This window comes from Diaphorina citri, unplaced genomic scaffold, assembly GCF_000475195.1.
Source record: "Diaphorina citri unplaced genomic scaffold, Diaci psyllid genome assembly version 1.1 scaffold458, whole genome shotgun sequence".
NCBI classification, from domain to species: domain Eukaryota; kingdom Metazoa; phylum Arthropoda; class Insecta; order Hemiptera; family Psyllidae; genus Diaphorina; species Diaphorina citri.
Window position 1 is genome coordinate 140,016 of NW_007377893.1, and position 55,565 is coordinate 195,580.

At 38.4% G+C, this 55,565-nt stretch overlaps 1 protein-coding gene and 3 long non-coding RNA genes across 4 annotated transcripts; 2 read left to right on the forward strand and 2 right to left on the reverse strand.

Annotated features, from left to right (window-relative positions):
• Window positions 1-13,222: 13,222 nt before the first annotated feature.
• Window positions 13,223-15,815, reverse strand: LOC103509020. Its single transcript, XR_541352.3, has 2 exons — window positions 15,760-15,815; window positions 13,223-15,613 (listed from the first exon to the last, which is right to left on the reverse strand). It is a non-coding gene; the product is annotated as an uncharacterized LOC103509020 (long non-coding RNA).
• Window positions 15,816-21,375: 5,560 nt separating this feature from the next.
• LOC113467353 lies at window positions 21,376-21,989 on the forward strand. Its single transcript, XR_003391459.1, has 2 exons — window positions 21,376-21,446; window positions 21,817-21,989. It is a non-coding gene; the product is annotated as an uncharacterized LOC113467353 (long non-coding RNA).
• A 287-nt stretch (window positions 21,990-22,276) lies between these two features.
• LOC103509025 (hepatocyte growth factor-regulated tyrosine kinase substrate) lies at window positions 22,277-27,355 on the forward strand. Its single transcript, XM_026823471.1, has 7 exons — window positions 22,277-22,357; window positions 22,819-23,019; window positions 23,495-23,617; window positions 24,155-24,302; window positions 24,961-25,033; window positions 25,256-25,471; window positions 26,492-27,355. The coding sequence occupies exons 1-7, from the start codon at window positions 22,277-22,279 to the stop codon at window positions 27,225-27,227; spliced, it is 1,578 nt and encodes a 525-aa protein (XP_026679272.1). The 3' UTR covers window positions 27,228-27,355.
• Window positions 27,356-49,186: 21,831 nt separating this feature from the next.
• Window positions 49,187-50,017, reverse strand: LOC113467350. The gene is made up of 3 exons (XR_003391455.1): window positions 49,521-50,017; window positions 49,369-49,428; window positions 49,187-49,286 (listed from the first exon to the last, which is right to left on the reverse strand). It is a non-coding gene; the product is annotated as an uncharacterized LOC113467350 (long non-coding RNA).
• Window positions 50,018-55,565: the final 5,548 nt, after the last annotated feature.

Genomic DNA, 55,565 nt, shown 5'->3' on the forward strand with positions numbered 1-55,565 from the left:
TTTTTTTTTTCCTCCCAAAAAAAAAAAAAAAAAAAAAAAAAAAAAAAAAAAATGCGATTTCCTCTTTTTTGCTGCTGTCGAAAACAGGATAAGCGTCCTGAAAACAGCACAACGCAACGGTTATCCTCTTCTTAAAAAAAAAACAACACACACTTTTATGTATCTATGTAGGTACCTATATCGTCATGAACCAGTTATACCTACAAAACCTGCCCCTCAAGAGTATGTCCGTTACTTTGGTGTTTTGGTGACTCATATACTATTATGGCTTATGAGTCATGCCCGACCAAATTATTCCTTTTGATTCTAAAGATAGTTCTTTGTCAAGTTATGCAGCTAAAGGGCCTAAGGGCTACAAGGCCCTTTTAGAACAATGTCGAGACAACAAAGACTTGAATGGAAGGGACGTTGTTAGATCGATCGTATACAACCTTATAGAAAGGTCATTCTTGGGCCCAGGGTTGTCCAACCTCAGGGCACCCGAGGGCCGCAAGAGACCAAGGTAGAGAGTTGGCGGGCCGCAAAAACTCAACTAAGAATAGAAGATTAATTTATTCGTCTTATTTAGCCGCCATCTTGTCCATCTGTAATATAGCTTCTTAAATCGGCAAAATAACCACTTTCACGGGCTTGTGACTCAATAGTCCTGGAATGTGAAATTCCGTCAATCAGAATTCAATCATGTCTTGAAATGAATTTCGAATTTCCCTACCACCTGCTTACCCCCTTACATCACAGGTAGGGAGGTAGACTGAGGTATTCGACAAGAGGAGAAGCATCATTCAGGCATCATTCAGGAAAATCACAATTATTATTGAAAAAATGCCTGCAAGGGAAACTGTTTCAAATGATTTTTAATGCACAATTTTATGAAGCAAAAGATAACTCAATAGTCCTGGAATGTGAAATTCCGTCAATCAGAATTCAATCATGTCTTGAAATGAATTTCGAATTTCCCTACCACCTGCTTTGTCAGGTTTAAATGATAGTGTGCGTACTCATGAGGTATCAGGTAGACCTGACAGGCGGACCTGATCAGTGCACCTGAGAGTGGACGGCTGGCCTAAGCCTAAGGCTAGCCATTCACATTCACAGGCTTGTCTTTTCTTCTCATGTCGAGGCCGAGGGAATGTCTGAGTTCTATGAATAGTACCGTCAACTTCGGGCAGGTCTAGTATTGTGTTTGGGTAGGTTCTCATGTTTGGGTAGGTTCTATACGAGCCTGCACACTCTGACTCTATAACTTACCTTGTCCACACGATCGATCGACACCATATAGGTACTGAAAGTTGTCCTGAGATCAGTATTCAACAGCAAATTCGGTACCACCACCCACCGCACCGTGTTAACCTCGCCTAGTGGTTGCCTTCCACTCAAGAGTCTATTATTATTTCCTGGAAGCAAAACAAACTTTGCATTTCGCATAATTTTGACGTCACTACAACTGCAACGCCAAAACGTGAAATCTAATCACCTGTAAAAAATTTGAGACCGTTTGTTCAACGTAATCAACGTACCTACTGTGACACGGGCTTGTGACTCAATAGTCCTGGAATGTGAAATTCCGTCAATCAGAATTCAATCATGTCTTGAAATGAATTTCGAATTTCCCTACCACCTGCTTACCCCCTTACATCACAGGTAGGGAGGTAGACTGAGGTATTCGACAAGAGGAGAAGCATCATTCAGGCATCATTCAGGAAAATCACAATTATTATTGAAAAAATGCCTGCAAGGGAAACTGTTTCAAATGATTTTTAATGCACAATTTTATGAAGCAAAAGATATTTTCATCGTTATTTTATTTTCGCTACCTAGTAAAAAAAAAAAAATGCGATTTCCTCTTTTTTGCTGCTGTCGAAAACAGGATAAGCGTCCTGAAAACAGCACAACGCAACGGTTATCCTCTTCTTAAAAAAAAAACAACACACACTTTTATGTATCTATGTAGGTACCTATATCGTCATGAACCAGTTATACCTACAAAACCTGCCCCTCAAGAGTATGTCCGTTACTTTGGTGTTTTGGTGACTCATATACTATTATGGCTTATGAGTCATGCCCGACCAAATTATTCCTTTTGATTCTAAAGATAGTTCTTTGTCAAGTTATGCAGCTAAAGGGCCTAAGGGCTACAAGGCCCTTTTCGAACAATGTCGAGACAACAAAGACTTGAATGGAAGGGACGTTGTTAGATCGATCGTATACAACCTTATAGAAAGGTCATTCTTGGGCCACAATCCCGCATTCCAGAGGGATAGAAAATGATGACCACTCAATACCTGCTGTGACTAGGTGCTGGGTACGTTACAGTTACCCTTTACAATGAACAATGTGATACTTGATGAAGAGAATGAATGATTCATGATATTGTGGACTGACTCATTTTCTGTCGAACAGTCCATTGGTCTAACTCAGGGGTAAGCAAACTAGTTCCCTTGGGTGGGTCTGGGACTTGTCTCATCTCGAGTCAAATTTAAGCACTGTCCAGATTTAACCTGGTTCCAAAAGACACTGTCAGTTATCGGGGCAGGGCCTCCGAGAGGGAGGAAATTGGATTTTATACTAAACAGTTAGGTTCGTTCTCGGAACGGCTGGCTTTCTTCTATCCTGTCTTCCTTCTCTCTTCACTTTCGGAACGATAAGACCTTTTAGCAATTTTTTTCTCTTATTTCCTTCCAGTGGCGTAGCGTCCATGTAGGGCGTGTATGGCGGCCATACACTCGAAATTTCACTCAAATACCCTTAAATATTGACTTTAAATAAATAATGTATTTTTATTAGATAAATAAAAATTATTATCCCTTAAAATGGTTAAAAATCCCTTAAAATCCCTAAATCCCTTTTCAACCTGCTACTCACATTACCCCAATCAACCTGAGTGAGAGCCAGCAGACTGTGTGCCCAGACGAGACGGTTAGCCGTCCAATCACTCCAATCACTAAACAAGCACAATGTTGATTAACTTGCGTCATCCGTTACGAACAGTTGCTTCAACCTCTATCGCTGATTCGCCGCTGACTGCCCTAGTCTTTTTTTTTTTTCAAGAGGTTTGATATATCAATGAGGAAACTATTACTGCTAAGAGTGCTAAGGTCTTATCGTCCCGAAAGTGAAGAGAAAAGAAGTCGTTAAGAACAACTTGAGACAAACTTGTTTTTCCCTTCCTTCCTCTCGAAAAAAATATACGCAAGACACTTTCCCCAATGAATAAACAAAACCTGAAACACGTCCACACTCCAACATCACTTTCCACCAAAATCCTTATTAGGTACCTAACTACTTCATTTACTTCTGAAGCTGGGTCCACACATAGTCGAAGACGTCAATCGACGAGGTGAATTTATTTTGTCGAGGCAGAGGTTTCAGTCAACGTCGATCGACCATCGATTGACGGTCGGTCGACGGCGTGGACTATGTGTGGACACACCTTCACGAATGAAACACGACGACGATCGACTTGGGTCGTTTGTAGTGTGGACTGTGGACGCACTTTTAGACTTACTAGGAACAGGAACATAACGTGCTCTAGACGCCGCAGATTCGATCAGTTTTCTCCTAAATGGCACTCATCTGACAGAGCGAACTATAACCTATAACAACGGAGGGATGTCTTACCGTACCGAAGTCGAAGAAAGGACAGGATAGGAGAAAGCCAGCCGTTCTGAGAGCGAACCTTATCAGAAAGATGGGATAATGTTCGTTCTCGGAACGGCTGTCTTTCTCCTATCCTGTCTTCCTTCTCTCTTCGATTAGATACTCTTTTGAATGTGTGAAGTATGTTTTGAATGTTTGAATCGTTCCGTTGATTTTTAGTCCGTCCTTCCTTTATTATTACTCTAGGTACTAGCTGGAAGTAATACCCACAAATTATGCACTTTTTTTATTTACATAAAATATATTTTTTTATAATGTTTCTGTGATAAATTGATAATAATGAAATTATCTGCCTACCCACCTACCAGATTTCCCCCCCAAAAGTATCTGTATGTGCTGTCGCAGTTCAAAAGTAATTTCGAATAGAAGCAAATGTTTGTGATGAGAACAACATTAGCATAAAGCCAATTTTGACACACACACACACACACACACACACACACACACACACACACACACACACACACACACACACATACATTTTCCTTTGATCCAAAATAGATACCTACCAACGTATGAAAATATTGATCCTGCTTTTGGAGTAAGTAAACATCGTGGTATCCACCACCAGCCTAAGCTCCACATGCTGTTTCTTAGTGGTCTTGCTGTAACTACGAACTATATTCCAAATGGTTTTAATCTTCTTGTGTTTAGGAGCGCTGTGTATTTGATCTACCGTGTACCTAACTTTTGCAGCTCTCCTTATCACACTGGCTGCATTGGCTCAGCTCTAACCGTCAGCTGGCTCAGCTCTGCGTAACACCGTGTATCTGTATCATGAAGAAGCAAGGATGATGGAAATTAGTGCCCTACACGCCCTACACTTGAATTTAGACCACGCTACGCCACTGTAACTTCGTTTTACCTCCCTCTTTTCTTCGACTATTGAGAGCTATGAGGTAAACTCGCTGTCTTTGTTACGAACTTTGGTAACCATTGGTCCGAATAAAGAGTCTGTATATGATAAGATGTGTTTGTGTCATCATCGGATCATGATCGTACATTCGTACAGTTGTGTGATGCCCATTGCCCATCTGATGGTAATACTGGTAATGATGATGACTTGAAGTAACCTCCTTGGCCGAGTGGGTAAACTTCCTTTTACCTCCCTCTTTTCTTCGACTATTGAGAGCTATGAGGTAAACTCGCTGTGTCTTTGTTACGAACTTTGGTAACCATTGGTCCGAATAAAGAGTCTGTATATGATAAGATGTGTTTTGTGTCATCATCGGATCATGATCGTACAGTTGTGTGATGCCCATTGCCCATCTGATGGTAATACTGGTAATGATGATGACTTGAAGTAACCTCCTTGGCCGAGTGGGTATCACTCGCTGGAGGTCCCCGGTTTGGTTCCCGGCGGGGTTGAATTTTTTTCGGCTCTGTGCTTGGATATCGAGGTGCACTCTCAACCTCGTGAGGACAATTGAGTCGCTAATACTTTAATCGAGTAGGGACCAGAGCGGCATTACCAGTGTAAAAAGATTATTGAAATATGGAAATTGATTGCAAAGGAGGCACTTAGTGATGTTGTGATATCCACTAAAAGTTGTGAAAAAGCTCTGCTTTACCACAAAGAATTTGAGATAGGTATTTTTTTTTTTTTAAAAGAGGTTTGACAGAGGGAACTGTAACTGCTATGGTCTTATCGTCCCGAAATCGAAGAGAGAAGGAAACAGGATAGGAGAAAGCCAGCCGTTCCGAGAACGAACATTATCCCATCAGGATAAAATCCGCCCCAGGCGGGAATCGAGCCCAGTGGCCTAGCGCTTACAAGGCAGACGCACTACCAACTAAGCTAGCTAGGCTGGCTGAACCTTAACTTAATTTATGCCGTAGGACGAAAGCCAGCCGTTCCGAGAACGAACATTATCCCATCAGGATAAAATCCGCCCCGGGCGGGAATCGAACCCGGGTCTAGCGCCGTTCCGAGAACGAACATTATCCAGGATAAAATCCGCCCCGGGCGGGAATCGAACCCGCGGCCTAGCGCTTACCGCCTCGAGAACGAACATTATCCCATCAGGATAAAATCCGCCCCGGGCGGGAATCGAACCCGCGGCCTAGCGCTTACAATAGAAGTCTTATCGTCCCGAAATCGAAGAGAGAAGGAAGACAGGATAGGAGGAAAGCCAGCCGTTCCGAGAACGAACATTATCCCCGCCCCGGGCGGGAATCGAACCCGCGGCCTAGCGCTTACAAGGCAGACGCACTACCAACTAAGCTAACTAGGCTGGCAAAGAGAGAAGGAAGACAGGATAGGAGAAAGCCAGCCGTTCCGAGAACAAACATTATCCCATCAGGATAAAATCCGCCCCGGGAATCGAGCCCGCGGCCTAGCGCTTACAAGGCAGACGCACTACCAACTAAGCTAACTAGGCTGGCCTTAGAGATATTTAATTGATTGGTAATATTGATGAGTGTTCTCCAACAGATCAACAACGAAGAATGTGGATGATACTTTAGTAAATGTAACAACTTAAAGATATTTAATTGATTGGTAATATTGATGAGTGTTCTCCAACAGATCAACAACGAAGAATGTGGATGATACTTTAGTAAATGTAACAATTAACAATACCGTCTTAAGTCTATGATTTATCTCACATAACAGATAGATCCAGCAATATGAGGAGTTGGAGAGGGACTATCATAACTAGAATTAAATTCCAGCGAAAAAGACAATGCTTTAACCGCAATTAGGTAGTTGTGCCCCTAAAATAAGAGTTTTGCTGACCTCAAATCTCAATGCTTACAAAATTTCAAATGGTAAGATGGGCCCAAGGGGGTATGATAATTAGGTGTTTAGGTACGAAGTCAAATTTTCCACGTGTTTCAGTTCCAGACAGTTTCACGTCAAAACAAACTTGAATTCCCGACTTAGCAAATCCTACATAAACTCTCAACACAAAGCAACTCGGTCGGAAAAGGTATGCATGTGTGATCCTCTCTGCCAGTCTACCTGAACACATCAAGTGGGTTGCAGTTGAAACAAAAAGTGCATTTTGATAAGGAGATAAAAACTAAAGTTATCTGTCAGTGGCGGAGTTATTTCAGATTTTTTTTTTCTTCGAGAGGTTTAGTAGGTAGAGGAAACTGGTAGGTAGACGACAAACGCCGATCCCATCTGAACATTAAGAAATGCGTCTTCGAGAGGTTTAGTAGGTAGAGGAAACTGGTAGGTAGACGACAAACGCCGATCCCATCTGAACATTAAGAAATGCGTTGACGAAAAACGGCGACCCCGTCTGTACACGGAAAAAGGCGAAGAAGAAGAAGAAGAAGAAGAAGAAGAAGAAGAAGAAGAAGAAGAAGAAAGAGGGAACTGTCAACTGTAACTGCTAAGGTCTTATCGTCCCGAAATCAAAGAGAGAAGGAAGACAGGATAGGAGAAAGCCAGCCTTTCCGAAAACGAACATTATCCGTTTAGGATAAAATACGCCCCGGGTGGGAATCGAACCCGCGGCCTAGCGCTTACAAGGCAGACGCTGCGAGTGCTGCGTTTCTCGGCCCCTCAGGCTGGGTGAGGTTAATGTGAGTCTGAGTATACGTAGCTTGTCACCCAATGGGTATGGGTAATAACCTAATATGTATAATAATAATAATAATAGTGCTTATTTATACTGCTCGCATAGGACTGAAAAGTCTCTTTACTGCAGCAATAGGCTACTACTATTACTGTGGTCAAATTCTCAAATTATATTGAGGATAAAATTCCATACCTCGGCTGGGATTGAACCCACGACTGAACTCCAATACAAAAGACTTGGACATTTTGAATAAACCATTTTGTAAATTTGTAATGGATGAAACTGTTGGAGTAAGTAATTTCAACTTTTTTCATCCATATATCCATCCCAAAGGTGAACTTTGAAAGGAAATTCAATTTAGAGTACTAAAATGAGATGAAATACTTCGTTCGTGATCGTTTCAATGGACCAAATCAGGATCGTTCGTAAAGGGACTTGAAATTTCTCAGGTAATAATAAATATCTTAAAACTACTAACATTTACGGTATTTGGTAGATATTAAGTATAATATTAGTACGAAGACGTATTATAATTGTTTGTTGGGTAAATTGGGGACAGAAGAAACAACAAAACATTAAAAACAAATAAATAATCAAAATCTAAAAACAGGATTTTTTTTTATTGTTCCTCTGTGTTGATAGAAGAACTTTCATTTCAGAGTCATTATCTCATTACAGATTAAGATTTCACTCATGTCACCGTGGGTCTATGAGAAAATGAAATAATTCCAAACCCAACTTAATGACAACCTTGACCACTACCTACACCACCGAGGCAGGATACCTGAAGGAATATATCTGAGGAATATTTGCGAAGTCCTGCACTGACTTAGCTCACATCAAATAGAGCATGTCATAACATGTCCTGGAATCTCACGAGCTTTTTACCTCAAGATCAAGTTAAGTTTCTTCAGGTGATGCTATAGCATGCTATAACTTAAAAGTGATAAGGCATGCTATAACGAGGGCATATACGTACACCTGAGTCTTTCAGTGTGACTAATGACCGAATGACTACTTCATGTAGGAGTAGAGGACTCTGATTGTGTACTCAGGACTACTCACCTTTAAGGATTTGGATCGAAAAAATTTTGTACCTTGAGGTAGGTGCTCCTAGCTCCTGTTCTACGATAGAGGTATTGCTTCCCACCTTCCATCGGAAGTTTTCAATTGAAATTCGACTGTTTAAATATTAAATAAAGGAATCAATAGGTAAATAAGTTGATCTCCCCCCCCCCCTCCCCTGTTGTCACACCTTATATCGAGGGAATGTCTGAGTTCTATGAATAGTACCGTCAACTTCGGGCAGGTCTAGTATTGTCAAGTTTGGGTAGGTTCTATACGAGCCTGCACACTCTGACTCTATAACTTACCTTGTCGACACGAATGATCGACACCATATAGGAACTGCAAGTTGTCCTGAGATCAGTATTCAACAGCAAAATGGGTACCACCACCGCACCGTATTCACATGTCAAAAATTATGTACAGCTTGGGCTAAACTGGATTAAAAGAATAGAAAATTAATTTATTTGTCTTATTTGGCCGCCATCTTGTCCATCTGTAATATAGCTTCTTAAATCGGCAAAATAACCACTTTTTTTCAAGTCAGCATACCTGAAAACATACAATTCAATATATTATTTCAATATATTGGACAATTTTTAAGGATTTCCCTATAGTAGCAGCATATCCCAAAAACGGGATCGACCATTACGGGATTACGGTACATCCTAGAAGAAAAGTGTAAATGTATAAAATGTAGAAAATTATAATACAAACAGCTTTCTAATTCATAGTTCATAAAAAGAAATTACCGGAAACGAGATATTGTAAGAAAACCTCTTTTTTAGCCGCCATTTTGGAAAAATCATTACGGTACGGGATTACGGTACATCCTAGAGAAAAAATGTAAATGTAAAAAATGTAGGAAATAGAAATACAAACAACTTTCTAATTCATTATTATTAGAAAAAAATTACCTAAAACGAGATATTCTCAAAAAACCCTTTTTTTAGCCGCCATTTTGAAACGGGATCGACCGTTATGGGATTACAGTACATCCTAGAGAAAAAGTGTAAATGTATGAAATGTAGGAAAGAAAAAAACAAACAACTTTTTAATCTATTGTTATTAGAAAAAAATTAGCTGAAAAGAGATATTATGAGAAAACCTCTTTTTTGGCCGCCATGTTCGAAAAATCCTTACGGTACGGGATTACGGTACATCCTAGAAAAAAAGTGTAAATTTACAAAATGTAGGAAATATAAATATAAAAAACTTTCTAATTCATTGTTATTAGAAAAAAGTTACCGGAAACGAGATATTATCAAAACCCCGTTTTTGGCCGCCATTTTGAAAAAAGGCCGCCATTTTGTTTGTGTGCATGATTTTTGGTGTCACCCCTTCCTAAAAGTTTCATATTTTCCCAATGAAGGTCCATACCAAATTTGGTGCTTTCCTGAATAAATGCAGCTTTTGGCCAAAATTGTGACGTTAGGCCACCCACTATTAGGGCCTTTTGGCAGGTGAAAAACAGAAAAGAAAAAGATAATAATAAAGGATTCAAATTGAATTCGCTTATTATTATCTTTTTCTTTTCCACGTGAATGAGGTTATTCAGGTACCTAACTGGCGAAATGTCGTTTTTAGAAAGGTGGGAATTGTTTTGTTTTTCTTTTTAAACGGTGCGGTGGCTGCTTGATTGACATTTGATTCATGATTCGGGGGGATGGAAATTTTCCAATTTGTCGAAACATGATAAATATTTTTTGTTCCTAGGTGGAAAAAAAGGAGAGGGCAGATTTTCACTCAGCTTTCCCGCCCTTTCAAAATACCCCTGTTTATTGAACATGTGAAGTAAAAAAAAAAGAACAAATGAAGTAATGTCGGGCATAGTAGTCCAAAATTTATGAAAAAAAAAAAACTTTAGGATCCAATTGATTTCCTCCAAGGATGATTGCCGCAGTGACGGTATGGTGATGTCCAATCGCTTATGCAGTAGATGTGATGTTGGCCGGGAGCCTAGCAGCAAGGTCGCTACCCACAGAGTTCAGTCTCATTTCCAGTTTCCTAATATGGCGGCCATACATATATTGCATAAAACAGATATTGTTTACGGTTTTACACTCCATCACCATCAGGCGTGAGTTAGTGGTGTAGTTAGAGAGTAAAGGGAAGACCAAACAGTGGCGTAGAAAAGAAATGGGCAGAGGATATGTGTTTGGCCTTGCGATCAGATCAAAATGACAAATAGCACAAATTAAAATAATAATAATAAAATCGCAGTGTTGCTTGGCACAAGAAAAAATACAGTTTCCCGTGTACATGTTGTTAATATGGGTGTATTTTCCTTTCGGAAAAACGATTTCCCCTCTTCAAGATGGCGGATTTAGTACAGGAAACTACCACGCCAAGAGGGGAAATCTAATATAATAAGTTTGCGAAATAAAAATACGACTACATTATAATCTACATTAAAAAATTTCTGGTACAAGGGAACTTTTTTCCCAAATAACAGGTAGAAAATGAACTTTAAGCTCCTATTTAGTATTTACCTACCATACCAATATCTATTATTTTATTAAATAAAATAATACATCAAAATTCCATACAGAAGATATTATCTATCATACCTATAACTTCTATCCAGTGTATAATATCCTGTCGACCTTTACTGTCTGTCCCATGAGGAAAGCTACAGAGATAAAACAAACAATTTCATCTCATAACAAAGGTGCACCTCTACCCTATACAGACTCCATTACTATTACAGACTAGGGACTCAAAATAAATAACACTCAAAGTAATTGGATAAAAAAGGTTTTAAATTTCTATATTGTAAGACATCCAATATAATAATAATTATAATATTTATTTACAAGTACAATTTTTATATACAAAATATATCGATTTTTTTGCTATACAAATATATAATAATTAAAATATTGAATTTAAAAGAGTTTTGGAAATAGAATTTTCGACACTCAATAGTCGAGTGTACTCGTAACACATGCAATTGTAGACAACAAATTAAAACCTGAATGGTTAAATGCTCAGACAGACTGGGGGGTTGCAGGAGAACCCCCATCAAATAATGTTCCAAATATTAATTTGGAACATTCCATTTTCCTCTTACCACGAAAGAAAAACTTTAACAAGAAGAAAGTTTGGTAAGGAAAGACAGACTAGGGTGGAATTGATCCTATTCAACTAAATGCCTTCACAAAAAGTAAAAATGAGTGTCTCAATTATTAGAGGGTGTTTTTGAAATGAGAATTTAACCGCTCAGAAATGGGGAAACAGGTTAGGTATTTTCCTACAAATCCTAACGTTTGATCTGCGTTGAAACCTTGGCAAACTAGAATTCACATTTCACCTAGTAGTTAATATGACCGCTTCGGAATTTCCACCTCGTTGTACAATGTACATTGCGTGATGCATCAAATGGGAAAAATTAACATGTTATAAGCATAGCTCTGCAGCATATGAAACTCCTATGTATCAGCTGTAGAGTCATACCAAGTAGAAGTGGTTTCAGATAGATGATTACTCTCGAATAAATTGGAATAAGTGGTATTCCGGTTTTGATTATTTTTCTTGTTTTATTTGACGTGTACGTCACACGTATAATTTACCGTGTGAGTCAGATAACATAAGATTACTTCACACAAAACCCCGAGTATTCAAGCTTTGATTGAGAGAACACTTTATATTTGATGAGAAAATTATAAAAAGGCAACATTAGGAGCTTCAATTGTTTAACATAGCCATAGCCAGCCTAGTTAGCTTAGTTGGTAGTGCGTCTGCCTTGTAAGCACTAGGCCGCGGGTTCGATTCCCGCCCGGGGCGGATTTTATCTTTGATTGTTGCCCCTGGCCAATAGAAACTTAGACAGCTCACACATATTTGTTAAGTAGTAATTTATAATTTTATATTATAGAATGCTCAAGCTAATTGAGTGGTCCGGTGCCAGACTTGCCTAACCCACAAATTTGAAAATTTCGAGCTACCTCCATTAGGAGGAAGTACTAAAAAAGATAATTACTCACTCTCGAATAAATTGGAATAAGTGGTATTCCGGTTTTGATTATTTTTCTTGTTTTATTTGACGTGTACGTCACATGTATAATTTACCGTGTGAGTCAGATAACATAAGATTACTTCACACAAAACCCCGAGTATTCAAGCTTTGATGGAGAGAACACTTTATATTTGATGAGAAAATTATAAAAAGGCAACATTAGGAGCTTCAATTGTTTAACATAGCCAGCCTAGTTAGCTTAGTTGGTAGTGCGTCTGCCTTGTAAGCACTAGGCCGCGGGTTCGATTCCCGCCCGGGGCGGATTTTATCAGCCTAGTTAGCTTAGTTGGTAGCGCGTCTGCCTTGTAAAGCGCTAGGCCGCGGGTTTGATTCCCGCCCGGGGCGGATTTTATCCTGATGGGATAATGTTCGTTCTCGGAACGGCTGGCTTTCTCCTATCCTGTCTTCCTTCTCTCTCCGATTTCGGGACGATAAGACCATAGCGTTTACAGTTCCCTCTGTCAAACTCTTAAAAAAAAATCTTCGATTTCGGGACGATAAGACCATAGCAGTTAAAGTTCCCACTGTCAAACCTTAAAAAAAAAAAAGTTTAACATGCACTTCTTGTATTGTGTTGGAAAACTTGGTAATAAGTATAACAGAACAGTATTTGCCAAAATATCAACGATTCAAATTTCTTCACACCACCTCATTACTCAATAGACTTATGTACTTACCTAGAAAGTAAAAAAAAAAAAAAAAAAAAAAAAAAAAAAAAATTCCTCATTACTCAATAGACTTATGTACTTACCTAAAAAAAAAAAAAAAAAAAAAAAAAAGAACAACAGTACTTTCTATTATACCTCAAAGGTAAAAAGTGAAAAATTGTACGTACGAAAATTTTGATCGAAAATAAAAGTGCCCCATTGTGGTTCATATGCGTTTTTGAAATCTCTTAGAATAATAGTTATGACTAGACATTCCAAGAGCAAAGTGAGCTATGTTGGGGAAATGGGGATACATCAGAAAATTCAGAAATGTCCAACAGGGTATTTTTATTCTTCCATTAAATCAATTAATATTTTTGCATCAATGAATATCTTTTCCCTTGCTAAAGAAATAGCAAAGGTTGAGTGCGCAGGGCATCCACTTGTAAAATTTGTAGCCAAAAACAAATGTCAGACGTCAGACCAAAGCAATCACCCTAGTTAGGGCTGATTGAGAGGCTGACGAAAAACGGCGACCCCGTCTGTACACGGAAAAAGGCGAAGAAGAAGAAGAAGATTTCAACTGAACTCCAATACAAAAGACTGGGACATTTTGAATAAACCATTTTGTAAATTTGTAATGGATGAAACTGTTGGAGTAAGTAATTTCAACTTTTTTCATCCATATATCCATCCCAAAGGTGAACTTTGAAAGGAAATTCAATTTAGAGTACTAAAATGAGATGAAATACTTCGTTCGTGATCGTTTCAATGGACCAAATCAGGATCGTTCGTAAAGGGACTTGAAATTTCTCAGGTAATAATAAATATCTTAAAACTACTAACATTTACGGTATTTGGTAGATATTAAGTATAATATTAGTACGAAGACGTATTATAATTATTTGTTGGGTAAATTGGGGACAGAAGAAACAACAAAACATTAAAAACATATAAATAATCAAAATCTAAAAACAGGATTTTTTTTATTGTTCCTCTGTGTTGATAGAAGAACTTTCATTTCAGAGTCATTATCTCATTACAGATTAAGATTTCACTCATGTCACCGTGGGTCTATGAGAAAATGAAATAATTCCAAACCCAACTTAATGACATTTCAAGCTTCGGTTCAGTTCAGTGGTTTTTTACTTCCAGTTTGAAATAGAATAATAGCACTCATTACAAGTTAGAATGTTTTTTGCTTGGATAGGTAGGTGTAGGTACGTACCTATACGTATATTAAATGTATTATCATGCTTCATATTTCATAACCATTTTCTGCTCCAATTGTCTACTAAATTAATATATTTTGCACATTTTTTTCTAAAACTTTAAAAGTAGATTTGTTTAATTTTAAATCCCAGTACCTATAATTATGTATCTAATTAAAATTTGAAATTAAAACTTTTGATATCCGAAACAAATTTCAATTAAGAAAATGGCACCGTTTCCTAAATTATTAGGTATTGCGATGCGACTTCTTTTCTCCTAAACATTTCTGAACAGGAGTTTAAACTCATAAAATAAAAGGACACCTCAATTAAAATAATAAAATTATCTTATACACACAGTTTACACAAATAGGTAAAATATCATAATATTAAATTACACGTAAAATACTAAAACATACAAAAGTAAGAGAGAGAAAAAAAAGGTGATATAAATAGTATCTAGATTTAGATAGGTAAAATGGACCAGAAGTTGTGGACTCATTCAAAATGAACAATCAATAACTATTTTTATTAGGGACATTAACTATGGGTCATATTTCTGTTACAGTTGAGTCCAATTTTGCTATCTTTGAATTTTTGCAGTCCAGAGTGAATTTCATAGAATGTAGTTCTAGAAATCCACATCGATATGATCTAACATCCGCCAAACTCTCTGTCTCTTACGTAAACCATATTGGCCTCAGCCGAATTTGAGAAAGACTGAGGCTTATCTTTTCCCTTTCTATTACCCTAAAGTTGTATTGCTGGCCTCTCTTTTTTCCCATAACTAGGTCTCAGTGTTTCACTGGTATGCCTTACCTATTTCCTATCAATACAACACCCAAAGCACTTCCCAGTTATCTCATTCAACTCATGTAGTCAAAGTGATAAACTCCCCAAGTACAAAGTGATATTACCAGATAAGAAGATATGTATGGTGGGAGAGGTAATCTACTTGGTAACCTTCTCTCTTTCTACTTCATTCTCTTCCTTTTTCAACTCACAATATTGACTCTATATCCAATCCCTGTCTTTGAAACTTTGTTATTTTACTGATTGATTATCCTTCTAAGTTTTCCTCATACATACTTGGGGCTTGTTGTAACCCAATCCCATTACCTACTCCTTCATAAGTTATCACTCATATTTTGTGATGTGACCTATTAGGGATAAGAATGCTTAGGCATTACATTGTGTCCACGCAAATCAATTGTAGAGTGAAAAATAATAAAAACCTCGACAGGTTTGTAAGAAATAGTAAAAAATATTGACGGGTTTAATATGTGCCTACCAACTATAAATATTTCAAAATCAAATTAGGCGTACAAAAAATCATGTTCAGTTTGTGTGTTGGTCTTGTGGGATCCAAGTGTTCTATCTCCAACTCCAAGCGGATTCAGGACTGGTAGCACCTCTTCCTTCACAGGATATGTACACTATAGGGGTTGGTGGGGTAGGATGTGACGGGGAGAGGGGGACTTGCACCTTGGTCTTGTGGGATCCAAGTGTTCTATCTCCAACTCCAAGCGGATTCAGGACTCTCCAGGACTGGTAGCACCTCTTCCTTCACAGGATATGTACACTATAGGGGTTGGTGGGGTAGGATGTGACGGGGAGAGGGGGACTTGCACCATATTGCACTGGCGGGGGCTTGCACCAGGGACATCAGGATCCTCTCTAGTCTCTACACACCTGGGAACAAGAAAACAGAAGAGAAAGTCAGAAAAAGTTGTAACATCTACAATTCTTCGTACACTAACGAACTAAAATAATAATAAAAAAAAAAAAAGTTCAAGTACATTAATTTACATACAGTAAGTAAGTTCCTCAATACAGTTGACTGACACTTCAAGACTAAGTTCTTTAATATCCTTACAGTACAAATATGATAAATGAATTTAATAGGTGCAATTTATACATAAAAATTAAAGGGACATAGGGGCTCCTCAGTAGAAGTAGGTATGACGTCTATGTATATGTAAATTCTGTGACCGTCAGATTGATCCTGGAATTTCAATTTCTAAACCCAATGAATAAATTGAAGCATCATTTCTATCTAAGGAGATGTATCACTAATATTGACTTTGCCATAATAATCATGAAATACATTAATACACTGGCCCTGCTGGTCGACCAGATAGGATTGGACAGCCCAATACGTAAGAAATTTAATGATGAAGTACCCCTCTTGTAACATCAACAAAATTAGTTTGTTTCACGTATATTTTTGACGTCTTAACACTCTCAACTAGTCTTAATAAGGGTGGTGTAAAAAGTAAGTAATTTTAAATGTGTAATGTGTATTATGTTAACAATAATATGATTACTTGTCAAAAATAATTTCATTTCTTGATGAAAAACATCTCACCGTTTTTCTCGTGGGTGTACAGTAGTACATTGGATGGCAAATAACTTGACCGCAAATTCTTGGAATAAACTGATTTGATCTCGAGTGAAAAGTCCGAGTTTCGTAGAATTCTGATGTAGGTGGAATCCTGAATCCCATCATATCTTATAATTGGACAGTTTATTGGAAGTTGTCTCGTCGTCAATATTACGCATATTACATACTTGTGTATTTCACGCCATGATTCACAGCAATACCATGTTTTACTGTTGTCAGTATTCTTTTCTAATAGTAGACTAACACAGTAATACTACACTCAATATTTGCTCGTCAGTTTTCATTGCTAAACTGACCGGCCTGGACCTATCCGTCTTCTGTCTAACCTAGCCTTTATCATCTCTACAGCAACACGGGTCAATCTTAAAGCACGAAGTTAATCTCAAGTCCCTGGTCCAAAGATTGTCTATGCCTACCTTATATCTAACCATGACAATACTGAATCAAAACACAACTCCACGTTGCGACCGCACTAAATCCATGTAGGTATTTTCAGTCCGCGAATTCAGAATTGACCAATAGAAATTCAGCCTAGGACAAATAGAACTCTGTCGACCAATAGGAGCTTAGCACGAGAGCTCGCTGTGTACTTTGTGCACCTGTGTAGTATGTCATCAGTAAAAGCCATCATAAGTCATCAGTTCTGCTTTATCGTGAGAACAATACAGCTTCGAACACATTAGGCCCATTCACACAATATCCGTATCATAGAGTCCGCTGGAAATTTGATATCTAAGACCAAATTTACTTTCACTGCTCTATGTCTCATATAATTCATAAGGAGAACAGAAAGCAATATCTCGTCAAAAAATCCCTTTTTTTTCTCTGGAAAAAGAGTAAAAATTCAGGCCTTCCCATAAGGTAGGTGTATTATTCTTTCCTCATGAAGATTTAAACCGACCATTATGTTGGCAGCAAAAGGATGAACGAAAGAAAATGGTCTGGGACGTTTTTCCACCTCGTCCCTCTACTTTTAGGCCGCTTCTTGGCTACCTCTATGTTTGAGTTTTATAATGATTTTTCTCAGTCCGAAATTGAATTTCCGGAGGAATCGTACATAAAATCCATCATTTCCCCGATATTTTTTCCCCTCGTATTTCTTTTCACTTTATATTAGGTATAAGAACCTCGTTTATTTCCAATAATTCCTCCACCAGGATTGACTTTTTACGAATCTGTTTCCAATAATTCCTCCACCAGGATTGACTTTTTACGAATCTGTTTTCGTCTTCAATTTGTGTATCTTGTTATTTTGTTATTTTATTCAATTTGTCTTTTCTTCGCGCTCGTGTTTTCAGACGGAGAAAAATGTCTCATATTCTTCTAATAATGTTAGTTTACTTGGTTCCATCAATTTTTCAGTGTCGACGTGGATATAGAATCATTTTGGTCTGGTATTGTGTTAGCTCGAAGTAGAGCATTCCAGATGGAACAGAGATAACAAGGAATTAGTTATCAAATAAAGCAGGGTGATGGGCAGGATTTGAAAATGAAAAGTCTTCCAAAACTTTCTGGACTGCTACTGTGACGAACTGCTTAAGGTAGAAGAAACACACTACCATCACGTCACGTGAATTCATGGAGAGTCAGAAAGATGTATGTAGTTCAAAGTTTTCCGTAATATCGTAGGTAATCTCGTTCAGGACAGCCATCACGACGTGACGTGATGGTAGTGTGTTTCTACATTTAGCCACATTCCTTTTCATGATTTCACGCCACTCATTATCACGTGATTCTAAAAAAAAAATATAAGGTTTCAAGTTGGTAATCTCTCCCCCCATTCCACCAACTGTCTTAAATATCTTCAATTCCATCTTATTAATCAGTTTACAGGACATTCGAAAGAAAAAAAAATCGTGTGAAACTTACGAGAAGAGGCAACAGGTTTTTACAGAGAGAAAAGTCCTTAATTTTCATAGATCTCAAGGTCGAATCTTGACGGATCTCTCATGATGTCTTGAAGTGTCTTATCCGGTTTAAATCTTATTGCTAACCTAACCTAAATGTCCTGTCTCCTTTTCCTACCAATCCGAACTGAAGGATTGTATTGGCCTTCTTTGTGGGTCTAGGTATAGGTAACTCCCAAAAAATCTTAATAATATCAAACTTTACAATAATATTGAGTAGATGATTAAACACAGAAATTCGTTATTAAAAAAAGCAGAAAAATGTTCAAAGTTTTCCGTAATATCGTAGGTAATCTCGTTCAGGACAGCCATCACGACGTGACATGATGGTAGTGTGTTTCTACATTTAGCCACATTCCTTTTCATGATTTCACGCCACTCATTATCACGTGATTCTAAAAAAAATATAAGGTTTCAAGTTGGTAATCTCTCCCCCCATTCCACCAACTGTCTTAAATATCTTCAATTCCATCTTATTAATCAGTCTGGTGATATTATTTAGACCCTCCCCTCTCCCCCGCTCATCTCTATTAAGGATTTAAGGAACACTCCTTGCCATATCCTGTCTAGGGTTTCACCCCACAATTATCTTCCACTATCTATCCCTCATATTATCCGGGTCCAGATTCCATCTCACTTGAGTGTCTGTTGATCCTGAGAGCTGACGGAGCGCCAAAAGCTTCGGTTCTGCAGTGTTTACCAAGTACATAACTACTTTTTTGCTGTTTGGAAGACATTTGTTGTAGTTTGTGTGTCTAAAGAATTCATTACAGAAGTAGCACTTCTTTTCTGGTATGAGTTTGAATTCTTGTAAAGTTACCTGCAAAAATGACATTTCCTGTTGATCCCTTCTTACCAAGATTTCCAAACCGAAGGAGACTAATTTTGAACTCAAGCAGAACAAGCGTTTTGTTTTGAAGTGTGCAGCAAAGAATGAGAACAATAAGAGCGATAGAAATCATGTTTTGTAATCGTGATGACATTTCGGAATCAAATGAAAGTGATCAACTGATCCCGGTTGAACCTTCAAATGAATGTCCTCTTTCATGGATAGCATGGGTCTTCTCTCCACCTTTGTTCTTTGAAACAATTGACGATTTCACGATCTGATTTTTCTGCTTTTTTTAATAACGAATTTCTGTGTTTAATCATCTACTCAATATTATTGTAAAGTTTGATATTATTAAGATTTTTTGGGAGTTACCTAATATTCGTGATGACATTTCGGAATCAAATGAAAGTGATCAACTGATCCCGGTTGAACCTTCAAATGAATGTCCTCTTTCATGGATAGCATGAGTCTTCTCTCCACCTTTATTCTTTGAAACAATTGACGATTTCACGATCTGATTTTTCTGCTTTTTTTTAATAACGAATTTCTGTGTTTAATCATCTACTCAATATTATTGTAAAGTTTGATATTATTAAGATTTTTTGGGAGTTACCTAGTCAAAACACAACTCCACGTTGCGACCGCACTAAATCAATGCAGGTATTTTCAGTCCGCGAATTCAGAATTGACCAATAGAAATTCAGCCTAGGACAAATAGAACTCTGTCGACCAATAGGAGCTTAGCAGTTTTGCTGAGTCCAAATGTATCAGCCAATATATCAATGGACTCATGCAGCTTAAGTTTCCTCAATGTAATAAAAAAATCAAGAATTCAAGAAAAGTGGAAATTAATCTTTATTAGGTAGGTACCAAAAAAAACTTTATGTTATCACAGACATAAAGAAAGTAAAAAAATGATAAAACTGTAATGTAAACATAACAAACAAAGACAAACATTCTAAAAACCTCGCTTCGATTCGACCACTTTTCAAACTCAGAAGAGGTTTCTTAGAACTGAAATTACTCCATTATCCTGACCGTTTTTGAGATATTTATAGATTCAGAAAAAAAGTTCAAGAATCGCAGTTTCAAATGAATTATAGAACGTTCAAAGGTTCATCTTCTTATTAAATAGAAAAATCAAAGAAAATGGCCAAATTTTGGTTGACAAGCATATGAAGTTCTCAGCGATGACCCGTGTGACGTCACAGGCGCGCGCGAAAAATTCAAATTTTGGACGTAGAAACTTTTTTCAAAGTCATTTTTCTCCGAAACTAAAAGGTTTAGAGAAAAACTAAAGAACACGTGTCTAATGATTTTTCTTCATCTTTCCAACGAATCTAATATCTCAAACACTGAAACTACCTCATTTCCTTTGTGAAAGTTTTCTTTATACTTTTCTTTGAGGTGGTTTATCTTTAGATTTCCTCAAATTTCAACTTCCTTCTAATCCACCAATGAAATTATTTTGCTTACCATTTTGGTGTCATTGTATTCATTCGTTATTCAACAGATTTAACTCGGCGGTTTGCAGTACGGCCAGATGGTCTGTATCAAAAAATACAAAAAATATGGAACAAGTATTCACAGTAACACACAAAAAATACAAATTCAACAAAAAGTAAAAGAAAAAATTAGAAAGTTCTTCTTGTACATACGTTCATTGCGTTTTCCGTTTTATCAGTAGGACAAACCGAAGAAAACAGTGCACTTCACGCAGTATAATCAGGTGATAGAAGTTTAGTGTTTCACCTAAAAGTCACCCGAGAAGTTCATTGATGAAAGTTTGAAAGTTTTCTCAACAAGTCCAAATAGAAAATAGTTTAATCATGTCTACTCCAGCAGCCTCAGCCCCAGAGCTGAGCTCACTCTTTGATAAGAACAGGTAAGTTAAACAAGATGTTTATGTACATACTGATTCCCTTGTTAAAGAATTGGCAATGGTTGAGTGCAAAGGACATCCACTTGTAAAATTTTGTAGCCAAAACCAAATGTCAGCCCAAAAGCAATCTCCCTAGAGCTGAAGTGTTTTACATAAAAAAAAAAACAATCTCTGCCAAGATATAATCGTTACATACTTAATGATGAATGATGGAATTAAAGAATAAACAATGTTCCTTGTTTCAGAAACTGTGGTCTCCCCCGACTTCTAATCTGCATAATGACACACCTTCGGTAAGTATGAGCTTGTAGATGTCTCTATAATTTGATAAAAGTTTGGTGTAAGTCAGGAAAAGTATTACTTTTTAAGCAAAGTTGTCACAAATTACACTACTAAAAAATGTTGTCACTATTGAGACTCGAACCCTAGTCCGCTGGGTTATGAGTCCAACATTCTACCTTTGAGCTACTGGGGCTGCAGCTGGTTAAAAGTCAGTAACAATTAAACACCTACAAGAAAATGGGCTTAATCATCATGGTAGATTGTAAAATTGTTTAGCCTCTAACTGTAATTTTTTGTTGATGCTTTTATTGTTTAATCGCTTAGCTGTATTGTGTTGCTTGTATTGTTAGATCTCTTGCCTATATTATGTTGCTGTTTCAGGTCCCTCCAAACCACGGGCCACATCACGGTCAGAGTGGTTATCATCATCAGGAGGAGGACACGGGCAATTCCAATCCAGAGCTGGCCAAATATTTGGACCGCTCCTATTGGGAACAGAAGAAGGTAGAATCCACGAGTGAAGGAACCAGAGGTAGAAACAGCGTTCCCCCTGCTTCCGCGCCTGCGCAGAGAGTAAATGAACCCTGATTAATTAGAAAAAAAGCAGAAAAAGTACCTAAATTTAGGTGACAAAAAAAGCTGGGTCATTAGCATTAGTTAGTAAGTAGGTACTGATAATAAAATACAAGAAATGTCAGACGCGTCAGTGTTTTACATAAAAAAAAACCAATCTCTGCCAAGATATAATCGTTACATACTTAATGATGAATGATGGAATTAAAGAATAAACAATGTTCCTTGTTTCAGAAACTGTGGTCTCCCCCGACTTCTAATCTGCATAATGACACACCTTCGGCAATGTTCCTTGTTTCAGAAACTATGGTCTCCCCCGACTTCTAATCTGCATAATGACACACCTTCGGTAAGTATGAGCTTGTATGATGTCTCTATAATTTTATAAAAGTTTGGTGTAAGTCAGGAAAAGTATTACTTTTTAAGCAAAGTTGTCACAAATAACACTACTAAATGTTGTCACTATTGAAACTCGAACCCTAGTCCGCTGGGTTATGAGTCCAACATTCTACCTTTGAGCTACTGGAGCTGCGGCTGGTTAAAAGTCAGTAACAATTAAACACCTACAAGAAAATGTGCTTAATATAACATGGTAGATTGTAAAATTGTTTAGCCTTTAACTGTAATTTTTTGTTGATGCTTTTATTGTTTAATCGCTTAGCTGTATTGTGTTGCTTGTACATTGTAGATTGTAAAATTGTTTAGCCTTTAACTGTAATTTTTTGTTGATGCTTTTATTGTTTAATCGCTTAGCTGTATTGTGTTGCTTGTATTGTTAGATCTCTTGCCTATATTATGTTGCTGTTTCAGGTCCCTCCAAACCACGGGTCACATCACGGTCAGAGTGGTTATCATCATCAAGAGGAGGACACGGGCAATTCCAATCCAGAGCTGGCCAAATATTTGGACCGTTCCTATTGGGAACAGAAGAAGGTAGAATCCACGAGTGAAGGAACCAGAGGTAGAAACAGCGTTCCCCCTGCTTCCGCGCCTGCGCAGAACACACAACACGTGAGTTATGTTGGTTCACCGAATTCTCAAGTCTGGGTTCGATTCCCAGAGTGGAAAAAAAAATTCGTATTTCGATTGATTGCAAACATTTCTACAGGTTACTTGAAGCTTCGTCTGGCTAGGGGACATTAAACAGAGAGTAGACTAGTGAACTGCCAAGCTGTGGGACTATGAACAGGAAGGAGAACAGCTTACCCTATTCAGCCTAGCTAGATGGCAGCTTTTCAAAGGGTTCTCTCTTTTAAAGAATAAGGACAAGTTCTCACGATGGTTGACTGCGGTTCAGTACGAGCCAATTAATCATGGCTAGAGACCATCACCCCGGAGTATGGCAGAAAAGAAAGTTGTCCTTTCTTTATTCTGCTATCACCATTCGGCTACAGCTGAAGCCGCTACAACAACAACAACACACCTTAAAGCTCCAAGCTAACCTGGCTATTAAACGGTAATAACTCCTCTCTCTGCCCCCCTACAGTATGGAACTCATGGCAGCCACTACTCGACTGATCACCACATGAACCACACCAGTGGTGTAACATCACCAGATGAGGCCTCCGACACTGAACTTGACGATTTCATCCGAGCCCTCAAATCACAGGTAATAATAAACATAATGAATGTTTTATTATCATTATTATTAATATTTTATTTTTATATAATATATATATTCTTTACTACAATAATATAACTATATATTTCCATAAGTACTAATGTACTTTTAAGAAGCAACCTCCGTGGCCGAGTGGGTATCACACTAGGCTTGCACGCAGGAGGTCCGGGTTCGATTCCCGGCGGGGTCGAGGTTTTCTTCGGCTCTGTAGTTGGAGTTCGGGGGGCACTAAGCCTTGTGAGTACAATTGAGTAGCTACTTCAGTCTACTAGCGACCAGTGGCGGCATTACCAGTGTAAAAAAGATTGATGAAATATGGAAATTGATCACAAAGGAGGCATTTAGTAATGTTATGATATCCAAAGTTGTGAAAAATCTCTGCTTTATCACAAAGAATTTGTACTTTTAGGAATATGTTATATCTTTTCTTCTACTCTCCGTATTACTTACTTCGTTATATTATTTCTTCTCTGTTTATATTGTCTTGACCCATTTCTTCTTATTGGTGCCATTTCTTTCTTTCAGGTGGAAATATTCGTGAATCGCATGAAATCCAATTCAAGTCGCGGCCGCTCCATTGCTAACGACAGCTCGGTACAGACGCTATTTGTTAATATCACCACCATGCATTCGCGACTGCTCAAGTATATTCAACAGAAAGATGATAAACGAGGTGAAATATGTTTGGTTACTAAATTAATAATTATAGGGAATGTGTTGTTATCTAATACTTATTAAGATTCACTATTATGTCATTTTTCTATCATAGGGAATGTAAAGAGGGCACGGTTAGCCCAGTGGTAACGCGCTTGCTTGCCATGCAGAAGGACCTGGGTTCGAATAGCATCATCGACAAAAAAAAACATATTCCGATTGCAAATATTTCAACGGGTTACTTTCTAACGTGCTCATGTTCACCCAGCACCTAAATGGGAAGTATTGTGTCTCTTCTCGCCCATCTGATGAGAGGCATACTACGGAATGGGCATGCTTCGACACACAGACCACACGAGTCTAATGTTATTTTATTGCTACAAAATAAAAACAGCAGTGAAACACTTATCTTTAAAAAATCTCCCAGTTAACCTTGAGTTAAACGCTATGACCTTGAGTTTAATGCTACCTATTCTCTCCCATCTGCTCCCAGTATACTACGAGGGTTTGCAGGATAAACTGACGCAGGTCAGACCACACGAGTCTAATGTTATTTTATTGCTACGAAATAAAAACGGCAGTGAAACACTTATCTTTAAAAAATCTCCCAGTTACCCTTGAGTTACACGCTATGACCTTGAGTTTAATGCTACCTATTCTCTCCCATCTGCTCCCAGTATACTACGAGGGTTTGCAGGATAAACTGACGCAGGTTAAGGACGCGCGCGCTGCACTGAACGCGCTACGTGAGGAGCATAACGAGAAGTTACGACGCGAGGCGCAAATAGCCGAACGTCAGAAACAAATTCAGATGGCGCACAAACTCGACCTGATGAGAAAGAAGAAGCAGGAGTATCTGCAATACCAGAGGAATCTGGCCCTGCAGAAAATACAGGAACAGGAGTATGAGATGCAGAGGCGACAGGAACAGCAGAAACAATACTACATGCAGAATAACGTAGCAGGGTGAGTAGAGTATAACGAGAAGTTACGACGCGAGGCGGCAATAGCCGAACGTCAGAAACAAATCCAGATGGCGCACAAACTCGACCTGATGAGAAAGAAGAAGCAGGAGTATCTGCAATACCAGAGGAATCTGGCCCTGCAAAAAATACAGGAACAGGAGTATGAGATGCAGAGGCGACAGGAACAGCAGAAACAATACTACATGCAGAATAACGTAGCAGGGTGAGTATAGAAAATACAGGAACAGGAGTATGAGATGCAGAGGCGACAGGAACAGCAGAAACAATACTACATGCAGAATAACGTAGCAGGGTGAGTATAGAAAATACAGGAACAGGAGTACGAGATGCAGAGGCGACAGGAACAGCAGAAACAATACTACATGCAGAATAACGTAGCAGGGTGAGTATAGAAAATACAGGAACAGGAGTATGAGATGCAGAGGCGACAGGAACAGCAGAAACAATACTATATGCAGAATAACGTAGCAGGGTGAGTATAGAAAATACAGGAACAGGAGTATGAGATGCAGAGGCGACAGGAACAGCAGAAACAATACTACATGCAGAATAACGTAGCGGTTAAGAAGAAGAAAGGAATGTGTTCTAACTCTTACTAAGAGAGATTAAAAAAAAAGGTTTGATAGAGGGAACTTGTAACAACGGAGGTCTTATCGTAATAAAATTGAAGAGAGTAATGGGACAAGATAGGAGAAAATCAGCCCTACCAAGAACGAACCTAATCTGTATTGTTTTGTACAATGCTTATGGTACCTGAGATCAATCAATGTGATTTCTCAATTATTTAGCCTTAAGATACTATGTTTGTTACTTACAATTACACTATGTCAATATTTTACGAAACAATAACGAAAAAGCACGTATATCGGTAACATTTAACACTAAAACACTTAAATGTTACCGATATACGTGCTTTTTCGTTAGTGTTTCGTAAAATATTGACATAGTGTAATTGTAAGTAACAAACATGGTATCTTAAGGCTAAATAATTGAGAAATCACATTGATTGACTTAATCTGTTTAGTAGAACGTTCGCCCCAGGCAGGAACCGAAACCACGACACAGTGCTTACACCTTCCCAGCTACATAGGCTGGCTGGCTGGCTGGCTGGCTTAGTTCGAAGTTTCAACTCGATTTTGGATTTATTCGTCTGTTTGTCCTCTCCTTATGAAAGGTTTTTAAAAGTCATCTTTCTTGACCTCTGTTTTGTGTCGTTTTCCAGGTTCTTTGACACCGGAGTTCCCACAGGCCCCCCCGGGCCCCCACCTCAATATTCCCAGCAGCCCCCCACCTACCATCAGGCCTACAATATGTTGCCCCCTGGGGCTCCGGGCTCCGAACTTTGGGCCCCTGATACCAAACCCCTCATGAATCCAAACATGTTGTCCATGAATCAGGGTCCTCCATCTATGAATCAAGGGCCGCCCTCTATGAATCAAGGGCCACCTTCTATGAATCAAGGGCCGATGAACCAGGGCCCTCCATCCATGAGTCAAGGCCCTCAATCTCTGAACCCCATGAATCAAGGCCCCCCACCCATCGGACAAATGGGTCACCCAATGCAACACCCACCGCAGGCTATCGGCCCCATGGGGTCTGGTCTGGGAATAGGCCCGAATAACCCATCCGGGCCCATGAACCCCGGGGCTGCCCAAATGACCCCATCTGGCCCAATGAATCCTCGGGCCCCCCTGATACCTCAGCAGCCATTCCAGCCCCCTCAACAGTCAGGTACTAACTCAAATACATCACTCAATAGTTCCATGTCCCAACATAACACTTCTATGCCTCAACATAACACTTCTATGCCTCAACATAACACTTCTATGCCTCAACATAACACTTCTATGCCCCAACATAACACTTCTATGCCCCAGCATAACACTTCTATACAACACCATCCCCCATCAGATGTTAAACAGGAAGACAATACTGCTGAACTGATTAGCTTTGATTAGGAGAAGTATTTGCTGGATTTTTTCGATACTGCTAAATAGCAAGTCCTATTCTGTGTTGTTAATAATACACTATGCTAAATAATACCTATAGTATTTTATACCTACCGAGATTTTGAACTAAAGAACGACTCATGTGAAAGTTATTCTGGTTTTCTGATCCTTTCTGAAATTCAACATAGAAAGTTGTGTCTTTTTCTGTTTTATACGTAAGTTTTGAGGAAATGTTAAGAAAGGGGAAAAATCTGGTGTGAACATCACACGACTTTCCTTATCCTATTGAATGATGCTTATTTGGGTGTTCTTCTACCCTAACTTTTACAATGTCTCTAACCGTATAGTCGGTATAGCTGAAAAACGCCAAAAAGCGGTAAAAACATAGGCGGTTCTTGCCTAAATTTTTGGGGGGGCTTGATTTTAAAGGTAGGTACACCTTCAAAATTTTGATTTAGCTTTATGTAAAAAATCTGGTGTGAACATCACACAACTTTCCTTATCCTCTTGAATGATGCTTATTTGAGTATTATTTTACCCTAACTTTTACAATATGTATCTCTAACCGTTTTGTCGCTATAGCTGATAACTGCCAAAAAACGGTCGAAATCCGTCAAAAAGCGGTCAAAATACCGCCAAGCGCAGCACCTATCTCAACTAAACGTTTTCTGTTGCATCCTTGTCACATTTGTGAACTACATACCTTATGTTAACAATAATATGATTACTTGTCAAAAATAATTTCATTTCTTGATGAAAAACATCTCACCGTTTTTCTCGTGGGGTTTTCACATGATAGAATGTGTCAGAACTCAGTACCCATACTATATGTATGGACAGTGGACACTTATGATGCTGGGTAACAAAGAAAACTCTATGAATAAATCACGGAGCCCAACGAATGAGAATGACTCCCATTGAAAAGGTACCTACCTAGAGTTACCTTGCAATAGAATAGACACTACCAATGTTGATACTTGATAGTGTAGGTACAGAATGACCTACGTGGGATGTTGAAAAATATAGGAAAAACATTTCAATACTTTATAAACAGTGAACATAATATGCAGATCTCAATATGCACGGATAGAATATCAGAGGAAGGAGTAGATCAAGAGATAGAAGTTCAAAACCCAAAACAGTGTTTTTGGGGTTGCTTGTCTCGGAATTTGAAAGTCCAAATTTTCAAGGTTTCCTCCAACACATAGTTTGTCTTCCTAGACCTGCATTCGAGTCGACCATCTGGTTAATGTAAATGAAAAGGTTGTCCATTGGCCCCGGTATTATGGTCGAAAGGTTTGAACCAAGTTAAACTGGGCACGGAAAGCAGATACTTGAGTATTGATTTAGGAATCTATTCAATCTACAACAGAGAAATTACTAGAATTCCACACAAGTTCGCGTTCCTATTGATTGTATTGATACTCGCGGGTAGGAACGTCAGAAGGAAAACAATACGAGCTGCCCCCAGGCAATAAGTCTGTCTTGACGAAAATTACCTTTAATTACGTGTTGAAATTTTGAGTTTTTAATATCTCAAATTATCCTCGGTTTGAAATCCAGCACATCTAATAGGTCTCAACCACCTTGCATTGAGAACAACATTGAGACGTGATTTATGGTTAAAAACCAAACATCTAATCAGTGACCAGTTGATAATTTGGTTTGGGGAAGATCAAGTCAAAGATCATCTTCATGGTTTTGCAACCAAGATGACCGAGGTCGAGCCCTGGTCTAGTCAAAAATAGTAACGTTCATATTTGGAGCTTTAGAGTAGGTCTTTTGGTGAAGGTTTGCCGGAAACCTATGAAATAGGTAATTAGTACATAGTTAGTCTCTTGGGAGTAGAGAAGAGGGCGTCAATATTACATCTTCTAAGAACGGAGAACAGCAACAAGAAATTAGAAATACCAAGAAAAAAGGAAAACGGATAATGAACGGATAATTCCTGTAAACTGTCATCCAGCCTTCTGCCTTGTAGCAACCATTGCTGATACACCAGATGACAAGGCATAAGAAAGCGCCGAGCGCCGAAGAAAATCTCTCTGATTTAACAGAAAATTGTTATTACAATGTGACGGTTGAGTTGAGAGTAGGAGATGAAGATCCACAGTATTCCACACCCAATAAAAGAATGTTCAAGTTTATGTACCTATACATATCGGTTGAGAAGCTGCGGGAAATCCATCTGATTACAGCGATTACTCAAACTGAACATAATACGGAGAAGAGAACAAAACCAACCCACTATCTCCAATCTCAGGCCAGCACCTTATCAATATGAATGTCCATTGAGTCAAAATAAACAGTACGGATGATAAGCTAATGCATACAATGAGTGATACAAACTCTGTATTGCAATGCAAACATCGATACAATGCTCCAATTAATGCATTTCAATACGATTGATCATGGAAATCAATTTCCACGATTCTAACAGCGATGAAAGAAATTCGTTGTGCAACAGAATTGTCGCATTCAATACAACTCGAGGACATGATTTTCTTACTATTTTACTATGTAGTTCAAATATTCGATCAGATACGTATCAAGAAACATTAGAATGAAGTTCGAGAAAGGCAATCTGGTATCTATTTTACGTCGTTTCCTTCTAAAAACAATGTCTATTAATGATGAAACTTTTTTTTTAAGAGGTTTGACAGAGGGAACTGTAACTGCTATGATCTTATCGTCCCGAAATCGAAGAGAGAAGGAAGACAGGATAGGACCTATTAACTTATTGGCTCCTTTTCATTACAACCTACTCGTTCTATTGTAGTAATTTATTCACACAGGGTAAAAGTAAAAACTGTTAAAGTAGTTGACAGGTTTTAATACCTACTGACAGGACATAGAAGGGTTCCAGATATTGTTTCTGGGATCCAGGTTATGGTCCAGAAAGCCTAGTTAGCTTGGATTGTAGCGTGCCTGCCCTGTAAGCGCTAGGTTGCGGGTTCGATTCCCGTCCGCGGCGCAATTTATTCTAAACAGATAAGCTTTGTTCTTGGAAGGGCTGGCTTTCTCCTATCGTGTCTTCCTTCTTTTGTTTCTGGCCATCCAGATCTTTGGTTCAGAAAAAAAGCCTTGTTAGCTTGGATTGTACCGTGCCTGCCCTGTAAGCCCTAGGTTGCGGCTTCGATTCCCGTCCGCGGCGCAATTTATTCTAAACAGATAAGCTTTGTTCTTGGAAGGGCTGGCTTTCTCCTATCGTGTCTTCCTTCTTCGTTTTCGGGACAATAAGACCACGTACACGTACAATGCTATTGTCTGGACCCAATAACCGAAACGCTTTCGAGATAGAAAACGATAAATAGACCAATAGACCTACGAAGTAGGTATGTTATATGTTTGAACTATAGGTTTAGCATGTACCTATACATAGGTATATACCTATCTTATGATTTTTTGGACTTGTCGGGTCTATTCTTTGAGCCCCGTTTTAAGCGAACCTTAGCCATACCTACTTAGTTCTACCTATACCTACGTTCTGATTCGAAAAGTCTCCCCACGTTCATTTTTTTTTTTTTTTTTTTTTTTTTTTTTTTAAAAGGGATTGGGATTTTTTTTATCTCTCTTTTTAATGAGAACAAAAATTAAATTTTTCCTTTGCAAATGATTTCACGGGCGGGGCGAAAGGGAAATAAAGAAGATGAAAAACCGGGTCAACCCTTACATGATACAAGATACAAACGAGTAGTTGTATGCCCTGTTAATTTCAGGGTACATTATGTCCTAGGACAAAACAATTTCATGTGTTACACAAGTTTCAAGTAAGGATCACAATTTTTCTCGATTTATTAAGGAATTCCCCAATATGAAGAGAAATGGATAAGGAATTCCCCAATCTAAAGAGAAGTGGATAAAGTAAGTAAATATCATACTGGGAAGGTAAAGGTATGTGTCTATGTGTAGATGTCAACTTCACATCTGGTCGATTGTTGCATCGGTAAAAAAAGTTTTGTTGCATACAACTTCAACCTAAAATCAGTAAAGTCCATACAATGGACCTAAAAACATACTTTTCTACAATAACTTCTTTCGATTTACATCGATGTTCTTGTTTGGCCAGGCAGCACGGCTGTTTTGTTGCTAAACACTAACTTTGAAAGAGTCTTAAAAGCCAAGTTTGAGTTCACTGGCAGCAAACGTTGTCCAAGTTAGCTTGAACAAGAACAGCGATACTTTTATTACATTCCAGTAAATTTGTCAGCAAAAAGTCGACAGCTTTATAGCAAGTTCACAGCTGATAGCCATAGGAACCAAACACAGTTTATCCAGGGTTAAAATAAAGATGAGACTATGTCGAGACAGATAAGTCCTTGCTCGAGTACTGCTAGTAAGATGAACAGATAGCTACACTGTACAATGCAACAAGTGACGTCACAACTTGACTTTCATTTTACCAGGTGTAAAATGAAAATTTCCAAACACATTATGGAACCTGAGAGATGGAATGAGTGTCCGTATCACTGTGGAAAAAACGTATCAATACTGGGTCTTTCTAAAATGGGTTTTGATGACGTTGTTTTGATATTAGATAAACACGTTATTTACTTGGGAATTTTGGTGGTCTAGTTCCTTCTCCTAAAAGGAGATCCCCCCCCCCAAACCCGTAAATTTTCATAACCACTTCAAAGCCGTTTTGGTGTGAAAGACACACCAAAACGGCTGGATACCCGTTCATAAATCAACTTCCGAATTACCAACAATCTTCAAAAACAAGTTACCATAATAGGGAATGTCGAATTTGAATAAAAATAAATTGGATGACAAACATGTGTGAACTTAGCAGATAAAGAATGTTTAGAAAAGGTCTGTGTTACCCTGAAGTACTATACAAATATGACCATATGAAACCATTTTATCGATGTTACTACGTAGTACGTTAGTACGTACATATCTAATTATTTGGTGCTTTGGACTGGATAATGAATTTTTACGATCAACATAGCTGACTGTACCTAATTATCAATTAGGTACATAAAAAATCACTATACAAATATGACCACATGAAACCATTTTATCGATGTAACTACGTAGTACGTTAGTACGTACATATTTAATTATTTGGTGCTTTGGACTGGATAATGAATTTTTACGATCAACATAGCTGACTGTACCTAATTATCAATTAGGTACATAAAAAATATACCAACTTCTTATAATAAGTCCAAGAACCAAAAGTGGATTGAATTCCATCCAGACCTTGGGTATAAATATGGACAATAACTAATAATCAATCTTAATGGGTTTAGTTCTAATCAGATATGAGATTTGTGTGAGATATGGACTCCTAAGGTATTGCAACGTCAGCTACTCCCCAATCTTATCTCAATAGTGTATAATTGTATATAGAGAAGCACATTAAATTTGATGACCCACAAACATGTGGCAGGTTTCATTACGGGATGTTATTTATTTATTTATTACCTATTTAATTTTGAAACTTATGTTCATAAATAGGCTTCTGTCTTCAACTGCCTTTGTTGTTGCTCTCATTTTGTGTTAACAACTTAATCACACTATCAAACCTAACTATTATACCTACTAGGAAAGTTTTAAAAATGGAATAAAGGATCAGGATCAAGAGTAATTATATTAGCGATCAGAGGCAGATGGATCAGGATCAAGAGTAATTATATTAGCAATCAGAGGCAGATATCGGAATGTCGGAATGGGGCACTTGGAGGTTAGACGGGGCACAAAAGTGGGTTATTCAGAAATAGAGATGGAACAAAGATGAAGCATTAAACAAGATCATCCAATGTACAACTGTACATATGTACGTAGACATACACAAAGGCACTCTGTAATCTCGCCAGGCTATACTTAGTCAAAACAAGCAGAGTGTTATCGTTATCACTGTAGTGTTCTAGTCATGATTACTATCATGAGTCATGGGGGAAAGGCCTTGGACCGAACCATCGCTCAGTCCCTCATTGTAATCACTGCAATCAGTTCTCAATTCTCTGTGTGAAAGAACAAAATTTGAACTGAGTGTTGGGTGGTTCTCAAATTATACGTTCTCCCCCCTCGCATAGTATTTACCTTCAGGAGATGATTCGAGTCTGGAAACTCAAACTCATCGAGTGAAATAGAAAGATTTGAATTCATTTTCGTCTGGTTCAATCTGAAGATGTTGTGGAGAGAAAAAAGTCGGAGTTAAGTACCTAATTTGTGAATCATAGTAGTCTAAATTCTCCATTCACGCCACCTAACCGACGCGGAACGACCCAGAAATTCAAGCATAACTTCGAGTTTGTTGGAAGTTGAACTACAGTGTGTTATGTACGGAGTTTGAGTATACCTAGCAACTGCAAGTAACTGCAACAAAAAATAGTACAACTGCAATAGGAACAGCGTTTTCAGACCAACTCGCCACTCAAGTATTCTATCGACCACCGTCACAAGTCATGTCAACAACATCGTTTGAGAACATCTGATTCATGCTGGGATACCTGGTACTCGTCATGTCAGCCTTGCATCGTGCTAGTACTGGGGTTAAACATAATAAATCCACCTGATTGCGAAATCATTATAGGCTTGATTGATCCATCAATTCTAATTATTCCTCTCCAATCTGATTTGAATGAGCCGTGCTGCCTGGCCAAACAAGAACATCGATGTAAATCGAAAGAAGTTATTGTAGAAAAGTATGTTTTTAGGTCCATTGTATGGACCTTACTGATTTTAGGTTGAAGTTGTAAATGAAAAATGATCCCCGTTGAGACATCTCAAACAATATGGGTCATTCTCAATCAGAATTCTGTACCTACCTTAATATCTTGAACTTCAGAAAATGATGATCTATTTATAATTATGTACTTTCAGTTTTGGTCCCTCGCTTCCTCTCAGAAATCAGAGAAAAAAAACTGGTAATCGACCTCATGCCAATCCGCAAATCATCACATCACAATACGTGCTTATTTAAAACAATAGCTACTACATTAGAGTATCTCTTAACAATAGAATTATTATGTACTTTCAGTTTTGGTCCCTCGCTTCCTCTCAAAAATCAGAGAAAGAAAACTGGTAATCAACCTCATGCCAATCCGCAAATCATCACATCACAATACGTGCTTATTTAAAACAATAGCTACTACATTAGAGTATCTCTTAACAATAGATTTTAACGTACATAGGATTTTACACAGTGAAGTTTTATTACATACCGAGCAATAAAACCTACGTGTACTTGACAAGTTGAACAAATTCGCCATTAAATGCTATTACACTAGTGGAGTAATAAAATGTTGAACTTGGCTTTTAATTTCTCACACCACAGCGCTAGTGTGTGGTAGCTTCCCATGAACTAATCGTACACAATAATGATCGATCATTTAAGTTTTAACTACCTATGCTGATCTCGTCCTATGGTGGTTTTCCACAGAGCACAAGGCACATGATTATTTTCTTTACCAAGAAACTGAAGAGTTCTTGGTTTAAAGTTGAATCTGATTCAGGAAATCTGGGGGGTTTTTATCCGAACAGGGTAGTTACTTAGACTAATAATTATTAGGTTTCAGCATTAGCCAGCCTAGTTGGTAGTGCGTCTGCCTTGTAAGCGCTAGGCCGCGGGTTCGATTCCCGCCCGGGGCGGATTTTATCCTGATGGGATCATTAGCCAGCCTAGTTAGCCTAGTTGGTAGTGCGTCTGCCTTGTAAGCGCTAGGCCGCGGGTTCGATTCCCGCCCGGGGCGGATTTTATCCATAACCTCGGAAGTTGCAAGTTTTTTCACCTGATGTGAATTGAAGAATTTCCGAGATGCTCATGAAAATGAGCATAATCTGTCACAAAATATTTCCTGTATCTATGTATCCTAATCCGATTACAACTATGAGGCTGTTCCAGGACATTTGAAGTTCAAAGCTCCTGATACTGGAGGCATACCAAACGGATTAAAACAATCCGGAACAATACCAGGGGGGGCTTGGAGCCAGCAACGTGGTTCGAGAAATCCTCACCTGATCCAACTTATACAAGAGATGTCTAGAATCAGACTACAGAAGAGTTGTCTATTAACCGATCCCCCTATATTTATTTACCCTAAAAACCCGTGTTGTCTGTCGCTCAAAAAAAAACGCGTCTTGTGTAAGTGGGAACACTATCATTTTCATTACATTGCCTACAGGACATTCGAAAGAAAAAAAAAAAAAAAAAAAAAAAAAAAAAAAAAAGTGTCGTGAGAACTATACAGCTTCGAACACATTAGGCCCATTCACACAATATCCGTATCATAGAGTCCTCTGGAAATTTGATATCTAAGACCAAATTTACTTTCACTGCTCTATGTCTCATATAATTCATAAGGAGAACAGAAAGCAATATCTCGTCTAATGTTTGTCGGGATAATCTCAGCTTAGTTCATAATATAGACATTCAGAGAACATAGGTAATATTTATCTAGTGCTGGAGCTTCGTGTGATCTCTACTGACTTTATGACTCAGTAATTTTTCGACGAGTGATAGCTTTTACATTAGATTGGGAACAGTTTTACAGAGACCTGTCCAGAAACACTAGACAACTTAAATATTTGCTATTGTTTCAGAGGAAATCACTTATTTTACATTCAGATAACCTCGGCTTTTTTCCCTTGATTATGTCTAATTTTTCACACAATTTTCTTCAAACAACTTCTGTCAAAATGTCAAGAAAAAGGCGTCTTCGCCGCAATATTTTTCAGAGCACAACCGTTTTCATCTGTCAACTCACATTGGGCTCATGTTCGTTGAAACGATCAGAGGCAGATATCGGAATGGGGCACTTGGAGGTTAGACGGGGCACAAAAGTGGGTTATTCAGAAATAGAGATGGAACAAAGATGAAGCATTAAACAAGAATTCACATTTCAAGGACTTGATCCGTTTTTTTCCCTGATTATGTCTAATTTTTCACACAATTTTCTTCAAACAACTTCTGTCAAACTGTCAAGAAAAAGGCGTCTTCGCCGCAATATTTTTCAGAGCACAACCGTTTTCATCTGTCAACTCACATTGGGCTCATGTTCGTTGAATAATTAGATGATATAAATACAGAGGCGGAGGTCAGTATTGTTAAGTGATTACATCTAATCACCTAATCGACACCCAATCCTCAATGACACAACAGTAGCTACCCAGACACTTGAGGTGGGTTTTAGACAATATTCCCAGGTGTTCACCAGATTAAGCTAATGATGATCTAACAATAGAGACCTCAGGAGAACAATGGAACAGAGAAAATCAATGCTGTACCTACTCCACACTTCGCACTGTTACTCAGGATTGTTCATAACCTAGCCGGGCTCCAGTGCCAGCTTCAATGACGGGTTCGAATCCCATCATCGACAAAAAAATTCGTCAGCACTTGGGGTGATGGATTCCCGTGGCAAGTTCCTGGATATTGTGATTGGACGAAGGATACATACATACAGGCAATTTGTTTGAATGGTTTTCAAGTTATCTCCCAGATAGAGTATGTTTTGTTAGTCTCTAAAGTTATCGTCTTCTGATTGGACGAAGGATACATACATACATACATACATACATACATACATACATACATACATACATACATACATACATACATACATACATACAAGCCGTCTGAATGTTGGAAATCCTTTTTCTTTCTTTTCTTTCAGAGGTTTGATAGAAGGAACTGTAACTGCTAGGGTTTTATCGTCCCGAAATCGAAGAGAGAAGGAGGACAGGATAGGAGAAAGCCAGCCGTTCCGAGAACGAATCCTGTCCCTTTAGGATAAAAGGCAGACGCTCTACCCACCAAGCTAACTAGGCTGGCTTGGAAATCCTTGTCTAGACTTCAGTGAAAGCACGGTACGGATTCAATGCAAAACTGCAAAATAATACACTTCCATAGATTTTTGCCCCCCCCACGCAACATCTCATGGGGTCCTTTACCCGGAATCTACGGGACACCATGCTAGGGAATACAAACCTAGTTCTTTCAGTAAACTATTTCTGTCAGATCTTCATGGAAATCCCGCTGTCAAAACTGCAAAATAATACACTTCCATAGATTTTTGCCCCCACGCAACATCTCATGGGGTCCTTTATCCGGAATCTACGGGACACCATGCTAGGGAATACAAACCTAGTTCTTTCAGTAAACTATTTCTGTCAGATCTTCATGGAAATCCCGCTGAGATACTTTTTCCCCCCTCAGAGGAAGAAAGCTAGATTGACCTCAATGTTTGACGCGCAATTAAAAAAATCCCAGGCAAGCTCGGTATCGTAAATTACGCAGAAATTGCTCAAATGATCGAGCAACATGCAAGTCGGCAAGATAATTGAGCATTTATACACCCGTCGCGTCGTTACAACACGAAAAAAAAAAACTTCAAAACCCTCCTTCCTACTCGCCCTCTACTACAGCCCATGAGAAAAGCAACATTTGAGCTTTCTAAAATACGAACCTTCAAAACCCTCCTTCCTACTCGCCCTCTACTACAGCCCATGAGAAAAGCAACATTTGAGCTTTCTAAAATACGAACGTCATTACAAGCCTTTAACAAGAAACTGCGTGAGAACAAATACACAAAGTCTACACTCCACGTATCAAATCGTTGTCCCAAACACGAAGTGGCGTAATTGCGAAAATCACATTTTTCAGGAGGGCCGGAATACGTTTTTAATTTTATTTTTTGAGCTCTTTCTAATACTGCCCAATCTTCACACAGTACATGTTTACCTATTCGTTAAAACATTTTTAAAGCATGCTATGTATGTTTTTCCAGCAGATTTTTTCCGATACACATGATAACTCAAAATTGTGATTTTTACACTTACGCCTCTTCGTGTTCGGACCGACGAAATGGTCTAGACCAGCGATTCTCAAACTGGGGGCCGCAGGGCTAGAGTTGAGTCACATAGATTACATAAAATATAGTAAAGGGCCGCGACGCCTTGACAATTGAAAAAGTTGTTGTTGTTGTTGTTTTCAAATGTCGGGAATTTGGCCATTAAGTCATTCTCCCACATTATTGAAAAAGTAAAAAGGGTGCCGCAAAGAAAAAAGTTTGGGTTTTCAAATGTCGGGAATTTGGCCATTAAGTCATTCTCCCACATTATTGAAAAAGTAAAAAGGGTGCCGCAAAGAAAAAAGTTTGGAAACCGCTGGTCTAGACGAGAGATATTGCAGACGGCAAGGTAATAATCCTTGAAATAAGTACAAAACAATTCAAAATAATAGTCCTCGAACACAAGAAATAGAAACAGAAACAACAGAGCAGTTGCGCTAACTTGGGTGAGGTTTCTAAGTCAAAGAGCAGAAAAAAAAGGAACTAGGAAATTTTTCTTTTTCTTCTATGACTTCTAGATCCGGAGATAAATCGATTTAAAAAATACCGGCAAATCTTAAACTTTGACGTCACGGCATATGCTCCCGTACGCGATGACGTCAGAGTAACATGACTCCTACTGCTTCGTTTGTTTGTGCACATGCAGAGTATTAGTTATTTCATTTCACTTTTATGAATAATGTTTACCCAAATGCAACTGCTCCATTCAGAAAAGGAAACGTAAAGGAGCTTTTGCTTTTGAATTTGACCCTGGACAGAGGAAATGGGGAACTACTCGCTGGAGTACCGTGGAATAATGCTTTTGTAGGCAATTAAGTAACTACCTGAACAGTCAGCTTTTAATGAGGAGAGCACTTCAGAAGAATAAAATTACTCGAAAATCTTTTTAAAACAAGCCTCATATGAAAAAAAAAAAAAAAAACTAAATTACATTTACATTATTAGATTTTTGAGCACAATGTATCGAAACTCGGAAAATATCCCATTTTCCAGTTCTCTTCTTAAAACCAATATAGGTACAGGGTTTATACGCTTTTCTCGGAATAAAATTCCATGACTTTTCCAGAGAATTTCCATGAATTTTCCAGAAAATTAGGGGGAATACGAGGAGGGAATGCGCCGCAAGCCGTTTTTCGAAAATACCAGGTCGCGTATAAACCCTGAGGTACCTACATAATGCAAATTATATCACTGGCACTGTGGGCTGAGACGTATGCAACAATAAATACAAGTGTTCAGTAGAACCTCTGAGGTTTGCTGCTAAATCATAGCAATCAGGCAATCACTGACCACGTGCCCGAAACTGCATATTCCCCTACAACCTAAATACAACATTTCCAAACCACATTGTTGCGGTGACTCCAATCTTTACAGAAAATTTCAACTTTACAGCTTCTGTCGCCAAGACGCGGAGTCTGAAAAGATTGCAAAGGGCTGATAAAAAAACAGTTCCAAACAAATTACAAGTAAGATCGATTAAGAAGAGAACGGGGTGGAGAGAGAGCGTGGGGGGACGGGAGGTAATAAATTTACATTCAAAATAAAATGGAGGGGTCTGGGGGAGAGAGGGAGAGAGAGGGAGGGAGGGAGAGAGAGAGAGAGAGAGAGAGAGAGAGAGAGAGAGAGAGAGAGCTATTGCTGTGTTGTAATGAAGTAAGAAAACGGAAACCTAGAAAATGGGATTTGTTTGGAAGTATGGAGTAGGGGCCGGGGCAAGTTTACCATGTGCTGGTACTTTGAATTGCCCAATGGAAGGAGTCCAGATATTGTTATTGGTCGTCCAGGGGGTTCTAAACCTCTGCACATCCTTCTGCCAAATCCACTTGAGTATATCGAATTAAACTACCAACTTCCACCTTGAAGATGACAATAATGAGCGATTGAGCAGTATAAAGCCAATTTGTAATCTGCATACTGAGCATTATTCCAACACAATATAACCCAGTACGGGGTAAGCTTATTAGGATTGTGAAAATCTCTCTGGCACTATGTCATAATTTCTAAAATACATTCAAAGCAGTGTTGCATGTCACGACTTCTTCCTTGATGTGTCATCATTAGACAATTGCAGGTCTGGTGTTGTTCATGTCTACATTATCGTACACGATTCCACCTATTATTTACATTACAAGACGAAATAGCTGTAAATTACGGCGAAGTTTAGCCTCTTCTCGCATGAATTTTTAATTTTTCTCATCACGGCTTGGACTCAAACTAAAATAGGTTTAGCTTATGTTTATGCTAAACACTCTAGGACTCTAGGAAGTCAGCCGATCTATCGTTCGACAGCTCAGAAAACAGAGCATGGTTGTATTTTACTATTTTCTTTAAGGAAACTGACACCGATGGCGCGCCATCTTTAGTACAGGCGCTATCACACCAAAAGAGGGGAAACGCACTTCAGATGAGGGATTTTCCGAAAGAAAAATACAGAGAAAAAATATTCTAAATAATTTTCTGTGCTCTGGCGGGAAAACTCTGAACTGGCTGGCTACAGATGTTAACGCCATGCGGTAAGAGGTTAAAATACTTCAGTTCCTCCCACCACTCCGAAAGTAAGGAAGAGAAAGTTCTTAAAAGCGTACAATATAGCACATGGCATCTTAACATGAATTTCATTGTAATTTCTGAACCGTTCTCATTGTAATTTGTAATTCTCCGAGTTCCATCACTTCAGCACTCTAAAGTATAATGTGGCCAGTAAAATATCACAGAGATAACAAATCAACAGACGTAAAAAAAATGTAAATGTAAAATTTAAACAGGTTGATTTTCTTTGCTTATGGTGGATTTGATTAATATAGTAACGTGCTTGTGTACCTACTGTATATGATGCACGATGACTCACATTCACATTATGAGCTTCTAACATGGTACAGGTATAAACGAGCAGATCTAATGTTATCTAGGCTCTAATCATATTTTCAATATCAATCCATTCCAAGAAATAGCAGTATGGACAAAGGATGTTCAATCAACGTAAGCAGTCTAAAGCAGTAAGGTAACTTACTTACTTACGGAGTCCAGGGGACAGGAGATCCTGTGTCACCATGTGGTGACGAAGGAATTGAAACCAGAAATACCAGAATCTACTTCTTCTTCTTCTTCTTTTTCTTTTTCTTCTTCTTCACCTTTTCCCGTGTACGGACGGGGTCGGCGTTTTTCGTGAGCCTCTCAATCAGCCCTAACTAGGGTGATCGCTTTGGGCTGACATTTGATTTTGGCTACAAATTTTACGAGCGGATGCCCTTACCTCTCAACCTTTGCTATTTCTTTAGAAAGGGAAATTCAGGCTGGTATACTCCCTGTTAATAGTCCCCCAGCGAGACTAAGCTGGTCTACTCCCTGTTTAACGTCCCCAGGCTAGACGTGGTGTTTGAATCTACACTGAGAGAAACTAGGGCGCCGGAAGTCCAATCGAGTGATTGGGTTCCGAATGGCGCGCCATCTTTAGTACAGGCGCTATCACACCAAAAGAGGGGAAACGCACTTCAGATGAGGGATTTTCCGAAAGAAAAATACAGAGAAAAAATATTCTAAATAATTTTCTGTGCTCTGGCGGGAAAACTCTGAACTGGCTGGCTACAGATGTTAACGCCATGCGGTAAGAGGTTAAAATACTTCAGTTCCTCCCACCACTCCGAAAGTAAGGAAGAGAAAGTTCTTAAAAGCGTACAATATAGCACATGGCATCTTAACATGAATTTCATTGTAATTTCTGAACCGTTCTCATTGTAATTTGTAATTCTCCGAGTTCCATCACTTCAGCACTCTAAAGTATAATGTGGCCAGTAAAATATCACAGAGATAACAAATCAACAGACGTAAAAAAAATGTAAATGTAAAATTTAAACAGGTTGATTTTCTTTGCTTCCGCCATGCGATAAGAGGTTAAAATACTTCAGTTCCTCCCACCACTCCGAAAGTAAGGAAGAGAAAGTTCATAAAAGCGTACAATATAGCACATGGCATCTTAACATGAATTTCATTGTAATTTCAGAACCGTTCTCATTGTAATTTGTAATTCTCCGAGTTCCATCACTTCAGCACTCTAAAGTATAATATGGCCAGTAAAATATCACAGAGATAACAAATCAACAGACGTAAAAAAAATGTAAATGTAAAATTTAAACAGGTTGATTTTCTTTGCTTATGGTGGATTTGATTAATATAGTAACGTGCTTGTGTACCTACTGTATATGATGCACGATGACTCACATTCACATTATGAGCTTCTAACATGGTACAGGTATAAACGAGCAGATCTAATGTTATCTAGGCTCTAATCATATTTTCAATATCAATCCATTCCAAGAAATAGCAGTATGGACAAAGGATGTTCAATCAACGTAAGCAGTCTAAAGCAGTAAGGTAACTTACTTACTTACGGAGTCCAGGGGACAGGAGATCCTGTGTCACCATGTGGTGACGAAGGAATTGAAACCAGAAATACCAGAATCTACTTCTTCTTCTTCTGGTAACTTACTTACTTACTTAAGGAGTCCAGGGGACAGGAGATCCTGTGTCACCATGTGGTGACGAAGGAATTGAAACCAGAAATACCAGAATCTACTTCTTCTTCTTCTTCTTTTTCTTTTTCTTCTTCTTCACCTTTTCCCGTGTACGGACGGGGTCGGCGTTTTTCGTGAGCCTCTCAATCAGCCCTAACTAGGGTGATCGCTTTGGGCTGACATTTGATTTTGGCTACAAATTTTACGAGCGGATGCCCTTACCTCTCAACCTTTGCTATTTCTTTAGAAAGGGAAATTCAGGCTGGTACACTCCCTGTTAATAGTCCCCCAGCGAGACTAAGCTGGTCTACTCCCTCTTTAACGTCCCCAGGCTAGACGTGGTGTTTGAATCTACACTGAGAGAAACTAGGGCGCCGGAAGTCCAATCGAGTGATTGGGTTCCGAAACTTTAAATTTGAACTCTATGTATATCGGGAAGATGGACACTGTAATAAAATTTAGCATTCCAAAAACCTAAATCGGGGGAAGTAACCGGGGGAATTCTAAAGCTAAAGACCATCAGACCCTCTATCAAAGTCTGGAAGACCAGCGACCAAGATAAACGCTTCCAAGAGGTTATCCTATCCAGGATGAGAATCGGCCACACCCGCCTAAAACACAATTTCTTATTTACCAAAACTGACCCTCCACTCTGTCAGTGTGGCGACCGGCTCACCGTCCGCCACTTAATGTCTTGCCGCCTACATGACCAAGTGTGACATGAACGGCCACGCCTTAAGGATTTCGGCTGGTCATATTTGAAAACCAAATGTAACTGAGAACACCCTGTAGGCCGGATTGACTCGGGCACCAATGAAGATGGGAGGAGTAAGTAATGACGTCATAGAAGACAAACAGATTAACGCATGATTGACCAAATGAAAAATGACTGCCAGACTAACCTACATAGATAGTTTTCTACTTATCACTGAGTAATATACATTATACTGTTTGTATTTATTAGTCAATACTAGCTATGTAGCTATTGTCTGACAAGTAATTGTTTTAAACGAGCTCACTAATCCTAATCCCTCATGGTTTCGGTAATTAATCAGTCCACCACTTTCTATCCTGACTCTGCTGTTCAGGAGTTTATGAGCCTTAATCCGAAACCTCATTAAGGCTAGTTCAGTGACGCTATGTAGTACCCAAGTTTCAATAGACTCCTGTTTATTTTCTACAGGAACACAGGAAGGCAAAGCTGTAGAAGTCCATGACGAAGCCAAGTTACTTGCTGTTGATAAAGACCAGGGGCTCATTCCAGACACACACGAGGGCAAAGCTGTAGAAGTCCATGACGAAGCCAAGTTACTTGCTGTTGATAAAGACCAGGGGCTCATTCCAGACACACACGAGTTACATATCACAACTCACAACTAGTGAAGCGCGTAATTGCTGAAGCCATACAAAGACCAGAAGCCAGTGTAAGTATGTAATGATGAGGGTGCTGCAACGATTAGATTAGGTCTCTCTAAACATTGACGCAAAGTTCGACACAAATGAATGTATTCCCTAAAATCTCCACTTTGTGCGTTTTCAACGTAATCTCATTAGAATTAATTTAGAATCGAATAATTTTATGATAGGGCATAGCGATATTTGTTGGTAGGTACACTACATTTTCAAATTTGTACTTGTTCTTTGAATAGAAAAGCAGATAAGCCCCATTATTACTACTGACAACAAAAGGTCCAAATATTGGTTAAAACACCGCGAGTCGCACAAACCAAGGTTCGTGTTTCGAGACCAACATCAAAGGCTATTGGAGATTTCATGTTCCAGGATGTCTGAATCCGTTAATCTGTGACGTAATTTAAAATCTCAATTTGCTTTAGCCGTGTTAGCTGATCACTTGGTCTATTGTAGACAAAGGATATCAAATTCTATGCCAGGATTACCTCATTGGGTAACCGGAAGGCCAGATTAGAACTCAATACCATCTGGAAAGTCTGGCTAAGTCCAGTGGTTGCACTGATATAGTCTATAGTCCTAGTACTCATTGCTGAGCTATGTATGCTCCATATGACTGTCTTATATCGACAGTTTCGCTTGCAGAGAGTATGAATTACACAATATCAAATTTCATCAAGCTAGTACTCATTCCTGAGCTATGTATGCTCCATATGACTGTCTTATATCGACAGTTTCGCTTGCAGAGAGTATGAATTACACAATATCAAATTTCATCAAGACTAGTGCATTCTCCGTTTTGTATATTTTGTTATATAAATTTGAAACCCACCTTGGAGTCTTCGACCCAGTCCAGGCAATATTCTTGAACATTGGAACAAGGTGTCCGAGAAGTTCTGCAATCTCGAGGACTTGCCTAAAGATAGGTGTTAGGTGCTCTGGGCAAGACGAGGGCGCGGGTTTCTGTCATAGACGAAGGAGAAGAGAGATTTTAACGGAGCGGAGGTGAGAATATTTCACAGTTGACTGGGATGCATAGCATCATAAATCAAACTTTGGATCACAGTTCCACCATTTTTGTCTAATCTTCTTGAGCTCATACTTCGGTCTGTTCCTTTGTATTGAACTGGGATAGTATGCAATCAAGTAACGGTACAAACTTTTTCGAGTTGACCAACACCCTGTTCCTTGTGAAATAATACACAATCCCAACTTCCACCTGATGATCTGATATGAAGATATATGACGGTTCTGTCGTACTCAAGACATATGATGCCTCAGGCCTGTGGCTATTATTATACCACTCTGTAACGTATTCAAGTAGGACTAACAGAAAAAACTCATCAAGTTTCGGTTTGTGGTTGTTGGAGGATCTCAAAGTCGATGTTTTTTACTTTTTCGACTTAAAAAGAAAAAAAATCTGGTGTGAACATTACACGACTTTCCTTATCCTATTAAATGATGCTTATTTGAGTGTTCTTTTACCCTAACTTTTACAATACCTCTAACCGTTTGGTCGATACACACACGAGTAGAACATAAATTCTTCTTGTATGAAGAAATCAAAGCGTGGCCACACCTTGACTTTGGTTAATGCCGCCGGTGTCGGTGATTTATTAAAAAAGTTAAAAAATCGATTCAAATACATTCCAAATTGATTCCGTAAAGCTTGTCTTCTAAGAGGTTCCCAAAGAATTTTTCTAATATGCAGAATCACCATTAAAAATTTAGCATATAATGGTAGTTTTTATTTATTTATCAATTAATTAGATATTGATATTTATTTATTTTTTACACTCTAAGCGACAGGGCCATGTGTGTATTGATATTTCTGATTTACATAATTACGTGTTTAGTTGGCTTTTAATTTTCGCGTCTTTTTCTCCTCTTCAATAAAACAAGCCTACCAGAATCGCAGAGTTCATTCACCGAAGCCACTGATGTTGTCAACTTGTCACCCAGTTTCACAAAACAAAATTTCTATTTAGCTCCCTAACTCTTTCATAATGCAGAGCACCATCACAAAATCCAAGTGTAATGAGGTTAGAGCTAAATTTAAATTGAAAACTACAACACATATTAAATCTGAGAAAGCTCGTTTAAGTTTTACTTACTATAACATTATCAGAGAATCCCAAAGTTTTCCGTCAGCACCTACTTACCTGCAACAAAAGAAAATAATTGAAAATTAATATAAAGCTTATCAACGAACAGCGAAATCCTCAAGTAAACTAGCAGAAGTTTGAACAGAAAGTAAGAATGGGCGGAGGCAAATGAGTCTTACACGTATAATATAAACTTTTGATTGACAAGTTGACAATCTACCTATATAACATGGAGCTCAACATTGATAGCCCGGATTTTCTTTCCAAGCTCCTCAAACACATGCAGAAACTAATGACTTAAACTTAACATCCAAGGGACCTTGAATTTGAAGAGCACATTTCGTACGTTCTATCTTTTTCACAAATGTTCGCTCCCAAATCACTCAAAATCAGAAACAAGGAATCGGTTACAGTGACACAATGTAACACAATACTCCCCAGTTTGACGCAGCATATCAATACAGATTACAGAACCTTCGCGTATCACAAACGCGATCATTCCCCCTCACATGCCCTCGAGGCAATACTCCAAGTTCCAAGATTGAACTTCTAGTAGCAAACTCAAAATCTCCAATCACCTGTGGAAAGGGTTAATGACTCCAATGACCTTGTGACGAGGTTCCTGCATCGTGCGAGGAATACATAATGCAACACTTCAAGTCTTGTAAGACATCTCTTATCGGACTTCCACTGGTGGAACATTATTTTAACTGCACTGATAACTGACAAGTGGAGTGTTGAAAGTCAGACAAGTCGACGGGTAACTGCGGTATGAGCTTGCTGCTTACTCGAGTAATGAATAGCTTGTATATACTTGTGCAATATTTGGAATTAATAACTGATTCTGATTGTCCATACACGATACACGGTGGGTTTTGAATCAGCTATGTGTGATACATTCCCAGAGTGTATCATGCCCATGATTATTAATTCACCGGATATGGAGTTAATATACAAAGTTGACTTGGAAAAGCTTATACGGGATAATTTATGCAAATCGTTGCAGTAAGAAAAATAAATTCTTTTGTATTTCCTAAAATACCTATTCAGAAACCTTGAGGAGTGTCCTTTTACTGAGGGGCATCGAATTGGTTTAGATTTACCGGTTGGGACTGCTTATTGAGGTTTGGACAAAGAGACTAACGAATCAGCCCTTAGGTGGGTGGTCGTTGTTACCCCGCATCTTAGAGCGTTCAGATAATAACCAAATCAAATTTTAATCCTTCGATCATTATTTTGACCGCTTTTTAGTCCGTCCTTCCTTTATTATTACAACAGTAATAAAAAGGTATAAGGGACGGACTATTGTATTCGCTGAGCACCTACCGAAAGTAAAGGCAACAAAGAACTAATCAGAGCAAAGGGCATAGGTTATCGTCATAGTCACAGTAGTCGCAACACAAAGAATTTGAATAAAGGCAATAAAAGAAGATGCTCAAGAATCAATTACCCACATGGGATATTTCAATATCTACTTTGATTCCTAATGGTGTGATAAATTGATAATGCTCTGATGATCACTAAAAACTGGGGACACACAGCTGGTCTTGCATAACACAAGAACATTCCTCAACCATGGAACATTGGAACAATTAACAATTCTTTCAAAACCTTTAAAGTAGATAACACAGGAGAAGGAACTAATAGAACAGTCAGAAGCAGACATCACTAGACATGGCTCCCGATAAATAATTGTCGAGTTGTTCATAGAAGTGATTTCTGATGAAATGCACCCGTCCACCCATCATTACATTAATTAGTAATAACCATAAATAATGTTCAGTGTTCTTAGATTTGATTCGATTTCGTCCGGATTACTCTGCCTATATGCCTCGTGTCAGTTCAAAGTGAATTCATCTGAAATCTGAATGAAATTCACAGGGTGGAATCGATCTAGAGGTGTTTTTGATCACACTGTGTAACGAATCAGCCCTTATGTTCCAATATGCTAATCATGTTATTTACTTATTTTCTACAACATATTCCGTAGAAAATAATTGGGTTTCAAGCGGACGGCCATTTTATTATTGGCTTGGTATGCATCTTTGAGTGCCTTATATCAGCCTTTTATCCTTTTCAGAGGGGGAAAAATGTTCCAATATGCTAATCATGTTATTTACTTATTTTCTACAACATATTCCGTAGAAAATAATTGGGTTTCAAGCGGACGGCCAATCAGCCCTTAGGTGGGTGGTCGTAGTTACCCCGCATCTTAGAGCGTTCAGATAATAACCAAATCAAATTTTAATCCTTCGGTCATTATTTTGACCGCTTTTTAGTCCGTCCTTCCTTTATTATTACAACAGTAATAAAAAGGTATAAGGGACGGACTATTGTATTCGCTTCGCGGTGTCGTCTGTGTGTCAGTCAGTCTGTCTGTCTGTTCCCATAGAAGGACTTATCCAAACCTGGTCGACCTATATATCAAATTAAAGGTCTTTTTACCAGGATTATCCAGTACAGGTGCACATACTTGAGGATATCCTATTTAATCTGACCTTGACACTATCAACGCCATTGTTATTCCCAGTATATTATACATTTATAAACAAGGAATTAAAAAAATGTCAAAACGTTTTTCCTAAAAAAAAAAGCTCCAGCACAGCACTCGCATTTCTATTATGTAGTAGAGAGCCATTTTCAATTTTCACTTCATGTTTACTCAAGTAGAGCTTATAAAGGCGACGATAGAGGAGTGCTTGATACAAAGAACACAATGACGAGGATTTCTCATTGTACACATATGTGAAAACCATAAAGCCAAAAAACCAAAAAAACTGATTTTTGGGGGATTTTTTTCACATTTTCTCACACAAATGAGCTCTTCTCGAAATTTGTCGCACGGACCTATGAACTCAAAGCGAGAAAGTTTTAGATTACACTTCAGTCGTTAATTTAAGACCGGTTTTAGCGTTACCTATGTTAAGCTACGCCGAGGAAGGCCAATAAATGGATGGGTGACTTAAACATTATATTGGGAATAAAGGGAGAACGGGCTCTAGTCTTGATTTTAAATCATTACATGAAAGTAAAATCAAAAAATCAAATCAAGAATAATAATAAACTGAATATTAAATAAAATAGGTAGGTACCTACATGAATACTGATTTTCTTTAACCAAGATCAAAAAATTCCCGGAGGGACGGGCCCCGCTTGTTTTTTTCATGCATTTAATATACAACTGACCAAACGAAAATGCTGCGCGGCCTCCATGATGGACAGATGTGGACTTTGACTGCTGACCTCATGCATTTAATATACAACTGACCAAACGAAAATGCTGCGCGGCCTCCATGATGGACAGATGTGGACTTTGACTGCTGACCTGAGCAATGGGAAATAGCTGAATAGCATTCTGACATACTATGAGGTAAACTTGCACCTACTCGTATATCCATCAAGACACGAAGTTATATGATGGAGGTGTTATCTCTTCTTTCAACTAATTTCAGTAGTGTGGTGGTTAGCACAGTAGACTATCCATCAAGACACGAAGTTATATGATGGAGGTGTTATCTCTTCTTTCAACTAATTTCAGTAGTGTGGTGGTTAGCACAGTAGACTCTGGATCTGGAGGTTGTTGGTTCGAGTCAAAGTCAAGTCATAAAATTTAGCGTAGTGTATTTAGCGAGGAACGATATAATTTGTGACAAGCATTTACGCTTAACACAGTTAAAATTCCTTTTTTTTATCTCTCCTTTCATTCTAAATCACTGGATCTGATTCTTCACTGCACGAATGCGCCCTAATATAACCCACTGAATTCCATCAGAAGCGATTCATATACACAAACATATCAGCAACGCACATTCGTATAGAATTGCAGTGGAAACATAAGTATTAATTACTGAACCATCCCATCAATATTTTCTTCACTTACCACACATCATATACATACCGGGTGGTGATTTTTTTTTTTTAATTTTTTAAAGATGAGTTTTTAAACAGCCGTTTTTATTTCTTAGCAATGAAACAATTGCTACATTAGACGCATGTGGTCTGTGTCGTAGCATGCCCATACCGTAGTATGCCTCTCATCAGATGGGCGAGAACAGACACAATACTTCCCATTTAGGTGCTGGATCAACACGAGAACACCAGAAAGTACCCCGTTGAAATATTTGCAAACACTTTTCGTTTCAACCGTAGTATGCCTCTCATCAGATGGGCGAGAATAGACACAATACTTCCCATTTAGGTGCTGGATCAACACGAGAACACCAGAAAGTACCCCGTTGAAATATTTGCAAACACTTTTCGTTTTAACTTGTGCTTTTGTGCTCTGAAATTTAGTTGTTAAGGACATATTACAACATTTTTGTAGGGATGTACTCCTTCTCCGAACCGAGGTTGCTAAGATGTACTGACTTTTTCCTTGGGAAAGTGCATTTGTGAGTGGCAAGGGAATTTTGTCGAAATTTGAATTTCATTAGCTTTATACACGATGAAATCAGTCCTTTTCAGAAACTCTGTATCCAACTATCCGTGATAATGCTGATGCCGACAACTAACTTAAAAAAAATGAGCTGTGTACATGATTACTTCACCATTACAAACACAATCCACACTAAATCTAGAAGCTACAAAAGTAATTAAATTAGCTACTATTCTGGTAAGCTTGGATACAAGGAAGCAAGGAACCCATTGTATCAACCTTTAAACCCAAGTCTGTTTATGAATGGGCTATTTCTGTTACAGGTTTTTCCAATTAGATTATCATCAATAATTTCTATTTGCTTCCACCCATTTGAACAGACTGCAAAAAGAGAACAACATGAAATATCACTCATTCAAAAATAATTATAACCTTGTTTATGCAAGGAATATTGAGTTGAACATTGTTGGGTCAAGTTCAAAAAAGGTTATCGCAAATTCCAGTTTTGTTATTCAAATTGGGTATATTTGGAATGGAAAAGGAGAGTCAAGTGTATTGTCATTTTGGGATATTTTGGTAGAGACCCCTCTTTGCTTCAAGTGCTACAGGGTGATTCAAGATTCCAACAACCATGATTTCTTGGGTACCAGTACAATACAAAGATCTTCGATTTCTTCCAAAGCAGAAGCTTCCGAATCTTAGACTCCAAGTGTATAAGCCTTACTGATACACACAGTACACACCACACATCCATATCTCATATAACATGGCCTCAATGCTCACAACACAGTTTCATGTACACCGCTAATTAAACAACTTTTTATTTCAATTCATATGCGAGTGTAAAAATTTCTTTCGATCTCGATTGAATTGATGAATTCTGGTTTTCATTATTTTCTCAATGAAAAATACCATCAGAATTGAAAGAACATGAAGAAGAATACCAAGTGGAGTACTTAGCAGTCATGTTTTATGGGTTCTAAATTTCTAGATCATATGGGGTTGAGTTCTCTTTTGGTTACTTTCACACTGAGGTTTAAATCAGCAACTAATGTAGGTCGTAAGTCCTGAGCAGCTTACTGCAACTATAAAGGTATAGATTTTCTTCCAACAGAATCCAACCTTGCTGATCCTTTCAGTTCTGAGTATGTATCTTGGGCTCTATCCCCGGATTCGCTCAATGAGCGAAAAAACCGCTCACTCCACGGAGTAAAAAATTCAAACTGCTCAATAACGGAAATTTGGCAATTGAGCAACTGTAAATAGCTCAGTTCACGAAGTGGATTTATGAAAAAGATCATTCGCCGAAATCGGTCATTGAGCATCATGAGAAAGAAGAATAAACTGCTCACTCCGCGGAGTGGAAATAATAAAATGAATGTTCACTTTCTAGCCTACGAGGAAACCTCCCTGCCTTCTTTCTCCATCTCATAGTAAACCTACATGTTTCAGCAAGATTTTCCTTTTATACATATTTTGAAGACTGAAGCATCCTTCCTCTATGTACTTTGTCAAAAGATTTTTTCGAAAGAACAAAATACTCTTCTCCTCTCCAGAGTGGTGACTCCTCATCCTTTCTTTTCTTCCCAGCGAATTTTCTGCCTCTTGGATTTTTAGTCCGTCCTTCCTTTATTATTACAATAGTAATAAAAAAGGTATAAGGGACGGACTATTGTATTCGCTTCGGTGTCGGTCTGTCTGTCTGTCTGTCTGTCAGTCAGTCTGTCCCCATAGAAGGACTTATCCAAACCTAGTCGACCTATACATATATCAAATTAAAGGTCTTTTTACCAGGAACACGAAAATTTGCAAAAAGCCAAAAAACCAAAAAAAAAAACTGGTTTTTGGGGGATTTTTTTCACATTTTCTCACACAAATGAGCTCTGATCTTGAAATTTGTCGCGACGACCTATGAACTCAAAGCGAGAAAGTTTCAGATAACACTTCAGTCGATCATTTAAGACCGATTTTAGCGTCACCTATGTTAAGCTACGCCGAGAAAGGCCAATAAATAAGGTCTTTTTACCAGGAACACGAAAATGGTGGTGCAAATTTTGTCCTAAAAACCATAAAGCCAAAAAACCGAGAAAACTGGTTTTTGGGGGATTTTTTTCACATTTTCTCACACAAATGAGCTCTGATCTTGAAATTTGTCGCGACGACCTATGAACTCAAAGCGAGAAAGTTTTAGATAACACTTCAGTCGTTATTTTAAGACCGGTTTTAGCGTCACCAATGTTAAGCTACGCCGAGCAAGGCCAATAATTGGATGGGTGACTTGAACACTATATTGGGAATAAAGTGAGAACGGGCTCTAGTCTTGATTTTTATTTTAAATCATTACATGAAAGTAAAATCAAAAAATCAAATCAAGAATAATTATAATAAACTGAATATTAAACAAATTAGGTAGGTACATAGGTACTGATTTTCTCTAATCACTATACGGGCTTAAAAATTCCCGGAGGGACGGACCCTGCTTGTTACCTTTTATTATTGGCTTGGTATGCATCTTTGAGTGCCTTATATCAGCCTTTTATCCTTTTCAGAGGGGGAAAAATGTTCCAATATGCTAATCATGTTATTTACTTATTTTCTACAACATATTCCGTAGAAAATAATTGGGTTTCAAGCGGACGGCCAGGAACTTTTTCCATTCTATTCAATTATATGTTATCCAGTACAGGTGCACATACTTGAGGATATCCCATTTAATCTGACCTTGACACTATCAACGCCATTGTTATTCCCAGTATATTATACATTCATAAACAAGGAATTAAAAAAATGTCAAAACGTTTTTCCTAAAAAAAAAGCTCCAGCACAGCACTCGCATTTCTATTATGTAGTAGAGAGCCATTTTCAATTTTCACTTCATGTTTACCCAAGTAGAGCTTATAAAGGCGACGATAGAGGAGTGCTTGATACAAAGAACACAATGACGAGGATTTCTCATTGTACACATATGGGACGGAGAAAAAAAAAGGTTCTCTTGTGAAAGGCTGCCACCTCGCTAAAAGGATAATACAAGCAAGCAGACAAGGAAAGGATGGAATAAGGAGTACCTACTGCCTTATATCAAATTTCCAAAGTCACAACGTACATTCGGTGAATAATAATAATAATAATAATTACAGAGACAGAGACCTGTCCAGAAACACTAGACAACTTAAATATTTGCTATTGTTTCAGAGGAAATCACTTATTTTACATTCAGATAACCTCGGAGCAAGCTTAAAGGTACAGAATTTGGAACTCAAGGCTACCTACAGAAATTGGGAATGGCACATTTTTTCTCCGACTGACTTGTTACATGACTTGGACAATAGAAGACAACTTCTCAAAACAAGGAAGATTCCAGACACGCAACAAAGAGACAAATGAATGAATTACCTCCTGAGATAAAAAATGAAAATAATACATTGAGATTGAAGCATTTAATTAAAATATGGATAAAAGATAAGCGACATCCTTGGGCTCTATCCCCGGATTCGCTCAATGAGCGAAAAAACCGCTCACTCCACGGAGTAAAAAATTCAAACTGCTCAATAACGGAAATTTGGCAATTGAGCAACTGTAAATAGCTCAGTTCACGAAGTGGATTTATGAAAAAGATCATTCGCCGAAATCGGTCATTGAGCATCATGAGAAAGAAGAATAAACTGCTCACTCCGCGGAGTGGAAATAATAAAATGAATGTTCACTTTCTAGCCTACGAGGAAACCTCCCTGCCTTCTTTCTCCATCTCATAGTAAACCTACATGTTTCAGCAAGATTTTCCTTTTATACATATTTTGAAGACTGAAGCATCCTTCCTCTATGTACTTTGTCAAAAGATTTTTTCGAAAGAACAAAATACTCTTCTCCTCTCCAGAGTGGTGACTCCTCATCCTTTCTTTTCTTCCCAGCGAATTTTCTGCCTCTTGGATTTTTAGTCCGTCCTTCCTTTATTATTACAATAGTAATAAAAAAGGTATAAGGGACGGACTATTGTATTCGCTTCGGTGTCGGTCTGTCTGTCTGTCTGTCTGTCAGTCAGTCTGTCCCCATAGAAGGACTTATCCAAACCTAGTCGACCTATACATATATCAAATTAAAGGTCTTTTTACCAGGAACACGAAAATTTGCAAAAAGCCAAAAAACCAAAAAAAAAAACTGGTTTTTGGGGGATTTTTTTCACATTTTCTCACACAAATGAGCTCTGATCTCGAAATTTGTCGCGACGACCTATGAACTCAAAGCGAGAAAGTTTTAGATAACACTTCAGTCAATCATTTAAGACCGGTTTTAGCGTCACCTATGTTAAGCTACGCCAAGGAAGGCCAATAAATGGATGGGTGACTTGCACACTATATTGGAAATAAAGGGAGAACGGGCTCTAGTCTTGATTTAAAATCATTACATGAAAGTAAAATCGAAAAATCAAATCAAAAATAATAATAAACTGAATATTAAACAAATTAAGTAGGTACATAGGTATTCTTTAACCACGATCGAATAAACTACGGGCTAAAAAATTCCCGGACGGACGGGCCCAGCTTGTTAAATTACAGTGTTCCCAATTAGGCACGATACGATTTTTTTCTTCGAACGACAAGTGTCACAAGTGGGAACGGGCCTTAAAAGACACAAAAGTACCTAGATCAAGTTTTTAACAATTTTTTTTTTTTTTTTTTTCAGAGGTTTAATAGAGGGGACTGTAACAACAGAGGTCTTATCGTCCCTGAAGTGAAAATAGAAGGAAGACAGGATAGGAGAAGGGCCGCTCTTCCAAGAATGAACCTTATCGGTTGAGGATAAAATCTGCCCCGGGGCGGGAATCGAACCCGCGGCCTAGCGCTTACAAGGCAGACGCGCTACCCTCCAAGCTAACTAGGCTGGCTACCCAAATCTTACCTCGTAAACTAGATGAAGGTGTTGTATTGGACGAACACATATCCCAAGATACTTTCTTAGGTTTAGCGTTAAACTTGATGTACACATCACCTGCGCCTGAAACCAAAAGAAAACATCTTCAAATCAAGGAGAGAATAGAACAGTTGCGCTTACTTGGGTGATGTTTCAAAGTCAAAAAGCTGGGAAAATGAGGGATTCCGGAACTTTTCTTTTTCTTCCACGACTTCTAGATCCCGAGATAAATCGATTTA

Coding starts and splice junctions, on each gene's coding strand:
- LOC103509025 (XM_026823471.1), top strand. CDS start 22,277: ATGACACACCTTCGGCAATGTTCCTTGTTTCAGAAACTATGGTCTCCC. Junction 23,618..24,154: donor TCCGAGCCCTCAAATCACAG/GTAATAATAAAC, acceptor TCTTTCTTTCAG/GTGGAAATATTCGTGAATCG. Junction 25,472..26,491: donor ATGCAGAATAACGTAGCAGG/GTGAGTATAGAA, acceptor GTCGTTTTCCAG/GTTCTTTGACACCGGAGTTC.